Genomic DNA, 69,632 nt, shown 5'->3' with positions numbered 1-69,632 from the left:
AATGAAAAAATAAATTTATTTTTTAAAAAAAGTAGCCACAATACCAAGTGCTGCGAACCGGGACTTACATACATTACTGGTGGGGATGCAAAACGGTGCGGCCACTCTCAAAAATAGTTTGACAGTGTCTTATCAAGTTAAACTTACACTTATCATATAACCCAGCAGTCTCACTCCTGAGTTTTACCCTCGAGAAACAAAGACTTATGTACATGAATATCCATATCAATTTTACTTGCTCTAACCAGAAGCTGAAAGTCCTAAACGTTCTTCTACTGGTGAATGTGTAACCAAACAGTGGTCCAGCCATAGGATGGAACACTACTCAGCAATGAAAAGGAGTGGGCTGATTTTTAAAAAAGATTTCTCCACTGTTCATTTCAGAGGCTGAGTAAGAGCAGATTGGTGGATGGTCAGAAGGAGAGGGAGGAGCAGGCTCCCAGCTGAGTGAGGACCTGTACCTGGGCTTGATTCCAGGACCCTAGGATCACGACCTGAGCAGAAGACAGACATTAACCAACAGAGCCATCCAGGCATCCCAGGAATGGATTATTTATACAAGTGACAACATGGGTGGTTCTCAAGGGTATATGCTGAGTAAAAGAAGCCAATCTAAATGGCCACATACTGTATACACATGACTTTCTTGAAACATCAGAATTACTTTACTGACCAGATTATAGTTGCCAAAGGTTAGGGAGGGGAGTGTTGACTACAAAGGGAGGCACGGGGAGTTTCTTTGAGATGGTGGAATGTTTAAGTGTCCTGACTATGGTGATAATTACATGAATCCATACAATTGACAAAATTTCATAAAGCATTTCAAAAATTGAGTGCATATAAACAGTGGTGAATTCCCCCCACCCAAATAAAGATATGTGGCTAACAGTATCGTGCTACTTCAATGTCCTCATTTTTATAAATGTACCATGATTATGTACTTTTAATACATATAAATCTATAATTATATATCTAATGTAATATATAATTATAATTTTAATATGTTTTATATATAATTATAAAATGCTTTTATTGGGAGCATCTGACTAAAGGCTGAAGTGAAGGATCATTTCACTTATGTTTGTGATTTTTATGTGTCTGAAATGAGTTCAAAATAAAGAACATTTAAGAAAAAAAAGGGAAGAGGGACACCTGGGTGGCTCAGTGGTGGAGCGTCTGCCTTTGGATCTAGTCTTAATTCTGGAGTCCTGGGATCAAGTCCCCATCAGGCTCCCTGCGGGAAGCCTACTTCTCCCTCTGCCTATGTCTCTGCCTCTCGCTATGTGTCTCTCAGTAATAAATAAATAAAATATTTAAAAAACAAAAGTAAAGGGAAGTGTGATTTGAAGTAACCAAGAGCCAATTTCATCCTAAGAGCTTCTCTTTTTAAGTTCCATCTGGGGGGAGTGTTTTAGAATACTCTAAACTATAAACATAACACTAAATAGTGGTGCAATACTTTTAAATACTTTTAAACAAATATTCAGATAGCAGGAGTATGTGCCTGAATCTATTTTACCAGTAGATGTGCAAGCTAAAATGTTGGAGCCGTGGTGGAAAATACATCGGCAGTTCCTCAAAAGTTTAAACATAGATTTGCTGCATGACTCAGCCACTCTGCACATAAGGATGTTCTGAAAAGACTTTAAACAGGCTCCCGAAGAGATATCAGTACACAGATGTTCCTAGCAGCCTGATTTACCACAGCCAAAATGTGGCAACAGCCCAAAAGTCCATGGTGAGTGGACAAACAAAACGTGGTTCTTTTGTACAAGGGAATACTACTAAGCCATAAAAAGGAACAGAGTTCTGACATATACTACACCATGGATGGACCTTGAAAATATCATGCTAAGTGGAAGAAGCCAGACACAAAAGACCACAAAAGACCACACACTGTATGATTCCATGTCTATGAAATGCCAGATGAATAAATCCATAGGCAGAAAACAGACTGGGGGTGGCCTAAAACTGGGGAGAGGTGAGGGAAATGCCTGCTGACAAGAACAGGGCTTCCTTCTGTGGTGGTAAAAAAGTTCTGGAACTAGAGAGAGCTGGTGGCTGCACTAAAATATGAATAAGCTGCATGCCATTGACATGCTTGCCTTTAAATGGTTAATCTTGTGTCATATAAATATCACGTTAATTAAGAAATAATCATCAGTAGGCTATTGAGCCCACAATGGGAGGCCATGGACATGGGCACCATTGGAGCCCATGGTGAGGCAGCTCCAGCAGAGCTCAGGGAATCAACTGTGCACGGGCCCTACAGCGAAGGTCACCTCAATGCAGCCCAGAGCTCCTGACACCCCCAGCCCAGGGATAGAGGGAAAAGCCCAGGGCTAGCTGAGGTCGCCCTCCTCCCCAAAGAGGTAGGCCAACAGGGACAGAGTGTGGGGCAGACAATTAGCAGGTGCCTTAACAAGGCACAAGGGACTAGGTCCAAGGAGTGGGATAGAGGGGTAAATCTGGCTCTGTCAGGTTCTCGAGCTTCTTCCTTCGAGCCCAAAGACTTGCCTCTACATCACATGTGGCCCACAGCACTCTCTCAGCCAAAGCTGGCTCACCTTTGGCCACATATCTCCATGGTGGGTGGTTTTCATAGATGAGTTGGAAGATAGGGAGATAGACAAGGTAAGTAAATAGCAAGCAGGGGGCCCTGGAGTCTCCAGCCAGGTCTGCTCTGTGACCTCAGGGAAGTGATGTTGCCTCTCTGGGCTCGGTTCATCTGTCTGTCTAATGAAAACAAACCAAAACAGGAAGCGTCCTGGGACTGTAAGCCCTGCTCAAAGGTTCCAGCTTCTGGGTCCTCACAACAGAGCTTGAAGAGCTTTGGAACAAGAAAGACTGCAAGGTGTGTAGTTGGTGTTCTTCCCAAGGCTTCCTCATCCTAGAAGTGGAGGTAAAAGGGCCTCTCTGGAGGATTAAGTAAGACAAATACATCAAACTCTTTACCATGGTGTGTAGTGTGCAGGAGGTGTGTAAGAAATGTTAACTATTACCAGCAGGTGATGGGGAGCCAGTGCAGGCTTCTCAGCAAGGGAGAGGCAGGTCATTTCACAGTGGTGGTGGCCATTATGGAGGCTCAACCAGAAGAAGAGGCCTGGCCTCAAAGCACCCAGAGGAGGGGCAGGGATGAAGTGAAGAGGGTGAGATGAGAAGCTGGGGGTGGGGTAGGATACTGGGAGGAGACAAAGAAGAGGAAGTTCAGGTAAAACCATAGGGATGCAGGGCGTAGGAGGAAGCAGAGGAGGCCGCCGACCACATCTCTGGCCCAGGTGCCTGGGGGTCACCAGGGCCAGTGCTCAGCTTGGGCACAGAAGGCAGAAAGATTTGGGGGTAGATGCTGGGCGGGGCTTGACACAGGGTCTCTGGGAGCCAGGGTAAGTTCAGCAAAGCAGGAGCACCAAGAGGTGTGTGTGCAAACTTGGGATGGGACCTCAAGGGACACAGTGACTTTGGCCAGGGAATGAGGTAGAATCCATCATTTACTTATCCACCCATCTGGACTCTCTCTCCTATGAGTTCCTGAGGGTGGTGGGGACGTGTGTGTGTGTGTGCGTGTGTGTGTGTGTGTGTGTGTTATTGCAGGCACTCAAAAGACATAGATCATACTTCAAGCTAGAGTCTGGTTTATATTCATCATCCAGATTAAGAAGTAAAATGTCTGTTTACATCCCCCCTCTGTTCCCATGCTCCCATACTGCCTGTGTCACACCCCTTCCTCCGTCTCCCTCCTTCCTCTAACTCTGAGAGAACAAACATCCTATCACTAGTGTTCACTCCCATACACATTTTTGCACCTTCACTACATGGGACATATCCACGAAGGATCCATAGAATTGTGTGCATGCCTCTAGACTTTACCTGAGCAACATGATTCGATGCACACCCTTCTATGTTTGGTTCTTCTGTTCGTGCTTTTGAAATTCATCCAGGTTGGTGAGAGCCTTTCCACATGTCTTCCATTTCTGTGACTATAAAAATGTTCACTGAGTAAGAGTGTGCCGTTGGATGTATGCACCCCTATTGTGTGGATGAGCACTAATCGTTCCAAACGTCCTTGAACTTATCTCACCACATACCTTCTAGAGAACTCTTCTGTGGTGGATGTGCAGGGTCAGGAGGGGGTTGTGTTTGCTGTCATCTCAGAATTCCCATCCATGTCTTGGGGAATGCCATATTGAAGATGCCCCATAGATGGTCAACAAATCAACAAGCAGTAAAACGTGGCACATTTACTTCCAGGTCAGGGGAGGAGAGAGACAGTGCAGCAGGCAGAGGGACCCAGGGAAGAGGCTCTGCTTCAGGTCCAGAGAACACAGTTCCAGGAGGACGGATTGCAGCAGCCACGGTGTGTTGAGCTTCAGAGATGGAAGGATTTGAGGTGGGTCCCGACATCTAGAATGGCTTTTTAAAGGCAGAGTGCTCAAAGCAGAGGAAACAACAAATGCATGGGTTTAGAGGAAGGGCCAAATCTGGACACATCTGTGTGGCTGGAGGACAGTGCCATAAGTAGAAATTGGGGAGGTCCGCAGGGGATTACCTTGTAAGAGTTGTCTTGTTCCATTATTTTGGTTTAGATTCTGCACATAAGAGATACCATGCAGTATTTGTCTTTTTCTGCCTGGCTCATCTCACTTAGCACAAAGTCCTCTTGGTCCATCCTTGTTGCCACAAATGGCAGGATTTCCTTCTTTCCTGTGGCTGAACAATAATCCAGTCGTGTATATGCTATATTTTCTTGACCCTTCATCCACCTACAGACACTTGGGGTGTTTGTATAACTCATGTACTGTGAATAATGCAGCGATGAACGTGGGATTGCAGATAGCTCCCAGATATTGTTTTCATTTCCTGTTTGGTTTTCAAGAAATCTCCACATTGACTTCCATAGCAGCTGCACCAGCAGTTGGAATTGTACTTTACATATTATGGAGAGGAGGGTGCTATGTGAAGGACAAGATCTAGTTTACCTCTGTAGGAGCTGCTCCTGCCAGCTCAATGAAGATGTTATTTTAGGGGCCCGAAGTGGAAAGTAGAGCCATGTGGATATCTGGGGAAAAGAATGTTCTAAGCAGAGGGAACAGACAGTGCAAAAGTCCTGAGGCAGGAGCCTGCCTGGCTTGTTCAAGAACCATCATGACACCAGAATGAGTGCAATGTAGAGTAGGAGGTGAAATCAGAGATGAGGACAGAAAGATGGAGGGAGGGACAGTTCAAGGTGATGGCCGTTAGGTCACTTGCAGTTTCCAACACTGAGATTTTCTCTTAACCTCAATACTGTTGTTCAAGGTGCTAAAAGTCCTCTCTCACCTTCTCCTGAACAAACTATTTAAGAAAGCAGAGTCCTATCTCTCATAACCCCGTCTGAGATTTTTATATATTCAATACCTCTCCATGTGATAAAGCTTTAGCAATGTTTAATTGTCTTATTTATTTGAAAAGCTTGATTTTATTAATATTTGTCCCGCAGATCTTCACAAGTATACTTTGGTCCACACTTTGGAGTCAATAAATGGATTTATTTTTACTCTTGTCATCAAACAACAAATTCAATTTAATAAAATTTAGTTGTGAACCCCGTATAGTCTCCCAACCCCCACACCTGGGGATCGATACTTATTTTGTTGAATTTCAGAGAGTGTCCTACGTATCTTCATTCCTGTAATATTTCACACTTCTGTCTCAGAGGGGTTTTTTTTCAGTTATTTTCAGGTGTTCAGTCCTTTTTACATATCAAATTATCATCAGCTTTAATAACCCAATCGTTCCTTTCTTATAAAACCAGATAAATGTTGATGACACTGTTAGAATTGCATTTATTTAATTTAAGTAATTAATTTATTTGAGAGAGAGAGCAAGAGCATGAGTTGGGGGGGCAGAGGGACAAGCAGATCCCCTGCTGAGCAGGGCCCCAGGCAAGGCTCAACCCCAGACCCTAAGATCCTGACCCGAACCGAAGTCAGATACAATCAGCTGAGCCACTCAGGTGCCCCTAGAATTGCATTTATTAAAGGCAACTCTTTTTTTTTCTTGAAATATTTTATTTTATTTTATAAACTTATTTTTATTGGTGTTCAATTTGCCAACATATAGAATAACACCCAGTGCTCATCCCATCAAGTGCCTCCCTCAGTGCCCGTCACCCAGTCACCCCCACCCCTGCCACCTCCCCTTCCACCACCCCTAGCTCGTTTCCCAGAGTTAAGAGAGACTCCTATTAGGGCAGCCCTGGTGGCGCAGCGGTTTAGCGCTGCCTGCAGCCTGGGGTGTGATCCTGGAGACCCAGGATCAAGTCCCACATCAGGCTTCCTGCATGGAGCCTGCTTCTCCCTCTGCCTGTCTCTGCCTCTCTCTTCGCTCTCTCTGAAAGAATAAATAAATAAATCTTTAAAAAAAAAAGAGAGAGAGACTCCTATTAAAGGCAACTCTTGAAAACTAAAAGCAAACCAAAAAATACACCTTTATTTACTAAGTGCTGGCTCCTTTCCCACAATTATTACTGAGAAGAATTTACAAGACCCGATACAATTGCCAGGCTATTCCTTGCAGACTGAGGTCCTCAGGTTGTCATTTGTGTCCATATACAATTCCAATTTTGGCTATTTCAATCCCCAGCTCTTCAGGTACATTGCTTTATTCTCTGTGTGTTTATTGGACGCATGGTGCCATATGTAAAGTTTTAAGAGGCATATTTAAAGTGCTCCGTTTTAGTTGTATCTTCTCTGTATCATCCAGAAAAAGCTGAACAAAGAGATTTGAATGATACCAAATTAAAACATTCAGAAAGTTCTGCATATTTTGCCTGAAACTCTGGACTTACATTATATCATTATTATATATATATAATTTCACTTTTTAAAGTAAATTATGAAAAACTCCTGTAGTGAAATTGATCATGGTTGAGGTTTTTCCTAGTTGAGTAATTGTTTACCAAAATTGTTCTCTTTTCAGGAAATGGGTTTTTCCACAAGCAAATCCACGAGTCTGAATGGTGGTGTTGTGCCCATTTTGACAGTATGATTTTTGATGTTTTACCAATTATTTCATATCTGGAAAGTCTCAGTTACATTCAACCATACATCAGAGTATGTTAAAAGGCATATTGCTTTCTAAATGCTTTATGTCTGCTTTACCAACATACTTTGACATAAAAGTTTTTTCTAGTAGCTTTTTATTATTCCAGTGTTTTTTAGTGTGACACTTAATAACGACATTCTTTACATCTTTCATGATTGACTATAACAAATTTTCTTTATTTGAACCCCAAATGAACTAAACACGAGTGCCATTCAGATGAAATCATTAGGTATCAGCATTTCCAACCTCAGTGAATAGCTTGTGAGCAGTACTTGGAAACAGTTATTTCTTTCACCTGTTACTATAAACTACACATATTTTTGTCGTTAAATAATTGTTTGCAAAAAATATAAATGAGTTGTCATATTTTACAGTGAGCCTTACGCAGAAGCAAAACTGTTTCAGGTTGTTTGGACTTCTTCTAGCATCAGATGTTGCAAGGCTACAATTCACTGTGACTAACATTCCTCCTCTGTTCTCCCACAAATTCAGCAGAGTACTGTTCACGATATATATTTTTTAAATGATCTTTAAAATTATTTATTTGGGAGAGAGAGAGAAAGGGAGAAAGAGAGGGAGAGAGAGAGTGGTAGAGAGAAGCAAACTCCCCTTTGGCAGGAAGCCCAAAAGAGGGCTCAATTTCAGGACCCGGGAAAACGATCTGAGCCTAAGGCAGACACTTAACCAACTGAGCCACCCAGGGCCCCCTGCTCATAATATTTAATAGGAACACTAAAAAATCCAAGCTCTGTGCCTTTTCATTCTGGATCCTTTCCTTTAATGTTTTATTGTAAACTTGATTTGATCATTATCCAAACATTGCACACTTATGCAAAAATTATAATGCACAAATGTAAACACTGAAGAAAACCTTAACTATCTAAAACCAGAGCCAACCTCAGCTTTGAGAATACTGACAAACTGGTCCCTCTCCTATAGGGCAGAGTATTTTGTAAGCACAAGACCAAGCTGCTCACAGTGATGGTGGCCAAACTGGCAAAAGTTTTGCAAAAACTTCAGATGTTGCTGGTGTATCAAAGTTCATTCCAAATTTTGACAACAATGAGCTTGAAATACTGAGTTTATTTTATAATTAGTGTTGTCAATTTTACTATTCTTTGGAAGTACTATAAGAGTTCTAGCCTGTGCCCAATACTTCTATATTTTGCAAATGGACAACTATACTGGCACATACTGGCTGCATACTAGCCATGGAGTGGTGATAGCAGGTCATGGTTGCTCTTGACATGCAAGGACAGGCAATATTTTTGAGCGATATTGAGGTTCAGGGAAGCAGAGAAAGGGGGCAGAAGCTGGAGGGCTATTAGGAATAAAGAATGGAAGGATGGCATTCTTCCATTCTCAAGGACGGAAGAAATTCTGGAATCCTTGAGTCTTACCTTGGATCCTCCCCAAAGCAGGTCCTCTCTGAGTTAAGGACTTGAGTACAGATAGTATGTTTAGGAGGTGATCCCAGGAGATCCAATGAGCTTTGGGAAAGAGAGACAGATGGGCAGATTCCCATGTGGGGCAGCTAAGGGATGAATCTCTATGGATCCCCAAGAGAACACACTTCAGAACGGCCTTACTGGGGAGTGATGAAGCCAGGGGAGCCACCTAACAAGAACAGGTCCTCTGCCAGATATAAGTCACTCCTGGGGATGTTAATGCCCACATTTCCACACTACCCCGAGTACAGGCTGCGCTCGCTACTGTACCCAGATGACACCCTGCGGCATAGAGGTGTAGGGATTGAGGGTGAGAAATGGTCTGAGTGTGTGGCAGCTGTCCACCCAGCCTGCAGGTGGGTTGTGGAGAGTGAATGCTGTGTTCACTGACGGAAATATCGCAGCAAACAGGTAGGAGGGTGAGTGGGTGGGGTCCCGTTGCAGGAAAGAGTGGGATGAATTGATGAATGTCTGAACTAACAAGAGAGGATGAAATTCGGGTGCAGTGCAAGGTTTCCAAGGAAACCCTTGGGTTTCCTTTCTGATTGATCCAGGATGGCCATGGAAGGCGCAAATCTCACGTCAGTCACTGAGTTCCTGCTCCTGGGCCTTTCAGAGAACCCCAAGCAACAGCAGCTGCTGTTCATAATCTTCCTGACTATGTACCTGGTCACGGGGCTGGGAAACCTGCTCATCATCCTGGCTATCGCCACTGACCCCCGACTCCACACGCCCATGTACTTCTTCCTGGCTAACTTGGCCTTTGTGGACATTTGCTTCACCTCCACCACCATTCCCAAGATGCTAGCCAACCACATATCAGGACACAAAGGGATCCCTTATGCGGGCTGCCTGACCCAGATGTTCTTCTTCATCTGGTTTGCTGGCATCGATAGCTTCCTGCTGGCTGCCATGGCCTATGACCGCTATGTGGCCATCTGTCACCCTCTGCACTACACCACATCTGTAACGCCACAGCTCTGTGGATTCCTGGTGGCTGCATCCTGGACTGCAGCCTTCGGGAATGCCCTAACCCACACTGTATTACTGACTCGCCTCTCATTCTGCACCCACAACCAGGTTCCCCATTTCTTTTGTGACCTCAGCCCTCTGCTGAAGTTGGCCTGCTCTGACATCTTTCTCAATAATATAATGGTGTACACTGTGGGCGCCCTACCCATCATCACACCCTTTGTGGGCATCTTGGTCTCCTACATACGCATCTTTGCCACGGTGCTAAGGATCCCTTCCACCAGAGGCAAGCAGAAAGCTTTCTCCACCTGTGGCTCTCATCTGTCTGTGGTGTCCCTATTCTACGGGACACTCATTGGGGTTTATTTCAGCCCAATGTCCTCCCACACGGCCCAGAAGGACACAGCCGCTGCGGTGATGTACACCGTGGTCACTCCCATGCTGAACCCCTTCATCTACAGCCTACGCAACAGTGACATGAAGGGGGCTTTGGGGGCCCTCATCAATAGGAACCCAGTTTTTAGTCAGTGACCACAGCACTGGGATGTTTGAGTGCCCTAATCCAGGGCCCGTCTGTATGAAATTTCCCTCCACAGTCCCAATCTTAGATGTTTCCTTCTTATTCACTCCTGTTTATTGCCTCATTCTTCCAACAATTATTCCTTGAACATCTACTACAGTGTAGACACTCTCTAAGGGCTGAGGGTCCAGCAGGGAACAAACAAAATCGCTGACCCCTGTAGCACTCACACTGCAACCTGAAGAACACATCACAATTAAAAGGAAGTGCTCAGCAAACTAGAGAGACCAGGATACAAGCCCCACTTTGGTTAAGATTCAGGCTAATCTGCTATTATAAAAAGATGCAAATGCAGAGGCTCAAAAAGTCATATGATTTTGCAAACTGAACTCATTTGTTTCAACGACATAGTTCCTTCAAAAAACTTAGAGTAGACATCTGGTCTACTTGTCTCTACTTAGTTCATTGCTAGGCAACCTATCCGATGGGGTTTCCTAGCCAGAGTTCTTGTGTTTATTGATTTTGCAATATCTGCTTCCTTGAATTACCTTTTTTTTTGTCACTCAGTTGATGGTCGTCTGAAACAATAGCTTTGGGCAGGAGGTAAGATCCTTATTTATACTGTTTTGAAAGAAAGGAAGCTGTTGGCTCTTCTAATCTTGTTGTTAGACAACCCGTGTTGTTTCTGACTTTGAAATGTGGCCAGTTCTTGTCTATGATCATCTCTTTCTTGTTATTCCTTCCTTCAAGCAGCAAGAAGCAGGCAACTCACACTGATATTCTAGCTTTTTCCAATCAGTCTAGAAACATGGGCTCAGTGAACATATAGGATCTACTTCCCAAGTTATCACCAGTGATGGTATTACCAGATATTCATGGCATACAAGGGTCTCCAGCTCCAGCTTTCCAGAAGATTTTATTTATTTATTCATGAGAGACACAGAGAGAGAGAGACAGAGAGAGAGACAGAGAGAGAGACAGAGAGAGAGAGAAGCAAAGACCCAGGCAGAGAGAGAAGCAGACTCCATGCAGGAAGCCCAATGGGGGACTTGATCCTGGGACTCCAGGACCATGCCCTTGGCCCAAGGCAGGCACCAAACCACTGAGCCATGCAGGGATCCCCTGGGGATGAAATATTTGTATCCTTACCACCAGACCACTCAGCTCATGCAACTAATTTTTCATTCTTGTGATGTCAGCATCTCACTTCAGATACCAGTCTCTGTATTTGTTAGGATGAATAGCGAATGTGCTGTATTAGTTTCCTGGGGATTCTATAAAAACAAAACAAAATAAAAACCCAAAACCAAGGTGTCTTACACAGAAATTTGTTGTCCCACAGTTCCGGAGGAGACCAGAAGTTCAAAATCAAGGTGTTGGTAGGTTGATTCCTTCTGAGGCTATGAGGGAGACTCTCCCTAGCTGGTGGGAATTGGTGCTTTGCTGGCTAGCTTTGGTGTCCCAAGACTTGCACATCATGCTTCATCTCTATGTGGCATCCTCCTTGCATGCATGTCTATCTCCAATTGTCAGCTTTTCATAAAGACACCAGTTCTTTGGGATTAGGAGCCCAACCTAGTGTAGTATGACATCATTTTAATCATCATTTTAATGCAACAATCCTATTTCCAAATAAGCTCAAATTCAGAAATACTGGGGATTAGGACTTAAGATATGAATTTGAGGAGGGAATTAATTCAACCCATAACATTTGCTTAAAAAAAAAGGACTAGAAAGGAATATGGCTTAAGTAAGGTAAAAGTTCATTTTTCTCTTATGTACCAGTTGGTGTTCTAGGTCAGTCGGTGACTCTGCTTTAAATCATTCACAGATGCAAGTTCCCCATGTCATTTCTGGCCCATTTCCCAGAAATCGTTATTACAATATTATTACAAAAAAAAGAATCAGAGAGCACAGGGGAGGCAAGCACTCAATCTCAAAGTGCCAAATACTTCTCACATCCCATGCCAGGCTACACCTAGCTGCAAGAGAGGCCAGGAAGTGTGGTACAGGTTGCCAGGCTGTGATTCTGTTACTACAGAAGAGAGAGAGAGTAGATTTTTGTCCAGATTAGCAGTCCACTTTCCATCCCTCTAGCCATCAATTACATGCATACAGGCTTATCCTCACCCAGAGAATCTACTTACCACCCCACCTTGAAGACAGCCTGAAGTCCCATCTCACTGATGCATTCAACTCAGTCAAAATCTCTGGCTGATACACAGCCTTCTTCACCGCAGTGGAATGTTTCCCAGTGATCCAATAATTTGGAAACTAAAAGTCCATTTATCTGGCCTCCCCTCACCCAATATATAATGTAAGACCCACCTGCTACTCCATTATAATGATCAAGTCTCATGGGGCAGGATTTATTTAAGAATTCCCTGCCTGATGGAGCCTGCTTCTCCCTCTGCCTGTGTCTCTGCCTCTCTCTCTCTCTCTCTCTCTCTCTCTCTGTGACTATCATAAATAAATAAAAATTAAAAAAAAAAAGTACAACAACAACAAAAAAAGGGATCCCTGGGTGGCGCAGCGGTTTGGCGCCTGCCTTTGGCCCAGGGAGCGATCCTGGAGACCCGGGATCGAATCCCACATCGGGCTCCCGGTGCATGGAGCCTGCTTCTCCCTCTGCCTATGTCTCTGCCTCTCTCTCTCTCTCTGTGACTATCATAAATAAATAAAAAATTTTTTTAAAAAGTACAACAAAAAAGAATTCCCTGCCTGTGAACCTGAACATGTTCTTGGGCTAGCTGGGGGGAGTTTCCATTGTCTGTTGCTCACTCTGATCTCTGGGTTTGTCACCTTCTCCATTACCCTCCATGACCACATTTATTTTTTTCAATAATAAATTTATTTTTTATTGGTGTTCAATTTGTCAACATACAGAATAACACCCAGTACTCATCCCGTCAAGTGCCCCCCTCAGTGCCCGTCACCCATTCACCCCCACCCCCCGCCCTCCTCCCCTTCCACCACCCCTAGTTCGTTTCCCAGAGTTAAGAGTCTTTATGTTCTGTCTCCCTTTCTGATATTTCCTACCCATTTCTTCTCCCTTCCCTTCTATTCCCTTTCACTATTATTTATATTCCCCAAATGAATGAGACCATATAATGTTTGTCCTTCTCCGATTGACTCATTTCACTCAGCATAATACCCTCCAGTTCCATCCACGTTGAAGCAAATGGTGGGTTTTTGTAATTTCTAATGGCTGAGTAATATTCCATTGTATACATAAACCACATCTTCTTTATCCATTCATCTTTCGATGGACACCAAGGGTCCTTCCACAGTTTGGCTATTGTGGACATTGCTGCTAGAAACATCGGGGTGCAGGTGTCCCGGCGTTTCATTGCATCTGTATCTTTGGGGTAAATCCTCAACAGTGCAATTGCTGGGTCGTAGGGCAGGTCTATTTTTAACTCTTTGAGGAACCTCCACAGTTTTCCAGGGTGGCTGCACCAGATCACATTCCCACCAACAGTGCAGGAGGGTTCCCTTTTCTCCGCATACTCTCCAACATTTGTGGTTTCCTGCCTTGTTAATTTTCTCCATTCACACTGGTGTGAGGTGGTATCTCATTGTGGTTTTGATTTGTATTTCCCTGATGGCAAGTGATGCAGAGCATTTTCTCATGTGCATGTTGGCCATGTCTATGTCTTCCTCTGTGAGATTTCTGTTCATGTCTTTTGCCCATTTTATGATTGGATTGTTTGTTTCTTTGGTGTTGAGTTTAATAAGTTCTTTATAGATCTTGGATACTAGCCCTTTATCTGATACGTCATTTGCAAATATCTTCTCCCATTCTGTAGGTTGTCTTTTAGTTTTGTTGACTGTATCCTTTGCTATGCAAAAGCTTCTTATCTTGATGAAATCCCAGTAGTTCATTTTTGCTTTTGTTTCTTTTGCCTTCGTGGATGTATCTTGCAAGAAGTTACTGTGGCCGAGTTCAAAAAGGGTGTTGCCTGTGTTCTCCTCTAGGATTTTGATGGAATCTTGTCTCATATTTAGATCTTTCATCCATTTTGAGTTTATCTTTGTGTATGGTGCAAGAGAGTGGTCTAGTTTCATTCTTCTGCATGTGGATGTCCAATTTTCCCAGCACCATTTATTGAAGAGACTGTCTTTCTTCCAGTGGATAGTCTTTCCTCTTTTATCAAATATTAGTTGACCATAAAGTTGAGGGTCCACTTCTGGATTCTCTATTCTGTTCCATTGATCTATGTGTCTGTTTTTGTGCCAGTACCACACTGTCTTGATGACCACAGCTTTGTAGTACAACCTGAAATCTGGCATGGTGATGCCCCCAGCTATGGTTTTCTTTTTTAAAATTCCCCTGGCTATTTGGGGTCTTTTCTGATTCCACACAAACCTTAAAATAATTTGTTCTAACTCTCTGAAGAAAGTCCATGGTATTTTGATAGGGATTGCATTAAATGTGTAAATTGCCCTGGGTAACATTGACATTTTCACAATATATATTCTGCCAATCCATGAGCATGGAATATTTTTCCATCTCTTTGTGTCTTCCTCAATTTCTTTCAGAAGTGTTCTATAGTTTTGAGGGTATAGATCCTTTACCTCTTTGGTTAGGTTTATTCCTAGGTATCTTATGCCATTGGGTGCAATTGTAAATAGGATTGACTCCTTAATTTCTTTCTTCAGTCTCATTGTTAGTGTATAGAAATGCCACTGACTTCTGGGCATTGATTTTGTATCCTGCCACACTGCCAATTTGCTGTATGCGTTCTAGCAATCTTGGGGTGGAGGCTTTTGGGTTTTCTATGTAGAGTATCATGTCATCGGCGAAGAGGGAGAGTTTGACTTCTTTTTTGCCAATTCGATTGCCTTTAATGAATGACCACATTTAAAGTCAACATAGAAGTTGATGCCTTTCTTAGAAACTCTGCAGCCATCATAGATTGATTCTTCTGGTGCAAATTAGAGCAAATTGGTTTGTTTTAAGGCTCAAAAAGGCATAGGCTGGGCTCTTGATTTCCAAGGAATTCTCTAGAACATTTAGGAGGCCAAGTTTGCTTTGAGTTCAGTAACCACACCCAAAGGTCTTTCCTGGACAGAATTTTTGCATTCCTTGATTTACTCAGGTTTGTCTATCATGTTAATGGTTGCTACTTGAGGTCATTTGAAACAAAGGTCTTGAGTGGAATGGTGTGCTGGTCTCAGCTTACTAATAGCGATGCTCTGGCTAGGAATGCCTGAGGCCCTCACCTGGCCTGTGTTATTTGTGGGAGTTCCCACAGACATTTCCCTTCCAGAGTCAATATCGTGGTCGAACCAGCCTTCCTGGTTCTTATTATGGCTGTGGGATGCACCTCAGTAACAAACACCAGGGAACTTTGAAAAAATATTTATTACTGATTTTCCTAGAAGGTACACAGCACATCTGGGGGCCGTGCAGCAAGGTTGTGGGGAGACAGAGCACAAACCTCGGCCTCTGCATTTACTAGGGTCCTTGGATGACGTGTCCAGGGTTTCAAGGGTTCACTCTGTATTGGCTAAGTTAAGCATTAGAGTAAAGGTACCTGACTGACTCAGTCAGTGGAGTATGCAACTTTTGATCTCGGAGTTGTGGGTTTGAGCCCCATACTGGGTACAGAGATTACTAAAAAAATACATTTAAAAACTTAAAAAAAATGTCTTTAAAGTTAAGCATAAGAGCAGGAATTAGGGAGTGGGGAGGGAAAAGTGGGGTCTCTCAAGAGGTTAGTTACCAAGATTATTCAGAGCTTTTTAAAAGACAAACTTCATGGTGAGGGTGTCCTAATTCCTCACCTGGTTGTTCTGCTAGTAGCCGTGTCATACTGATGGCAATACATTTCTTCAGGATGGATGAATTATTTGGCCATGAAAAAAAAGGAAATCCTGCCATTTGCGACAGCATGAATGGCCTGAGGGCATTATGCTAAGTGAAATGAGTCAGGTAAAGAAAAACAAATACTGTTTGATCTCACTTATATGTGGAGTCTAAAACAAAACAAACAAAAAAGAAAAAAATTCCTAGATTCAGAGGACTGATTGATGGTTGCCAGAGGGTGAGGGAGAGTGATAGGGAAAGTGGGTGAAGGATGTCAGAGGTACAAACTTCTAGCTATAATATAGTCATCAAGCAAAGTATCCAGTGTGGTGACTGTAGTTAACTGTATTGTATATCTGAAAGTCTCTAAGAGAATAGGTCTTAAAAATTATCTTCACAAGAAAAAGTAGTATACCTATGTGTGGTGGTAGATATTAACTAGACTTATTGTGGTCCTTCACAATATATACAAATATCGAATCATTATATTATACACCTGAAACTAAAAAACAAACAAACAAGCAAAAAAAAAACAAGCAAGCAAACATAACAATCTGAATTAGGACAAGACTCAGCAAGCTACAGCCTATGGGCCAAGTCTAGCCCATCCCCTGTTTTGTTGGTAAATAAATTTGGATTGAAATACACTTTTTTAAAAAAATGGACATCTTTTGAAATGGATGCCTCAGCACTTAAAGGCTTAAGTCAGCCATTCACCCTGCAGAAGGCAAAGCCCCACATACCACTGTTTCAGAAATCAGGATTCTGGGGCTTCTCCAACCCTTTGAGGACTCTCAGCTATGGACTTTTATGCCTCTGTAGGCTAATGCTCATTCCCCCAAGTCCACATCTTTCTAGTAACACTTTGCAAAAATTGGCAAGGAGCCAAGAACTCACAGTGATTTCTTGTTCCTCCTAATCTCTTCATCTAGAGATGCAAACTTCATAACCATTTGACTGATCTTTCAAATTCTCAACAATTATAGTTTCACCTTGCCTTTGACCTAAAGAGGATACCCAGCTTTCTAGCCTGAAACCCTGTGTCCTCACAACTCAGCCATTAAGATAATGTCATCAACTGCTATAGCAGCACCTCACTTTTAAAACAAATTAGTACCTCAAGTTTACATTAGGATGAGGCCAAAGAAGTTATCTGAGGGTTTTTTTTTAAATAAAAACAATCCTACAGCATTTATTGTCATCTGGTAATAACAATAAGGGTAACAACATGAACAAAGGCCTTAGAACTATACTCCTAACAAAGGACACCTAAAAAAAACCAAACTATTGTCTCTTCAACAATTTCTCACTTCGTTGGTCATTTTTTTTTTAAGTAGTATTTATTTTAAGTCATCTCTACACCCAACGTGGGGCTTGCACACATGATCCCAACATCAAGAGTCGCATGCTCTGCTCACTGAGCCAGCCAGGTACCCCTGATCATTTCATTTGGAGCCGAATAATATCATCTCCTTTTAGCATGATCCAAATCAGTTGTTCTCTTGACTCTTTTTTTTAAAGATTTTATTTATTTATTTATTTATTTATTTATTTATTTATTTATTTATTTATGCTAGACACACACAGAGAGAGGCAGAGACATAGCCAGAGGGAGAAGCAGGCTCCACGCAGGGACCCTGATGTGGCACTCAATTCCGGGACTCCAGGATCACGACCTGAGCTGAAGGCAGATGCTTAACCCCTGAGCCGCCCAGGTGTCCCTTGATTTTGTTTTAGAATGAATCTCTTTGAATCATCTACTACAAGTTCCCTATACTCATCAAAACCAATCATGTAGCCCTCTGTCCACACATTCACTTGCTTATAAAGCCACTCCTGAATCCGAAATCTCTTTCACAAGTATCTGAAAATGATGCGTTGTACTGTCACCTTCTGCGTTTTAGCCTTCATCATAGTATGCCTGGTGGAAGCTCACAGGGACCACACTAATCCTCTTGAGACTTTTTAAAATGATAGACTTACAGAAAAAAAAAAAAATCAAGTACATAGTAGTACCTTTGGTACACAGATATGGCCTTAGCAGACTGGAGATGGCTCCTTCCCTATATTCCTTCAACCCACCCATAGTTCACCTGTCACATGGTTCCCATTACATGCCTACGATTTCCAACAGAGTGTTCACCACCTTGGGGCAGACCAGGAGCTCTAGGGCATCAATGCCTAGAGGGTAAACATCAGCCAGTGATGGTCAACAGTTGGTAGGCAACTCCCCCTTGTTTCCTGATCTTCAGTTAGGTGACTCTAAACTGTCTGTGGAGTAAAGGTGAGAAGTTGCTCAGAAGATCCCAAGAGGAACCAATGCCCAGTTGCTCATAGAAGTGGCTTACTCGTGAATGAACCTCCTCTCCCTGTCTCCTTTCTCCATTCTCTCAACAGGCTTCTAGGATCATCTCCCACAAGTCCTTGTTTTGGGGTCTACTTTTTGGGAAACCCAAAATAAGACATGCAGATAAAGGCAGAGGTGTTGTAGGAGTGACTGAAGCTTGTAAACCCTGAGATAGTGCATCTAAAACACTCAGTGCCTGGTACATAGTAGGTTTTCAACAAATGTTATTGTTATTTTTGTTACTTTTTAAAATTATAGAAAAATACATGAAACAGGAAATTTACCATCTTCATCATTTTTAAGTGTACAGTTCAGTAGCACTGAGCACATTCACATGGTTGTGCAACCATCACCACCATCCATCCCCAGAACTCTTCTCGTCTTGCAAAACTGGAATTCTGTTCCCATTAAACACTGACTTCTCATTCCCTCCCCCAGCCCCTGGCGCCCACCATCCTCTTCCTGTCTCTATGAATCTGACTCTTCTAGGGACCTCCTATAAGTGGGGTCAAACCGCATTTATGCTTTTGTGACTGGCTTCTTTCACCCTGCATGACGTTTTCAAGGTTCATGCATGCTGTAGCCTGTGAATTTCCTTCCTTTTGAAGACTGAATAATCCATTGTATAGATGTGCCACGTTTGTTTATCCATTCATCTGTCAATGGACACGCGGGTTGCTTCCAGCTGTTGGCTTTGGTGAATGATGCTGCTGTGAACATGGGTTCACACTGCTGTTGTCACTTTTTTTTTTTAAGATTGTATTTATTTGAGAGAAAGAGAACGAACAGTGAGGAGGGGCGGAGGGAAGGAGAGAGAGAGAGAGAGAGAGAGAAGAAGAAGACTCCCCACTGAGCAGGGAGCCTGACCCAGGGTTTGATCCCAGGACCCTGGGATCATGACCTGAGCCGAAGGCAGCTGCTCAACCACTGAGCCACCCAGGCGACCCCTATGGTTACTTTTTATCATCCATTCATTCAAGGTCCCAGGAATTTTGATATGCCAATGTTCAAACTGAGGGTATTTCAGGAATCATTTCCATATAATGTGGGAGTATAGAGGGATTCCTCAAAAAAAAAAGAAAAAAAGAAAAAAAAAACAGACTTCCTAAGTCAAAGAAGGCAGCTTTGCTGGATGCTCAAGATGTTGGTCCTTCCTAGAAGGAGTGGTCCTCAACAAGGAGGACAATTTAGACTGCCCCCTCTCTCCCAGGGGACATTTGGCAATGTATGGGAACATTTTTGGTTTGTCATGACTGGGGGTGGGGTGCTAATGGCATCTAATGGGTGGAGACCAGGGATGCTGCTCCACATCCACTGCACAGAACAGCCTTGAACTATGGAGAATGATCTGGACCCAAATGTCAATAGTGCCAAGATTGAGAACTAAGCCTTAAAAAGATGGCATGCTTTAATTCTTCATTGCCCCATTCTACACTAGCTCAGAAAGGCAGCAGCAGAGATGAGACCTCAACATGCTATTCCAGGATCTCATGGGAGACACCTTGGTGACAGGTGACATCAGAGAAAGCAAATAGGTATCAAGAACTATGAAGGGTCTGGGATTTCACCTTACTTGCAAGTTGGCAATTTAACCGGCCACCGATATGGATGCCTGCAGAAGACACAAGTCTCCAGGGTCAGAGACAGAAGACTTTATTACTTGTGGTGCAGGCAGCATGAACTTCCTATTTGTCCTGGTTCCTCCTAAGTCCCACAGAGACCACGTGGGTGAACCCAGATAGCCACTGGATGCAAATTGTGTTTTACTACAGCTGAGGAACTCCAAGCTGACAAATCCCAGTCCTTTCCAGTAGATTACAGACAAACCTGCCCCACGTATATCTCAGAGGGAGGCATTATCTTTTTTATATGGACAGTAAACAAACCTGCCCTCTGCTCTGCAGTAAGAAATTCTCTGTCTTCTGTGGCTGTTTGCTATACAAACATCCTTGAAAAGATAGCCAGAAAAAAATGTTGCCCACACCACTGCTTGTGAGCTATATAGAAATGCCAAAGCCTCAGAGAGTTGTTTCTCAATAGCAGTAGCAGTGACACCCAATGGGTGGTGACCATTGTCTGTAAGGGTAACTGGGGCTGGAAGCTGGGGTCAGCAGCAGTCCTGGTCTTTACCCATTAGATGTCTGGGAGCACAGAAGGCTGCCCAGGGTACAGTGTAGTGGTTCAGTGAATAGACTCTAGAGCCAGACAGTCTGGCTTCAAATCCTGGTTCTGTTACTTTTTAGCTGTGTGGCCTTGAACAAGGACTTGACCTTTCTGTGCTCCAGTTTCTCCTGCTATATAATGGTAATAGCTCTTATAAGGTTATGTGAAAATTAATATGTGAGCTTACATATGCAAGGCACTTAGAAGAGTGTGAGCAGATTGAGAGCCACGTCGGTGTTAACTATAATTATTATTAATTATCATGACAATGCCACAGAGCTTGTGGTCATGCCTGTTTTTTGGCATTTGTGGGCAAGCTCTGTAACCCACACAGTTCCCTTGGAGTCTGTCTCAGAGATTTCTGGGAGGACACAGGGACCTTTGCTCCCTCCTCCCCACACTGACTTAATAAACAGGGCAGTAGGGCTGGAGTGGTGGTGGTTTCAGGTCCCAGGGAATCAGTCAGACTTCAGTTCGAATCTTGGCTTTACCATGTGCTTTCTGTGTGACTGGTGAGCAGCGTCCCTGTGGAGGGGACTCCAGGTTCTTACTACACAAGGGTCTGGATAAAGGGTCAATGAATCTCCCCTCACACAAATACCACACACACACACTGCATGTGACCCACCCGGTATAGACTCTGGGTCATCTTTGCCAGTGCCATTTTGATTATCATTGTTGTCATATTATTATCCAATGAGAAAGACTCCAGAGGGTATAAGATGAGACCTTTGCTCTTTTCCACCAATACTAAGTTCATCCTGGCCCTCTCGGTCTTTCTGCATGCCTCAAACTCCAGGAGACACATCAGGGCCCCCCCATACTCTCCTCTGCCATCTGATGTTTGAGCGCTCATTTCCCACCTACCACACTCTTCCCACCTGTCTCTCCAGTCAAGGCATACTCCCCTCCTGTCAGACCTTCTCACCTGTGGTCTTTATGTATGCAACACCTGTTTCTACCACCCCACCTCTCCATCCTCCTTCAGACCTTACTTCAATTGCCACCTCCCCAGGGAAGGCTTTCCTTACTTCCATCCAAGACCAGTCAGGTCCCCCATGCTGCACACACCATTAACATTTTATCAGACATGCTCAGTGCCTACCTAGGCACCCTGGGCTCCCACTGTCCCCGCTGGCATGGAAGGCCTCCTTCCTGCACCTGCATGGGAGTGGGGGAGGGGGAAGGTGCCCCATGCAAGGGCACCCACCTCCACACATTAGCTACTTTCAACCAAGGAGGTTGGGGATTGGTGGATAAATACCCATTTTTCACCCCCACCCCCACGACCCCCACCACTATTGCCCACCCCCATCAACCCCTAGGACTCTGAGGAGTGTTCTGTGCTGCACTGCCAGAGGTCTCCTGGGGGACTGCACCCTATTGTCCAGAGAAGTAACCGGCTTCAGTAGGGCAGCCTTTACTGGCCTCCTTCCCTTCTCTGTCTCACTTTCCCACCCTCTACCCATGTTTCCTTGGGTTGCCTCCAAAATAAATTGTTTGCCCTCGAATTCTTGCCTCAGCATCTCCTTCTGGGGGAGTCCAACCTAAGGCAGCAGTTTGCCCTATTATAATGAATTCCATATCTATTTGTAGTTGTTGGTCATCTCTCCCCCTGGATTGAGTCCGGTCCACTGCCATGTCTTCAAAGCCCATATAGTGTCTGGCACATAGTAAATGCTCAATAAATGATCCCAAGTTTCACTGCTGTGAGGTAGCCAGGATGGCAGCTGGTCACTCGACGCTCACCAGCATCCACAAAACCCATTGTTGGGGGCGGGGGCAGGAGTTGACTCCTTCTGAGCTGTAAAGGCCCCACATGCCCCACAGCCTGGACAGCTGGGCCAGCCCCCCAGGAACCCTGGATGACCCTTTCCAGCCCTGGTCATCACTCCTCGGGTGTCCCTGGAGCAGACACGCAGAGAGGGCACAAGTCCCAAGGCTGCAGGGCAGCCTAGTTGGGCTCTAACACCATTCCCGGACTCTTTCTCCCCTACCCAGTATCAGATTCCCCCTCGGGGAGCTCCCTGAGCAAAAGGACATTCCAGTGACGAGGGTCTACCCTACAAGGCCACCGAGCTAGCCAGCAGCTCCTGAGGGAGGGATCCCTTTCCTGAGCCAGTAGTGTCAGGCCTGGAATTAGCTACACCACCTGTGGTAAGGCTGGTCTCGGGGACTCCCAGGAGGCAGTGGTGGGGTAGGGGGTGGGGTGAGGGGTGGGGTGGAGGGAGGAGGGAGATGACCTCTGATAACTTGGTCTGAGACAGTCAGAGGATAGGAGAAGGGCACAGAAAGACATGGGGGCAGGGCATCTTAGGATCTCCCTCCAACTCTGTCTAGAGGCATCTGGGTCCGGTTCCAGCTCGGCCATTCACAAGATGGGTGACCCTGGGTGGGCGACTCTGGGTCTCAGGCTTCCTCCTCTGTAAATGGGAATAAATACAGTCTTCTACCTCCCAGGGTTCAGAGGCCTGAAGTGAGTTGCTTTGAGTGGAGTACTCAGCATGGCACGTCATTATCTATCCCAAGTCTTTCAATCATCACTGACATTCTCCAAGACGCAATTATGATGGTCTGTTTGTATCATAAGAGGAAACCAGGTCTGTGCAGCCAGGACGTTGGGAGGGGTGGGGTATGGGAGAGAGATGGAGACAGAGTTGGGGAGGGATCTGGGCTGAGTCCTCTTGATTCCTGAACATGGGGAGAAGCCAATGTCCTTGGAGTATGAGAAAGGTTCCAGAATGTTCAGTTTGCTACTGTTTGGGCCCCAATGCTGGTGGGGGAGGGACAGGACTTCTCAATGTGACAAAAAAAGGAAGCTGGCTTAAGATGGGCAGAGAGAAGCAGGGACTGTATATCTGGGCCTGACACCCGTGCTCCCCAGCGATGCTGGCCACTGCCCAGTCCTTCCTTATCCCACTCCTTCTGTGGTCTTGGGCAGGAAACACAGAAGCCTCAGTCCTATGTCATCCCACATGGAAGCTTTGATGGTGGGTTGCATAGGGGTCCAGGGCTCTGTCTAGGTGTCCAGGAGGGCTTTCTGGAGGAGGAGCCATCTGATCTGGACTTTAAAGGATGAATAGAGGGGCACCTGGGTGGCTCAGCCAGTTAAGCGTCTGCCTCCAGCTCAAGTCATGATCTCAGGGTCCTGGGGTCAAGCCCCACATTGGGCTCCTTGCTCAGGCGGAGAGCCTGCTTCTCCCTCTCCCCTCCACCCCCACCCCGCTCTGCTTGTTCACTCTGTCTCATGCTCTTTCTCCCAAATAAATAAAATCTTTAGGAAAAAAAAATAAAGGATGAATAGAATTTCCTAGTGGAGAAGTATGGGGTACGGGCAGTGGTATGTGAATGCATAGGGGTAACGGTTCACTTTAATTAACAAGAGTTCTCTGATCTCCTAGAGGACACCCACAGACAAGGCTGAGGCACAGGCCCGCCCCAAAGCAGCTCACAGTCCAGAACTGACAACAGAACAACGTACTGTGCACACACAGGCAACAGAACAACAGTAGGAGGTGCCACATTCTGAAACGTGAAAGGCTCTCAGTGTTCATCGCATGAAAAAAGGAGTGAATACACCTTTCTGAAGGCAGATTGTTGGAGGACAGAGGAAAAGCGCAACGAGGTGCGGGAGGGTACTCCTACCTACAAAGGCCTGGAGGTGGGGAAACCACAACCCCGCCTGGGAAGCAGTACTGGGGAGAGAGCAGTGGGTAGGAGTCTGGGTGACAAGATGAGCTAAGGCCACCTCCTGTTCCAGTGGTGCTGGGGAGCCACAGACGGACACTGAGCGGGGAAGCGAGGGTGGTGCCATCTAAGGAGGGCATCAGGGCCTGGTCTGGGCTGGCCTTGGCCTCTAAGAATTTCCAAGGCATGATGCAGGTCAATCTCACGCTGGTGATGCTGGCCCACAGGGGCAGGGTTGATGACAGAGAGACAGACACAGGAGAAGACAGAAGGACAAGGGAAGAATCTGAAGGGATAGAGAGACAAAGACAAAGAGATACAGAGAGAATCCGAGAGAACAAGACCACGAGAGATGGGGAGACAGGGAAATGAACAAACACGGGGTGGAGAGACACAGAGACAGAGAGAGACATAGAGATGCTCATTGGAAAGGAGACCAGGGGAGAAGATGATGAGTCAGAGACTTGCCAGATAGAAGGGGATAACCCAGGGAGCCCCCAGAGCAGTGGGAGATGGGATGGAGTTCTGACTCCCAACACCTGGAGGCAGGACCAGAGCAGAGAAGGGGGACAGGCGCCTCCCCACCCTACCTCGCCCCTACCCTGCACCCACATGCAAGCCCTCTTCTGTGCTCCCCAGCACAGGTGGGCAAATTGAGGCCGGCCGATAGGTTGCCAGGGTCCTCCTGAGCCAGCGCTGTGCCCGCACGCCCACAAGGGACCTGTGTCACCAGGTTAAAAATGGAAACGGGTCGGGCTTTTTCTTTTCTTTTTTTTTTCCTTTGAGAAAATCCTAGGCCCAAATAAGGCGAGGGCTGTGGGGCGGCGGGTGAGCTGGCCAAGTCCTCCTGAGCAAGCGAGTGGCGGCTGGCCCGGCGGCCTGGGCTTGGGCCTCCTCCAGGACTCGCCCGGCAGCGGGGCGGTGCGCCCGGGAGCCTATAAGGGCCTCACCCCCGCCCGGCTGCTCACTCGCCCCGGCCCACAGCGCAGCCCCCTCCGCAGAGTCCTCTGTGCCCGCGCCCCACCGCCCAGCCATGGAGGCCATCAAGAAGAAGATGCAGATGCTGAAGCTGGACAAGGAGAATGCCATCGACCGGGCCGAGCAGGCGGAGTCGGATAAGAAAGCTGCGGAGGAAAAGTGCAAGCAGGTGAGGTGCCATCTGCTGGGCCGGGTCTGGCTACCCAGTGCCCTCTCTGGGCTGCTCCTGGTCCCGGAGGCCAGGCTCTGGGACCCCAAGTGGGAATCTCAGAATCCTTAGTGCCTGGAGTCACGGCAGGGACAGGGGGTGATGCTCTGGCCAAGAGTGAGGGGACCATTGTCTTCCCAGGGTCCCTGAACTGGGAGAGAGAGGTGACGATACCCTAGCAGGGCCGGGGCAAGCAAAGTGAGAGTGAATGCACACACGGGCAAGGGAGGGGGTATTTGTGCATGCTGGAGGAGTATGCAAGCTGGAGTGCGCATGTAGGTGTGTTGGGATAAGAGTGTGAGTGTGTGGGGTTGTGTGTACTAGAAGGGGTGGTTGATTGATGTCATGTGTGAGAGTGTATTTGTGCGTTTGGGCACTTCCGTGTGTGCACAGGTGGGGTGTGCACAAGTGGGGTGTGAGTGTGTGTGTTTTGGCTGGAGAGAGTGTGGAGGAGTAAATGCATCTGTGACAATCAGTACGTGCAGACAGAGGCATGAGCGTGTGGTTGTCGGAAGGTGGGTATGAGAAGAGTTTGGATGTGTTCGTGAGTCTGTGAGGGCGTTGGTGGTGGTATTGCCATGGGTGTGTGTGTGCGCCAAAGTTGACACAGCGGGCAGAGGCTGGCTGTGTGTGTGCCTGTGCCAAAGTTGACATGACGGTAATGGAATGTGTGTGTATCAGGGAGTATGTGTGTGTCGAGGTGACTGTATTTGTATTGGCATGTGTGTGCTTGTTGGGGTGATTGCTGTCAGAGTGTGTGTGTGTGCGCGCGTGCATGGGCATGTGTAGTGGTGAAGAGGGCAGTGGGGAGCTATGTGTGAGTGTGCGTCACCTTGTCCCCATGTCAGGACAGTCCCAGGTGTGACTGTGTAGGAAGGGCGGCCGAGTGTGGGTGTGTGGTGGGGCCAGCTATGTCTAGCTGCTGGGGCAACTGAGAGAGAATCTGGGGCCTGGGATGGTTGGAGATTTAGGGGTGAACCTGAGGATCTCGATGCATCTCTGTGCATCTCAGGTGCCCGGGCAGCTAGACGGGAAAGGTGAGGGTGCCAGTGGCAGGCGGAGGCCGTGGACCTAGAGCTCTGGAGACGAGCTTTCCAGAAGACTCTGGCCATAGGGTACACCAGGGAGCCAATGCAGTGAGTGGACAGAGGCCTGGGCTGGGCAGTCCCAAGGCCACGGCCTGGAGCAGAGCAGATGTCAGCTGTCGGGGGCTGGGTGGTGGATCAGCCAGTAAGAGGAGACAGGGAGTGCTGCTCTCTCCGCAGCACCCTGCCCCCCACAGGGCTCATCCACTCCCCCACCATCAACGACCCAGCCCTCAGGAGCATCAAGGTCTCAGATAAGTCCCAGGAGCCACCCAGGACAGTGACACTATGTGCCTAGCCCTGCCTAGTCCAGACGCCAGGCCAGCTTGGCAGGTAAAAAGGGCAGGCTCTGAGCTCAGCCTGGCTCTGTTCAACTAGGTCACTGGGCACCGTGGAGCAAAAGGCCTTCGCTGGTCTGTGCCTCAGTGGCCCCACATTTGAGACAGGAAAGTGACAATGGTGCTTCCCTTACGGCCACGGAAGGATTAGAGGTGACTGCAGGTGGAGCACTTGTCCTGGTGCCTGGCACAGAGTAAGCACTCAATAAATGCAGGATTATTTCCTGCCCTGCCCTACTTCCCCTTTGGGCCTCCCCCATCCCCCAGTGATCCCGGGCTTCCCTAAGAGCCTGTGACACATTCACAAAGGCCAGCCCCACCCCAGCACTCCCTGCTATACTCCCTTCCTCCCTCCTGGTTCCCCTCCCTGACAGACACCCTTCTCCCACCAGTCCTGAGCTGCTTGCTTCCATCCGTCATTTAGCCCTTGCCATGAGAGAGAGGTTTAGCTAGGGGTTCAGAGAAAGGCAAGTTTCTGGCTCTAATGTTCACTAAGGTGTGAGTGACTGATACAGCATAATCTCCCAAGGCAGACACAAATTCAAAATTGAAGGCTTCTCAATGCCTCCAGCCAGCTGCACGGCCAAAAGGCAGGGACAGGTTCTGTGGCCTCCAGCCGGATTTTCATTCTGTTCTTGTTTTTCCACAAAGCCACCCACTGGGGTGGACTTGTGGTCGCATCCAGGCTGGGTCTTCTAACTTTGACTCAGGACACATTGCTACCCCTCTCTGAACCTTCAGTGTTCTTATCTGTGAAATGGGGGCACAGGCTACTTTCTGATGGCCAGGCATGGAACCCAAGATTCCAGAAGCCCAAAGCAGAGGCCATATTCCTAAGGGGCCTGATGGCCTGTCCTGCCTGGGAACAGAGGCAGGAGGCAATGACGGACTTGATTTACCTAGAGTGCCTTATACTTCAGGGGGGCAGGGTGTGGGTCCTGGGGTCAGCCTGCCCCTTGAGGACCCTGCAGCAAAATCTCCATTCTAGGTCCTGTTTGTCCAGTGTGGGAACAGGACCAGGAGGCCCAGCCCTCCCCGTTTCCTGCTCGCTCCCCTCCCAGGGCAGTGACATCCGCCACAACTGGCCTTTGACCCCACATCCTGCCTCAGCCCTGTCCTAGGGCTCCATTTACAAGGACTAAGGTGTGAATTCTGTGACCTTCTTAACCATTTTACCGGCAGGGAAACTGAGGCCCACAGAAGGAAGTGACTTGTCGGAGACCTTCCAGAGCCAGGGCAAGGCTACCCTCCCCGCAAGGTGCCATACACCAGCACACGCTTCATGCTTAGAAATCGGACGAGGGAAAGGAACCTGATTTGTCAGTCTTACTGATTTTTTTCTACCTGGCTCCAACCACTGAAGGGTTTGGGGTGTGTCATTGATTCATCCTGCAAACTTCCTCTGGACTGCCTTGGTGAGCACTCGGCCCAGCCCCCACGCTGAGTGATGCTGGGGCTCGGCTCAGGGGCTCAGCGTGACCTGAGCTCTGCCCAACTCTGGAGGGGCCCAAGCTGGGAGAGATGGAGCCAAATATGGAGGGACGCCCCTTGCCTCAGCAGTCAGGGCTGGACCAGAGGGCAGGACAGGGACTGGGATGGTCCAAGGGGGTGGTGAGGCTCTGCCCAGGGCGGCAGGGCAGGCCTCCCAGGGGAGGAGACATTGGCGCTGGGAGTGGAAGAGGGTGTGCTGGGCAGTAGGCATGCATCACCTAGAAGTCAAGTGAACCAGCTTTGGAATCAGTCTGCCAAGAGTTCAAGTCCCCTATCTGTATGGCCCAGGGCAAGTCCCTTCCTCATGCTAGGACTCAGTTTACCCTTCTGTGACATGCAGCTTCAGTGAGACAGTACATGTAGTGGGCCTGGTACTTTCTAAACACTTCATAGCCCCCTACCCACTTTATCGCGGTCCCCACTCCTTGTTATCCAAACCCGGCTCGAAAATGTCATGAAAAACCCAACCATCTTTCCACCTGGATGAGCCCAAAGCTGCAGAACTTGCTCTCACTCTGTCACATTAAGAGAGTGCTATGCTGGGCACATAGCTGGCACCTAGTAAATGTTGCACCCCACAGATCCTTCCAGGAGGAAGTCAGGTGAATGCTGGGTCATGCTGGCTCATTTTCTCAGTCAAGCCAGAAGTTTTACAGGAGTGCTAAGCTCTCAGAGACTACCATGTCAAGGCTTCCATTTTGCAGATGAGAAGACTGAGGCCAGAAAAGGGGACAGAGGTCATACAGCTGGGATTTGGAGCCAGGCTTCTGGGCTTATTGCCTGAAGGTCAAGATCAGGCCCTGTGGAGACTGACATAGGCCTAAGTTGCTGTCACCCTCCTCTTCTGAGCCTCCACTCCCCATTTCCTAACTCAGCAGTAGGACATTTGGTGGCCTTGAAGATGGGACAGGGGCCTTTTGAGAATTTGCATGGGGGCACCTGCGTGGCACAGTTGGTTACGCGTCTGACTCTTGGTTTTGGCTCAGGTTGTGTTCTCAGAGTTGTGAGATCAAGCTCATTGGGCTATACTCTCAGCATGGAATCTGCTTGAGATTCTCTCTCCTTCTCCTTTTACCCCTCTCACTTGTGCTCTCTCTCTCTCTCTAAAATAAATCTAAAAGAGAGAGAGAGAGAGAGGGAATTTGCATGGGCACACACACATAAAGCATCTGGCACATTTCACATATCATCTCAGGGGTGAATGTGTAACCCAGATCAGATTCAGAGCTTGACCTAGAAGCCAAATCAGCTTTTATAACATACTTTCTTCGGGAAGTTAGAGAAAAGAAGTCAGAAAGAGATGCAGGGAATCAGGCCTGGCATAAGGGCCTGTCCAGAAGTGGGTTCAAATTCTGTGCTGTGTGACCTAGAGAGTCACTCCACCTCTCTGGGCTTCTTGCTGGGAAGAGGAAGCTGACGATGAAGCAGGGCCCAGAGACGGCTGTTGGCCCACCCTGGGAGCATGGACTGGACGAGGGGGTCAAACATAAGTCAGATCAAATTATGAGCTGGACTGACCACCATGGACCAGAGTTAGGGAGGGAGGTGCAGCCTAGAGGTGACAGAGAAGGCTTCTGGAGCAGACTCGTGACTGGTGTGGTGGAGGGTGATGGAGATGGAGGGTCTGTGGTTTATATCCCATAGACGTGAACTTTTCAAACTGGGGTGCCAAGAAAGGGACAAGGCTCCCAGGATAAACAAAGAACCAAAAATTTGAGGAATGTGGGGGACATTTGCATTAAATGAACACAAGCCAGATGTGCAATAATTTTAAAGATTTAACCTTAGCCTTGGAAGAAAGTGGTCTTTGAGGAGCACCCCTCTTCTAGCCAAGCCCCCAAGTACAGGAGTGGGGCGGGCCTGAGTCCTTCAATCTTTCAGAGTATTTCGGTTTTTTTCTTGAGAGACAGAGAGAGAGAGGGAGAGAAAGCACCGGGTGGGGGTGAAGGCAAGGGGCAGAGGTACAGGGAGAGGGAGAATCTTAAGCAGGCTCCACGCCCAGTGCCAACTGGACTAGCGGCTCCATCTCACCTCCCCGAGTTCACAATCCTGAGAGCATGACCTGAGCCAAAATCAAGAACCCGAGGCTTAACTTACTGAGCCCTCCAGGGGTCCCAACCCTTCAGGGTATTTTGTGAGAAAGTCTGAGAATTCCTCTCCTGGACAACGGGGAGCCATGGCAGTTGTAGGCAGGGGGAAGGCAAACATACAATTAGAAATTTCCTCTGGCTGCCAATGTAGGAGGCCGAACTAGAGGGGGGCAGGCTGGGGTTCGGAGGATGGTCTAGGCCCAGAGTAGGAGACTCCTACTGCTGCCTACCTCAGGGCCACCAGCAGTCGGCATCCCTGAAACTGGGATGTAAAATCGGATGTGTGTTTCTGGGAAGTGTGTTTCCGGTACTCATTTCGCAAAATCTGTAAGCGACTCTGAAAGAGTATCCAGGACTCCCGAAAAGATAAGCGCAGCTGGTCCCAAGAGATGGGGAGGAGGTGAAAACCATACTAACAGGTAGCACTGGAGTGGGGCACTGTATCCCTATCCCCGTTTTGCAGCTGAGGCAACTGAGGCCCAGACTGAGGGCCCTGGTGACTGAGGGAGACGGCCCTGCGCCTCGGGCGCGTGGCCCCAGGCTGACACGTCCCCCCGTCTGTCCCCAGGTGGAAGAGGAGCTGACGCACCTCCAGAAGAAGCTGAAGGGGACGGAGGATGAGCTGGACAAATACTCCGAGAACCTGAAGGACGCCCAGGAGAAGCTGGAGCTGACGGAGAAGAAAGCCTCCGACGTACGTGCGCAGTGGTGGGGGCACCGGCGGCTGGGCCAGGCGGGAGCCCCGGGCCCGGGCCGGGCCGGGCAGGCGGGCGGGCAGCGCCGGAGGAAGAGGAGGAGGAGGAGGAGGAGGAGAAGGCGGTGCCTCCCGGCGCTTTCTCCAAATAAGTCCCGAAAAGGGGCACTTTCCAGCAGCTGTGGCCAGCGGTGCCGACGTCAGGCCCTCCCCCAGCGGTGCTGACGTCGGCGGCCGGGCCGGGTGACCTCATCGCCCCGACGGCGGCCGGGCCGGGGGCGGGGAGAGGCGGGGGCGGCCCCCGCGCAGGCAAAGGCTCGGGGGCCGGGGCGCGGCTGGTGCAGCTTTCGCCGGAGCCGAGCCGAGCCGAGCCGAGCGCCCGCCGCTGCCCGCCGCCCGCTGCGTGCGCCTCCGCGCCTCCGCGCCTCCGCGCCATGGCCGGCCTCAACTCCCTGGAGGCGGTGAAACGCAAGATCCAGGCCCTGCAGCAGCAGGCGGACGAGGCGGAGGACCGCGCGCAGGGCCTGCAGCGGGAGCTGGACGGCGAGCGCGAGCGGCGCGAGAAAGTGAGAGCCCGCGCCCGGGCGCCCCCGGCACCCCCCGCGCCCCCGGCACCCCCCGCGCCCCCGGCACCCCCGGCACCCCCGGCGCCCCCGGCCCAGCGCGCGCTTCCCCCCTTCTCCCTGCGCCGCTCGCTTCCCGCGCTCCCCGCCTGCGCTCGGCGGCCACTACCCGGTGCCCCCCCCCCATCAGCCCTCTGGCCTGGCAGCTCCCGGATCCCCGACCTGCACCCCCTTCCCCGGGCCGGCCGCTGAGACCCCCCTTCCTCCGCAGTCATCCTCCTCCCCGAGCCTGGGACGGGGGAGGGGGCGCCGCATCCGGATCGGGCGTGGCCGGCCGAGCGGGTAATGGGGGGATGGGGCCGAGGAGGACGCAGGATCCCGGAGTGGGGAGGGGGGTGGGGGCGCCGCGCTGCCGTGCGACTCCGGGCTGGCGCCGGGGTCCTGGGCGGGGGGTGGAGGCGGCCGGCGGCTGGACCTTGGAGCGGGAAGTGAGAGTGGAAACATTGAGCTTCCATTGTCTGGGCTGGACGAGCCGGCTCGGACTGGGGTGGGGGTGGGGGGCGTCGCACTTTCTCCCCCTTACGCGGCTTCCCGGCTCCAGCTGAACTTTCCCAGCTGTTCCCGGGGCGCGGCGGCGACGTGTCTGCTCCCGGCGGGGGGCGGAAGTGCAGCCCGGAGCCGCCGGCCTTTCCCTCCCCGCCTGGTCCCGGCAGCCGAGCGACCGGCCGCGGGACCCCGCCTTTCTCCAGAAGATCTTAGGGATGTTAGCTCGGGGGCCCTCGACCCAAGACGGTTTGGTGTGCCCCAGATCCTCGCTGTGGGGCCTGAGACAGATAATGGGGCTGTAGGAGGAGGGCTCTCTCCGCCCTCCCTCCTGCCTCCGACTGCCCCTCGGGGCTGGACCGATGGTGGCAACTCCCGGGGCTGGGGAGACGTCGGGATTCTAACGCCATCCATCTCCTACCACTTGTCCTTAACCCCTGGGAGCGTGCCTCCCCATCCGTAAAGCAGCGGTGACCCTAATGCTGGCCCCCTAGGATGGTTGGGAGGGTCCGGGAAGAACGGCACATAGTAGGTGTTCAGTTCCTGGGCAGGGCAGTCTTTCCAGCCCTCCCTGTCACCTCAGAAGAGCTCAGTCTAACGGGTGTGATGGGTACAAATCAGGCTGGCTGGTAGCATTGCAGAGGGGGTTCGTTGTGCGAGCAGGACGGGGAAGCAATCACCCGGCGGGGCAGGCTTCAAAATGGAAGTTGAGCATTTATGATTATAGCATAAGAGTTTGCTGGGAAAAAGAGACCTAGGTGTGCAAGAAAGTTGGGGGAGAGGGTGGAAGCCCAGGGCCCCCGAAAGCTGGAGTTTCAAGGCTCAAGGGTGCGGACCCCAGAAGTGGAAAAGGTGCCCCGGGTATTGACAAGTCTGGAGGAGAGCCCCACACCGCCTGAGTGTTGGCCTGAGTGGAAGCCTTTCGTCCTGTCAGGGTAGCTCTGGCGTGAGGAGGCCTCAGAAACCTGGTGCAAACCTCAAACAGTAGCTGCTTTGGCCTCTTTCACACAAGTAACCAGCAGAACCCTCCCTCTGATCTCATCCCAAGTCATCTCGCTGGAGGACAATTACTCCTGCTTAAAAATGGCCCTCAGCCTCGAGCCAAGATTGAGGAGTAGGACCGTCCAGTTGGGAGGAAAGATGTTTTTGGAAAGTTGTGGATTTCTTCAAAAGTTTGCTTTTCAAAGCATGCTCCTCTTGATCAGGACGGGGAAGTCTGAAGAAAGTTCTTGGGCAAAGGAACTGAGCCCAGAGGGGAGGGCAAAAAATAAAAGGTTTCTCAGTCTCTTGTGGAGAAAGCCAAGAGCCGGCGTGTGGCAGACTTCTGGGTCTGCCTCCCAACAGCTGGTTTCGTTTAGATTTTTGTGTGATTAACCGACATCTTCCTGTTCCCTTGCCACATGTATCTAGCAAGCCTCTTTTACCTTATAAGGGAAATCCTTTGTAGAGTGTAGAAGCTTTGATTGCAGGAAGGGGTGGAGCCCAAAATGACTAGCAGTGACTAGCAGTTTTTCAAAAATACATATATATGTCTGCATGTATATAGTTGTGTGGATCAGCATTCTTTGAATCCCGGACAGTTGAAAATGTGCCAAATGCATGATTTTCAGGATTCAGAGCTCCCCACATCAGGAAAGTCTCACTTTAATTTTTAAGAGACAACTCATGAATAGAGCACATTTGTATGATTTTAAAAATCAATACTTTGCTAATGCGGATGGTGTTTCTTTGGGGGGGAGGGGTTGATGAACATGTTCTGGAATTAGGTTGTGGTGTTGGTTTTTGGAGTACTAACAACTATTGAGGGAAAAAAGATTAATACCCGCCCCCATTGCTGAAGGAATTAAGATTCATGTTATTAAAAAGAATAAAAGGCACCCACTCCTTGGAAGAAGTGGGTGAATTTCTTAAAATAGTTCATTGGTGGTTTTAATGTATTCTCCAAATTGGTGTTTCATAGGAAGTTGCAATCAGAAACACCTGTGGGAGTATGCCCTCCATCTGCTGCTAAGAATCTGGAGCTGAGGAAAATTTCCTGAATCTCTGCGTTTTTCAGCATCTCTGGCCTCATTCTTTCACTTTTTTTTTTTTTTTTTTTTGGCTTATAAATTCAGGGGGTTAGGGGAGGGAGCAGTTTCCTACTAATTTTTATGGCCTTCCCCACTTCAGAGATTGCCTTGATATGAAGCAGCCAGTGTAGCTTCCCACATTTCCTCTTGGTTGAGTCAAATTTCACCAACTCTTCAATATTTCTTGCTGCGGGTGGCTGCCCTCGAAGCCCCCACGGGACTCCGCAGGGTATAAACAGGTTCAGCCAGGGAAGAGCCGTGGGCTGGGGTTCCTGAGGCCGTTTCTCACCAGTTCTGACTGCACGTAGTTGAACCTCTCACTTTCCCCGTTGTAAGACACTGGAGGATTAAATGAGGTGAAATCATAGGACTTCCCACACACCAGGTGCGATGCCACACCCTCAGTGACAGGTATTTGTGGTGTTGGGACGGGGGAGGCTCAGAGCAGTGAAGCAACCTGCCCAATGCCACATGGCTACAAATTGGCCAAACAAGGGATTCTGACCCAGGGCTCTTTGAGTCTGGAGTTCCTATTTTTATGTATGCTGCCATATTACCTTCCTCGTAGGTGAAAATACCTTGAAAAGCCGGTATCGCTGTTCCGACATCCCTTCTGTGCCTGTAACCGAGTTCTCTTTCCTTACTTAGATTTTTTTGTCCCTTTATCTCTGGGCCAGACCTAGTTCAGGGTGGTGTTCTGATGGTGTCACCCACCTCTCCCATGTTGCATGGCCAATGTTGAACTGAGGCTTCCATGCTCTTGCATGCCTCTTACCATGGAGGTGACAGGGAGCGGAGGAGCTCCTTATATGACAGGGTGAGCCAGGGCACTGGTGGCCTTAGTCTCTGGGAATCCCAGAGAGGCCAGCCAGCGCTGTCTTCTCACAGCATGGGGTACACTTGTCACTCTTCTGCGTTGACTTGACTGCCTGTCCTATACTGAGATACACATCTTTGTCCTTGAGTGGTGGATGTTCCCGGATGTTTTCGGGGGAGATCATAATGGAAAATTCACATTCTCCAGAGGAGAGTGTGAATTCCTTACTGCCTGCATTCCCGGGTGGGCTTTGGGGGTAGGGGGGAGCCTGTCAACCAAGGGAAGAGTGCCATGTGAGCTGGGGACTCCCTGCTGCCAGGCTGGCCTTTTCCTTCTTAACCCGGCTGCACCTCTGACCTCCCCAGGCCGAAGGGGATGTAGCAGCTCTCAATCGACGCATCCAGCTGGTGGAGGAGGAGCTGGACAGGGCTCAGGAACGACTGGCCACAGCCCTGCAGAAGCTGGAAGAGGCAGAAAAGGCTGCGGATGAGAGCGAGAGGTAAGGACGCTTTAGACCTGGCGGCATCAGTGTTTGCTTCTCAGAAGTGGGGATTGTGCTGTGTGGCTCACCACCTAGAGCCGGGGTGCAACTGAAGGAGACAACATGGACGTGCTCATGTGCACACACATAGGAAGGCACGACAGTGCCTTGTGGGCTGCCATGCTATGTAGAAGTGTTTGTCATTGGGGTGATTATGAAGAAAACTCAAAACCGGCATTTAAAAATGGGTAGATGTAAGCCTACAAGTATGACTGTCACTGGCCACCAGTTTGCAGAGGGCTATTTCGTGTGTTTTCTGAGAGCCAGTGCTTCTCACTGGTGTTCTCAGGATACCAAGTTCCCCGGGGAATGGGAGAGGGGGAAGGGAGGTGAAAACTTGAAATGGGCCATATGGATGGATGGATTGTTAACACCCTCCCATCAGGCAGGCTTTAGATTGCTGGGCAGTGACAACTGTGTGTCAAGGACACATGCAAACCAGCACCATTAACGTACTTGGAACTGACAGTGTCCCTCACCTCTGTGGCATGCCCTCTGCATTTGGGCCTCCAAAAGGTTACTCCGTCCTCCAGAGCAGGATAATTCTGCGTTCCTTGGTGCAGGCTCTGGAGGACTGAGGGCAGATTGTGTAATTCACAGAAGCAGCCGTCTCTGTGTGGTGGTAAATGGGTTCCTTGTGTGGTGATGGTGTGGGCTGGGCCACTGGTCATTGTGTATCTACCACACGATCACACCAGGATTCTCATTTACCCATCCACTGTGGGTTCCTGGTATAAACCCCTCCAAAGGATTAATTTTTGATTATGCTGTTGTAACCATAAACTGGAGACTCAGAACCAACTGGGGAGTCTTGGAGATTGACTTTGCCAGTTGCCCATGTAGGAAATTTCTTCCCCAGGCAGTGGAGTGGCCTGTGTCAGGGGAGGGCATACACCCCAGTGGAGACTCTGCTTCAGCCACCAAAAAGTATGAAGGATCTGGTCACACAGGTTGCTCATAGCTGTGCCTGGGGCCTGGGTTAGCTGTTGCCCATGTTCATAGGCAGACCAGGCTGGCCAGGTGTCTCACTTCCAGGACCTCACCAAACCCAGAGAGCCTGGGAGGGCCCCTCACTTATCTGTTTCCTATCACCAGAGACCTTTGGTGACACCCTTGTTAGGAGGCTGCTGGTTATGGTAGAAAGAATTCTATACTTGGGAACCAGAGGATTGAGATTCAGGTCTTTTCCACTGCTGCTTACTTCATATTGGGCAAGTCACTTTGATCTCTCCAGTGCTGCAAAGGTTTCCCAAGCTTGCTCGGATGCTGAGGTTAAGGCTTAGCACAGATGTGAAGACGTCTTGACAGTGAGTTAGGAACACTAGTGACAGCCCAAATGGAAGTCTTTATTGAACAGCAAGACCTGTATGGTCCTCCGCTCAGGGCAGGCGTGACACACGTCAGTACATTATCCTGGGTTGGCCTCTTTGGAGGTATCTGATCTTAAGTAGTACACTCCAAGCAGTGCAGGCCAGTGAGCTCAGTTCATAGTCACCAAGCTGTGCAGTACATTCCCAGCCGTCCCAGGACCACTGTCCTTTCCAGACTGGATGTATCCACTTCAGTTCAGGTCCTTCTCACCCTTCCCTTTGTGGGCATCTGCCTCTGACCTGGTCTTCCCACTGTACTCCCTTCATCTTTCTGGTTTCCATTCATTGTTTTTGAAACCATCCTCTGCTTCCCTGTATTCTCTTCTGGAAAGGCTTCCATGACACATAACACACCTCTGCCCCCCGTGCGGTGGAACTCATCATTCCCACAGCAAGGCTGTCCCAGACCTCATCACATTGTGGTAACTGTTGGCACATAAGTGCCTCTTGTTACTAGTCAGTGAGAGGCTGTATAGGATGGGAGTATGGACCCTGGAGCCAGATCACTGGAGTTGGAATCCCAGCTCTGCCACTTACTAGCTACACAACCTTGAGCAACTTACTTGGCCTATGCCTCAGTTTCTTCCTTCGTAAAGTGGGGATGGTGTCCCTCATAAGGCATTCATGAAGTTGAGGGCAAAGGGGAAGTGAATGAGAACCGCTTTTCAATGTACTCTTTAGAGCATGGTTCTTGGTAGATAGATGTCAGAGGGGTATTTGGATGAGCAGATGTATGCAGCTGTATGATGAGCGGTAACCTGTGAAGGTAATGACAAGCTTGCTCCTTGCAGAGGAATGAAGGTGATAGAAAACCGGGCCATGAAAGATGAGGAGAAGATGGAGATTCAGGAGATGCAGCTCAAAGAGGCCAAGCACATCGCTGAGGAGGCCGACCGCAAGTATGAGGAGGTGAGTGGGGCTGGCAGATGGCAGCAGCAGGAAGTGGGGAGGAAATGGATCTGCGATAGGGAGAGCCCTGGGGCCGCCAAAGGAAGCTTTTGGTTAGTTCAGCTGTCCTTCTGTGTCCACATCTGTTCTTCCAGAGATAGCCACTTGGCTAGGAAACTATCTTCCACAATGCCAGAAAGGCCTGGGGAATTGTGTGACACTTGTCTTCCTTATTAGGGAAACCAATTGATCAGATCACTTTTTGTTTCGCTACCGGGTGTTTTAGTACGGTTTGGCTCAAATTGGGAATCCGAGATCTTCAGACCACGAAAGCTCAGTTGCTTTCCTGCCGGCCTCGGTAGTCGGCTTCCCCGACGTCTGCCTCACTTCTGGGGCCCACATCTTCGCAGATGATCTGGATGAAGCCTTGCTGTCTATGAGGGCGGTGGCAGGGGGCATCCTAGTGGACATGGATGTTGGGGGTCTCAGTTGATCCTTTCTGTCTGCAGGTGGCTCGTAAATTGGTCATCCTGGAAGGCGAGCTGGAGAGGGCGGAGGAGCGTGCCGAGGTGTCTGAACTGTGAGTGGTAGAGCGGGACAGAGAGGGACCCAGCTGGGCTCCTAGGGCACAGTGGGAGGGAGTTTGTCAGGTAGGAAATTGACTGACTCGGTAAGGCCTCTGCTCACATGGATGGGCAGCTGGGAGTCATAGCTCGGCCCCTCCTCCGGGCCTCCCTGGCTAACAGAGAGTGTCTTTTTGTTCTTGCTGCCCTGGAAAGTGCTGCCTATGTGTTGACTCTTCCCACAAAGGTATTGGGAAATAGAAGTGAGCAAGGCAGTAGCAGAGAAACCTGGAAGTCCCATTTTCCCAGAAAGGATAGCTCAGGAGGCTGTGCCTTCTTAAGAGAACACTTACCTATGGAAGGCTGATTTGTCAGCGTTTCACTGCCTTGTTCTTGATGTCATTGTTTGCCTGTGACACATTCCTGGGGTTGGGGGGTGTGGAGGTGAGAAGCTGACCACAGGTCCTGCAAGCTCTGAACAAACAAAAAGCCTCTCCCCTTGGCTTTCTGTGAGGAGTTCAGCCCAGTGGAGCATCCTGCAGTGCTGAGAGAGAGGATCTAGTTTCGCAAATCCATTCAGAGCTTGCCTCCTGGAGTGTTGGGTGCAAACTGATTGCTGTATCTCAGCCTCCTGCACTCCATTTCATTCTTACACCTTCCGGAGTTAGCCTCATCAATCATAGATTTCACAAGTCCCTGTTGCCTCACCCTTGGCGAGAGCCCAGGAGTGCTTTACAAACCTTCCAAATATTCCTCGGCCTGCTGCGCCTTTGCCAGGCATGATAGGGTTTTGATAAGTGCACAGCACTATAGCTCTGAAAAAAGCCATTAACATTTTTCCCCCGCATTCCTTCTGGGGGCCCTAGGCAGCGTGGATTCCTCTTTTTGAAAGCTTTCAGGGGAATTGCCTTGCTAGGGAGGATGGGACATAAAACTTCTTTGTCTTTGCACAGTAAATGTGGTGACCTAGAAGAAGAACTCAAGAATGTCACTAACAATCTGAAGTCACTCGAGGCTGCATCTGAAAAGGTTGGTGGTTGGCTTGGCATTGGTGATTCATTGGACTTTTTTCTTCTCCCATGATGCTTGGGAGTATGCCAGGGTATCAGGGGTCTAACCTGTATTTCCTAACAGTAACTTTGGTGCCCAGAAACAAGGTTTTTCCCCCATAGAAAGAACTGTCCGGTGGTTAGATTTCCTTCAGTAGGGTCTTTGCACCATCTTTTATCTCCACCTTCTGTGAGGTGGAGATGGACTATGGGATTCGTACCTGGTCAGGCTCCTTTTAGGGAGATCTGAGCAAGATTGTATACAGAGCTTCACTCTCATGAATCCCTTGGATCCTCAGAAATAACACTCTAAAAGATTGAGCAGCAGATATGAGAGGTGGAATTGGGCTCTTTAGGTTGAAATCGTACCCAAAGCAGTCATTACAGGATAGAACCATACGAGGAACACTGTACGTACTCCTCCATGGCCTGCCCTATGAATTCGCTGTCCTCACTTCCTCAGTCTCCTGCCCTCCTACTGCCCTCCAGTTGCACTGAACCTCTAGGTTAGGGGTTTCTCGGCTGTATAGCCCCACATACTTCTTTTCCTATCATGATGGTTGATCACATTTGTCATAATTAATTACATGCCTTCTTTGCTAGGTTGTAAGTCTTAGGGACAGGGACTATGTCTGTCTTGTTTTAGAGTTGTGTCATTAGTATTAACAGGGATACCAGGAGAGTTGATGAGCAGTTGTAGCTCATGTGTGCATGCTAAATGCTGTCCTGGGCCATGGGGGGGTAGATGTTACAGTAGTAATATAGCTTCTACTCTTCAAGGCCTCAGACTGTAGTTGAGTAGACTCTGACCCCAGTAATAAAGGGACTTTAACAAAGGGACCTTGGGAAGTTGGGGAATGTGTCATGAGGAGGTGACATTTAAAAGGGCTATAAAGCATGATGAAGGCCAGGAGCTCAAATTCCAGAGTCAGGTTCCAGTCGTGGTATGGTCACCTCATAGCCATGTGACCCTAAACAAACTACTTAACCTCTCTGTGACTCTTTACTCATCTGTAAAATGGGATCGAGTATATCTAACAACATAGTGAGCAGCTATAAAGATTAGCTGATACTACATCCGAATTGAACCTTGTAAGACAAGAATAATTTCTGACAGGTAGTCACAGGGAAAGGAACATCCTATGCTTGGGGGTTTGGGGGGCCCAAGGCTGGGAGCCTGGAGAGTGCACAGAACGTGTTTGGGAAAGCTGGTGGGGAGTGGGGTTGGAAACATCAATTAGGCCAGCTGTGGAGGGCTCTCTGTGGCTTGTATTTCCATTCAGCCATCTGCTCCAACTTCATCACAATGTCAACTCAAGTTATCCAGCCCAGGCCTTCAGCTCAGTCCCATCCCAGAGGGCTCCTCGACAAATTCTCTTGAGTTTTGTTGTTTTTTTCTCTTGAGTTTTGTACACATTTTTTTTCTACCTGAAAAGATGCTGCGTCCACTTTGCTTCTTGGGCATGTCCATAGTGCTTCAAGTACATGCTTTTCTCCAAGGAATGGAGAACCTATATTCTTCTATGCTTTTTTTTTTTTTTTGGTACTTTTTTTTTTCTTTTAAAGTACTGTTTTGGTTTCTCACACAGTATTCTGAAAAGGAGGATAAATATGAAGAAGAAATCAAACTTTTGTCCGACAAACTGAAAGAGGTGAGCATGATCATACTCAGCTAGTTCAAGTTCGTCTCGCGGCTAGTCCTGAAGCAATCATAGTGACTCCTTTCCTTCCTTCTAGGCTGAGACCCGTGCTGAATTCGCAGAGAGAACGGTTGCAAAACTGGAAAAGACAATTGATGACCTGGAAGGTATGAAGCTACTACCTAATTATGTTTGTTCTGCCTCCCACTTCGTGACAGTCTGCTGATAGGTGGGAGGGGTTGAGCTGGGCTTTGTTCATCCTGGGAAAGTGAAGTGCGGAGTGACAGCACATTCTGGAAATCTGGAGCACTGGAACAGGACAGCGCAAGTTAAATTCAGACCTGGGTTTCCATTTTTCAATGAGTAAAAAAATCTCTTTGCTTAATTGGTGCCACATGTGAATACAGAGACCCAAATATGGCTGATTTTGTTTTAAAAGTCTTCAGAATTTCCTTCAATTTGCTCATTCCTGAAAGACGCCTTGCATTTTTTAAATGCCTTTCATTTTTACAGAAGCTCTCTCCCAGAGAGCTCAGAGCTTATCACAATATGAGAAAATGGAAATACAGAGAATGTAGACTGAAAAAAAAGACTCCAGTCTGCAAGTCTGGTGCCCACATATCCCAGAATCTCTTGAAGAGTTCCAACTAAAAAAAAAGAGAGAGACAGAGAGAGAGAATTCTGTCCTGTGTTTTTCATAAAATAACTGGGAAATTCTAGCATCTTGGGATTCAGACAGAACATCCTAAAACTATCTGTCCCCCCCAGAAAGGGTGCCAAACTTCTTCCTCAGACCACGTGTCCCAGTGTTTGGTTTGGGAGGTGAGGCTTCCGTATAAGTGAAAATACCCCCCAAAGTATAACCTTTGGTCTGGCTGATGTCACTGAAAGTCCGAAATAACCTGGGGTGTAGAAGCTGTGTCCATTTTGAGCCCCATTCTGTTAAAGGCTCATTATGGCTAATCCCCCAGAGCCTCAAATCACTTAGAAACCACTCCATTGATCTTTGGCTGCTTCATTTGTTTTACATAGGACGAAACTTTCTTCTAGTTCATGCTTTGTTTTCTCACTTTTTTTTTCCTTCCTCTCATTGTTCATCTATGGCACTCCATTCCGACCCTCGCGTTCTGTTCCCTGTACCTCTTCTTCCGAACTCTCTCCCTGGGGACCTCCACCCTCTAGACGAGCTATACGCTCAGAAGCTCAAGTACAAAGCTATCAGCGAGGAACTGGACCATGCTCTCAACGACATGACCTCTCTCTAAGAGGGAGCTGGGGTGCCACCCTCTGTCCTAGCAATACCGAAGTTGGCCTTCTCACTGTGATGCCTACGCTTCCCGTGGGCTTCTAGAAGCCTGTTTCCTGCCTCCTGGTTTGGTCTTTCAAGCTTTCCTCTGCTGTGTCTGTGACTGTGTGACTGAAATAAAGACAGGCGTTCCTCATGCCCAGGCCCTCATTTTCATTTTCTTCACTTGCCGCTTTTGAACCGTAGCTGTGAGGCCCTTGACGATGGCTACAACAGAAAGTGGGTGGTTCAAATGAAGAGCTCATTTCAAAAGGAAAATGGTGCCCACATGATTCTTTTCTGCCTGTATGGAAACAAGAGCCAATTTGGCATGAGCTCTCAAATATGCACTAGCTAACTATATCTGCATGCCAATAGCAGTTTTTCCTTAAATAGAAATTGTTTTTGAATGGAGACTCATCCAGCCTCTTAAGCAGCTGGGTAGAGTCAGCAGAACTCGCAAAAACTGGCAGGCTTGCATCTAAAAAGAAGCTACTCTTGAATGGGGTTTGACCTACGGATTCATAAAGCGGCAACGGCATTCTGGTCTCCTTATTTCTTCCTTTTCGCATTTGTTTTCTCTGTGTTTTGAGAGTGGTGTCCAGGTTTCCCTGTGTCCTCACTGTGCATGGAACATCTACCCAGCCCTCTGTCCTGCCAGGAAGTTCACCAGTGAGCCTCACCTCTGTCCCTTGCCCTTAGAAAACAACTACAAAAAAAAAAAAAAAAAATAGAAAACAGCTACACAAGGAATGAAAGTGTATCCCATTAGCAGGGAAAGGGGGTGGAAGCTGCTGGAAAGCCAGACAGAAAGCGATGATTCATTCCCAAGTTCCAAAGTTGCCTGAGATGCTAACATCTATCTTCTCATCCTTAATTTAACTCGAAGCAGGAACCTTGGTTTGGTTTGGTGAGAACTCATAAAGTTAGCCTATGGGCATGAAGAGACCATGCATATAGTAACCGAAAGCTCATAGATTTTTCCACAAAAATCCAAATTTTAAATATTTTATCCACTTCTCTGCACCCCATCCACACCACCATAAATTATCTCAGAAACCCTGCCATCTTGATGTCCCAGCTTGTCTTCTAGACTCCCCCCTTGAACCTGGGAGTAGAATGAACATCTCCAATTAGATCATCAGTTTTTTTTGGTCACTATAGCTTATCCCTCATCCTAGAATTTCTTATCCAGGTGGGAACCTCTGTCCCAATTCTTCATAATCATCCCTCCAAAATCCATCTCCCCTTAAACTGTATAGCCTTTCACCCCCAGCCGCTCCCTGGTTTCCTGTTATCCACCCTGAGCTTTTCCATAAGCCATTCCCCTCACACACTGACATACTTACGCTCGTGGAAAGGTTAGACTATGTAGGGGTGGGTGTTGTTTGTTCACTCTGTATATTTGTTCCTGGGATTTTTCCAAATGTATGTAGCCTCCACCCTCTGAAATAACTGCAGCCCTGCTTATCCAGTCATTCTGCTTAACTAAGTGCCTAAGTGGAACTTCATTTACAGGGATTTGGGCTGTGGAGATCAGCCACTACCCGTTGACAGTCTACGAGCCTGTCACACTTCTCAAGGGCAATTGATACTTTAAGAGAAAGTCATTTTTATCTCACACCTAATACAGAGTGGCTGCCAGGGAATCCCAAGTGGCAAGGTGAAGGGAGGTCAGGATTTGTAGTGGAGAGACCTGGGTTTGAATCTCAGCCCTGCCATTTGAGGGTCTTCAACAAGCTGCTTAGCTTTTCTGAAAAAGTGGTAGCTCAGTTACTGAGGGTTAGGTGAGATTGTGGAGAAACTGGCTCACACGGAGTGGGCACTGTCCATCCATGTTAGTCAGGCCCACGGCACTCGCTGTATGTTTCTCTGACAGAATTCGCCCCAATCATAGCAACGTGATGTTTTTAACTGCATCAGATGAAAGGTTCAGCAGTTCTAGTTGAAAGACTGCCATCGTTGCAGTCATTTTCTTTTTCCTTTCTGAAAATTTCCAAGCTGATCCTATCACGGTTGAGGCATTTTACTTTCCTCCAGTATTTTAATGATTCTTGGCCTAGTCTGTTATCAGCCATCACTCATTGCAAACCAGTTCTGTCATGATCACTGTCATGCATAGCTCTACAGGGCACCTTACTTTTTCAGTGTTTAAAAATTTGTCAGCTCAGTCACGTAGTAACTCACCTATGGTCTTAGATTTTGAGGCATGCTGCATTTATCTAGGGTTTGACTATATATATTGCTATGGACACAGATAAGAGTAACACAGTTTTGCCTAGAATTTAAATGGCCGCTCCCAAAACCTCCAAAGGAAAATCAGGTTCAGGATTATAATTTCCTACCAAAGGCTAACTAACTGGCACTAGGGGGGGAAATGTAGTTTCCCATATCTAGGACTAAAGTCTTATGTTTGTGTAACCCTTCTTCAGTTCTGAAGTGCTCATTGTTTTTCCTTATGCTAATCCCCATGCCCTGTATTGCTATTGTTATCCTTGACAGATGGGGAAACTGAGACTTAGCAAGGTTAAATGGCGCATTCCAGTAGCACAGCTGGAGTTTAAGTGCAGGTGTTCTAACTCTAGATTGCCAGATTTAACAAATGGAAACATAGGACACCCAGTTAAATTTGAATTTCAGATAGGCAATGAATAGTTTTTTAGCATAAGTATATTTCACGCAACATTTGGGATATACTGGTACTAACAAATTATTTGTTTACTTGAAATTCAAATTTAATTGAAGACTGTGTATTTTATCTTACAACTCTGACTCCCATATTTTTGAAGCTTGATCTCTATTATCCCATGGTATACTACTGTAAGTACAATGTAAAGTACTTTCTCTGCTCTGACTTTGACTTTGACAGTTTGTGGAGTTTAGAAACTTTTTTTCCCTTAACAAAGATGCTTATTAATTTATTTTCCCCCCACTCTTAATCTTTACCAGAAAAACTTGCCCAGGCCAAGGAAGAGAATGTGGGCTTACATCAGACACTGGATCAGACACTAAACGAACTTAACTGTATATAACCAAAACAGAAGAGTCTTGTTCCAACAGAAACTCCAGAGCTCCGTGTCTTCCTCTTCTCTTGTAAGAAGTTTCTTTTGCTATTGAATCTTCGCTTTGCTGGAAATGTCAAGCAAATTACGAATACATGACCAAATATTTTGTATCAGAGAAGCTTTGAGCACCAGTTAAATCAAATTCCTTCCTTTTTTTCAAACGGCACCAGCTTTTTCAGCTCTATTTTTATCCTTAAGTTGCATTTATTCATAAGGTAGGCAGGGTATTTCATATTGAGCATACTCTCTTAAGACTGAGGGCATTTGGTTCCTGGGAGAATAGACAACCCTACACTTTCAAAAACAACTCCAGTATCTAGTCAAGGGTCAATTTAAAAGGCCAAGGAATATATAATCTTCTGGGCCACTGTGTCACACGACAGGTATCCAGGGACCATCACATTAAAATATGGGTAGGGATTTCCCGGGGGGGGGGGGGGTGAGAAGCCAGGGGGAGGGGGCTGGCTTTGTGGGAATTCATAAACCATAGAAAGATTAACCTAATCATCTTGGCTCTTTCCCACACTCCACCATGCAGAACAAACATTCTCTGAGCAGTCAGCATGAGAATACTTAGGGAAATAATCATAATAATTACCCAAATATTTTCTGGATAGATCCTTGATGTTACGCTCTTCTACATGTTCCTCTCATTCTAAAGTTGGTCTCTGAGGAGCAGATAGCTTATTCCAATAATGACCCATGCTTGTCTGCTCTGATCTGAGACCGTCTATTCAGCAGGAATAAGTGTGGGTAGAAGTCAGTCTTATTTCGAGAAGTCCTATCAGGAAGACCACTAGCCATCAATAACTGAGTAGTTGTTAACAAATATTGGGCAGAAGGGGGCCTTTCTGACAGCAAAGTAGAGATAAAGTAATTGGCCTAGTTTCATCTCCTTTAAACTTCAGGAATGGCAAACTGAAGATTTAGTTATGTAGGACTTTAATTCCTTCTTCAGGACCAAGTTAATAAAAGACCAAGAAGAAACTCCTGATTAAACTGGATATGGAGTATTTTGTAAGCAGGGCTGCACATTTTGGCTTTGTTGTAATTTCTGCTTTCTTGATTAACATCTCAGAGCTGAAACATTCCACATTCCCCAGCAGTGTGGGGGCCAACTCAAGTTTACAATGCTGACAAAATTACCCTGCTTCTAGCTTATCCAAATCCTCTGCCCCTCACTCCTATTTATTAAGCATCACACTACCCAAAGGTACACTAGCAAATTGTGCAATTGAATAAAACCCACTTTTCATTTAGATTCTTGCAACTGTATCATATGTAATAGTATCACTTTTTCTACATTTTGGTCAAATAAATTTTTACATAAACTATAATTTGTGTGAACTTTAGAATGTGTTTGGGGGGGGATGCGGAAGGTACTCTGGTCCAATGAGTGTTAATGGGATGGGAGGGAAAGATAACTGTGCCAAGATTATTAACAAACATTCCTTGCTTTATACAATGACTTCATATGGGGATTATGATCTCTACATTCAGGAGAGCACTTTGCCTCAGTAATTCAAAAGCCCCTATCCTTTGTTAGACCCAGTCATGCCTGAGCCAGGCTGTGAAGAATAACTAGGATTTTACTAGGATGAGACAGGAGCAGGGAAAATGGTCCCTGTTGAGTCAGGAAAGCACAAGGCCTGCCTGCATATATAAAGGAAAGAAGTAGGTAAGCTGGGTCCATACTGAAGAAAGCCTGAACTTAAAACTTTGGTCAGGAGGAGAGCTGTTAAAGACTAATCAACAAAGAAACACATTAGGAAAATTCACTTAGTCTATTTTCAAGGAGGACAAGAGTGGGAGCAGACCAGTGGGCAGTAAGGCCAGTTAGGGAGATGTCTCCATTAACCCCAGATGGTGCTTGCCGTGGAATGAAAAGGAAGAAGTGATCTGGAGGAAGTAATCTTAAGACAGCTGACCAGCTGGCAGGTGACCTGAAAAAGAAAAGTGTCAAAAGATGACTGCAGTTTCACTACCTGAATTGTTCTGCTATCTGCTTCAAGATCTGATCTTGGGGAAGTGGGGTAGGGAATCAAAAAGAGAAATGAAAGCCTTTAAAAAACTAATGTGGTATGCAAACCATTTTTTTTTTTTGCCACCAAGTACAATTAAAAACATCTCCTTGATGTTGAGTATTAACATTTAGCTGCTGCTGTGAGCTTATTTTTTTTAATATTTTATTTATTTATTCATGAGAGACCTGAGAGAGAGAGAGAGAGAGGCAGAGACACAGGCAGAGGGAGAGCCCAATGCAGGACTCGATCCTGGGACTCCGGGATCACACCCTGAGCCAAAGGCAGCAGCTCAACCACTGAGCCACCCAGGCGTCCCTGTGACCTTGTTTAGATGGTAGATGCGGAGAATGTCAATGACTAAAGTATAATTGCCTTCTCTAAGGGCCCTACCATTACTAGACAGAAGTTCCTTCTCCCCCCCTCTTGCCCATCGCCTTGGGCTGCAACCTAATCTCAGGATACTACTGTTCCAGTCAATCAGGTGCCTCGCTACATAAAGAAGTGTTCTGGGTTTGTTAAACCCATCTCGGATCTCCCGGAGTTCCAGATCCCGTGAAGTGTATTGTGGAACGCAGGGAGAGCTTAGGAGCAGAGTGTGAAGACCTGATCCTGACAGACCCTGAGTGGGGGGCACTGACAGGTGCCTTAGGAGGAGCACACTGCGGAGTGAAATCTGGATCAGAAAACAGAATCATCAGGGAGGCGGGTGGAGAGAGGAGCAAGGTTCAACAACTACTTAGAACCAAGATGGGAGACGATGAAAGAGCAGGGTCAAGGATGACTTCGGCTTCACTCATAAGGCAATTCGGGCCAGGCCCGTTGGAGTAGAAGTTGCCATGTTCAGTTGCCAGACAGGTCGAAGTCCCTGGGCCAAATCCAAGAAAGCGGCTGGGGGATGGCTGGGGGATGGATTTCCTCAAAGAATCACCTGTACGGAGAGTGAACGAGCTGCCCCAGGGTGCCAGCAGACCTGGGACCACCGGCAACGCCTAAAGCACACGTGGGGACCCCGGGGACTGCGACACAATCCGAGGAGCAGCACCCAGAGGGGGCCAGGCGTGGGCGACGGGAGACACCCGCAAGGAGGGTGGGCGGCGGCTCCGCTGGAAGCTCCCCCCTCGGCCCCCCCTCCCGCCGCCGCGCCCGGATCCAGATCCGAGTGTAGATGCCCGCACCCCCCGACGGCGCGGCCCATCTCCGACCCGCAGGTCATCTCGGGCTTCCCAAGCCTGCGCGTCTGAGCTCGGGCCCGGTTCCCCACTCAATCACTGAAGCTCGGTTTTCTAACCCATCAACGGGCGGGAAGCCCAGTACCAAGCCGGCGGGTCGGAGTGGGGCCACCTGGTGTTGTTTTCCCAGTGCGGACCACTCGGGCAGGCCAACACCAAGCTCGGAGCGACGTCCCAGCATCCTCACGGGGCTGCATCCGCGGCGGGGCGGCCGGCGCTCGGGCTCTGCGCAGGCTCCGGTTAGGTCCGAGGGCCTCGCGGCTCGGGCGGCGGAGGCCCGGCAGCGCCAAGCGGTCCCCTGGCCAGCGCCGAGGCCCCGGAGGACGTCTCGCGGGGACCTCGCTTCGACCCCGGCTCTGCCTTCCCCTTCGCGCGCCGGGGCCCGACGCCGCAGCCGCCGCACAACGCGGCCACCCGCGCGGCCCCTTCCCGCGTTCTTCCCAGCGCCTACTGAGGCTGCGCAGGCGTGAGGGCGGGAGAGCCAGGGCCCGCCGCGCGCGCGCCCTCTGCTGGCGCCTAACGATCCCCCCGGCCCCGTACGCACGTCCCAAGCCCCGCCCCCGAGCTGCGGGCGCGCGGAGCCGTTGGCGACGTGCCCCGCCCTCCCCTCCCGCCGGGGGGCGGGGCCGCCCCGGAGCCGGGAGAGGTGGGGGGGGGGGGAGAGGGAAAGAAGGCGGGGACCCGGGAGGCCACGCCCCCCGCCGGGCTGCATTTGAAGCCCCCGACTCTTCAGGGCTGGCCAATTGGAGCCCGCCCTGTCCCGAGCGCCGACCAATGAGCGGCGCGCTCGGGCCGCTTCCGGCACCGCGCCTCGCTCGCCCCTTCCCCAGCTCTCCCCGCGACGGGCGGGGCGCGGGAGCGGGCGGCGGCCGCGGTGACGCGCGGCGGGCTGGGAGCCAATAGGGGGCGGGCTCGGCGCTGATGGACGGGGCCCGCGGCCAGTGGCGAGGCGCTGGCCGCACTTCCCGTCGGGGAGAGAGTGTAATATGGCGAAGACCTACGATTACCTGTTCAAGCTGCTGCTGATCGGGGACTCGGGGGTGGGGAAGACCTGTGTCCTGTTCCGCTTCTCCGAGGACGCCTTCAACTCAACTTTCATCTCCACCATAGGTAGCGGGGCCGGGGAGCGGCGGAGGACGCCGGAGGCCCGGGCCGGGCGCGCCCCTGAAGGGCTGGGGTTGAGGGAGCGGCTGGGCCGGACGGATCCAGGGATCTGAGAGGGTCGAGGGGGCCGGAGGGGCGGAGAGCAGCCGCCTCCGCCGCCTTCCGGGGGTTACCGGGCAGCGGGGGGAGGCGGCGAACCAAGTGCCCATTTTGCAGATGGGGGGACTGAGGCCCCAACCCTCAGGCTGCTTGTCAGGAAGTATGTGTCTCGGGCTGGGGTCCCGGCGCCGGTCGTCTCGTTCTGTTCACACGGCAGCCTTCGAAGCTGTTCCTTTGGGGTCCCCGCCTTACAGAAGCGAAACAGGCTTGGGGAGTAGGCCATCGGAAGAGGCCTGTGACATCTGAACCTTATTAAGCATTTACTGTGTGCTAGCCGCTTTATGGGCATTATCACACTTTCCAGTCCTCTGTGTTAGGTGCTCTAAATGAGCCCGTCTCACATGAGGAATTTGAGGCTCAGGGAAACGGGGGACTCCCCCAAGGTCACGTCTGCAGGTGGCAGAGGTGGAATTTGAATCCATGTGGGTCTAACACGAAAGCTCAAGGCAGGATCCTGCCGGAGGGATGTGAGCGCTGGCCCCCAGGGCAAACACTGCTGGTCCATCTGAGAACCAGAACTCTCAACCAACTCTCTCCTGCTCTTTCCTCTGGAATGTTCAGGGGGTAAGCCCGGCTCCCTGGCCCTGTTTCCCCTATGGGTGAATTTCTCCTAGAAGGAATGGTGAGAAGGAGTCTGGAGCCTTTCTCCGCCCAAACTTCCATCACTTGAGGGTGTCAAGGGTGAGTGACCACTGCCTGCCCTAGGACCTGTCACCCCCAAGGAGATGCCAGATAAAAACTTGAGTGACAAACCAAAATCAGCCGCTGCCACAGACAGCCCTGACTTCCCTATCTGGAGGCCCAGAACACCAGTTGTCACTTTGCAGAACAGCCTTTCCCACAGGGCCAGCCCACATTGTGGTTGAACAGAATTGGCTCGTTGCTTCTCAGTTCTGATATCCACAAAAGTGGAGCTGACTTCTCCCGACGCCACAAAAACAGCCATTGCCCATGTGAAAACATTTGACCTGGAAGTAACGCCGATCAAATCGCGTGGCCTGTGAGCTCCACAGCCTTGCTGCAGAGTGGTCACCAAGCTCAGGAGTTGATTCTGAATGGGGAAAACCTGGGCACCAGGCTTTGCTTTACCCCCGTGTAACTTGAATCCAATCACCTTATCTCTCTGAACCCCGTGATGAGCTGCTCATTCCATCCTTGCCCTCCTCCAGGAGCTGCACGTTACAGTTATGTTCCTGATGCAGAGTGGAGAGAATCGCACTGGAAATCGTCATGCCTGCTTGCCAGCTGTTGTTTGCCCTTGAACCAGCACTTAGCCTCTCTGAGTCCTATTCCTTCAGTTTAGGAGTAATGCTTTCTGCCTTGGCCAATGCCCTGGATGGTTGAGGATCAGAACTATATAGTGAATAAGAGGTGGTCATCATGGCCAGAGGCTGTCTGGAGGAAGCAGAATGTCTCCTGCAGTGACACCATCCCCTCCCTAGACACAGATGCTTCTGATTCCTCCCCTTCCACCACCCCAAGGTCAAACTTTGGGACAACCCTTGCATCCCATCCCCACCGGTCAGGAAGAGATGTTAACTCCTGGCAGGCTGTGGCTCGTCCTCAACCCAGACCTCAGTTTCCCAGCCTCAGGAACTTGCTGTTCAGTACAGGCACTAGTGAGATCAATTCAGAGATTGGGCTTTTTTGTTCGGTTTCTAATTCTCAACCAGAAAGCCCAGTCTAGCACTTTAGGGCTCTGAGAAGACTGGCCTCCACTTCCAGACAAAGATATGACTTGGGCCAGGTCACCTGGGGACACAGGTCGCACTTGAGCCCGGAATCCCTCCCTCCTCCCACCTTGGCATTCTCATTACATTTATAGTTTTCCTGCAGGTCTCTGTCTTCTAAGAAAATTTAATTCATCCTGGCCTTGAAGTAATGGCCTCATAATTCTTAGCCTTGTAAAGTTTACACTTCCTAATTATATTTGGTGTGTTCATGAAATGCAGGAAGAGATGAGGACAGAGTGATGCTGTGGAACCTTGCCAGTAGAACGGTGCTTCTTGATTTTATATGGCCCTGTGCATCTGTGACAGGAGGTGGGGAGTGTTTTAGGAAGGAATAGCACTGGGCCCCTGAGTCCTGAGACACAAACTGACTGGATAAAGGTGATTCTCTGTTGGTGCTGAGTGTACCTCTGGGCTTGCTTTATAGATCAGGGATTAAGTGGCTGTTCGTTTCCTGCCCACGTTTCGTTTTGCCAAAGCCTATTCTCCTAAGCTCCATCAATCATTTGTGGTGTAAACTTGGCCCCGTGGCTCCTGGAATTGCTTCTTCACAGCCTGGCTCAGCTTCCAACGTCTCCTCAGGGTCCCATTCACTCATTCCTTCAGGGAGACAGATGGCACAGCGTCAAAGTGCTTCGTAAACCACGCAGCACCATGTAGACCCCGTTCCTCTTAGTTCTGTTGTCCTGCCATCTTTCCCCAATGCCTGCTGGCTGCCAGCAGGGCTGCACATCTGAATGACTGCATGCCAGCCGGTCTGCATCTGCATAACTTGGATGAATCAGGGAAACAAATGTAACAAGGCCTGTAGTCAAGGTGTGTGTGCAAGGACTGGGTGATCAGCTTCTAGCAAATATGTTGTTGGCCTCTGCCATGCTAAGTTATTGGAGACACAGCCATGAGTTAGACATCTGAGTCCCTGCCCTCGTGGAGCTTATGTTCCAGTGGACACATTTCAAGTGCAGGCTGATATTCCCTGTGGTCGCCTGGACAGTCCCTGCGGTGGGACAGGGATGGAATTAGCATCCCCATCATCAGTTCTGAGGGATCAAGCCAGGCTTCAGCCTCAAGGCTTCACAGGCAGAGATTTGGGCTATTTGCCCTCCATACAGGCCATTCAGATGGGCAAGTTTTATTCCCAGATCCATGGAACAAATAAACAAATGTACACTGTCAGGGATAAGCCCATGAAGAAGAAAAAAAGCGAGAGGAGAGAGTAAATATGGTCAGGAAGGCTCCCTGGAGGAGGTGAAGGAAACAACATCCCAAGAATGGGAAGACCAAGCATGAGATCCCTGAGGCCAGGTTGTGCTTGGGATTTTGGGAAAAGTCACATAAGCCCTGAGTGCGGAGAGGTGGCAGGACCTTAGAGCACACACACAACTGTTCTCATTTTATTTTGGGGCCAGTGGGCTGGTAGGAAGCCAGTGGAAGTTTTGTTTTGTTTTGTTTATTTGTTTAGCAGTATTGAGAGACAGTTTGTGAACCATGCAGTTCACCCATTTAAAGCATACAAGTCAGTGGCTTTTGATATATTCACATGTTTGAATAACATCATCACAGGCAATTCTGGAACGTTTTCATTACAACAAAAAGGAACCCCAAGCCCCTTAGTCAACCCCCTGAATCTTCAGTCCCCCTGCAACCCCTGGCGACGGATAATCTCCTTGCTGTTTGGATTTGCCTGTTCTGGAGAATTCATAAGAATGAAGTCATACACTATGTGACCTTTCATATGGCTTCTCTCACTCAGCGTGATGTTCTCAAGGTTCGTCAATGTGGCAGTGTGTGTCAGGGCTTCTTTCTTGGTCATGGCTGACTAGTAGTGTGGATGGACCACATTTGGGTCATCCATCCATCCGTTGGCAGACACACTGGAAGATTTGGAACAGAGGTTGGCTTTGTGACAGGGTTGAATGTGGTTTGGAAAGCTGGGGAGGGGATTGAGAGGATGGAAGCCTGGAGAGCAATTGAAGAAGACCAGGTCACCCTGGGCATGGGGAAAGGGGACTTGGGGAAGCAGAGTCAGGAAAGCTTGGAAGGTGATTTTTCAGGAAGTCTTAAAGGAGAGAGTTTGTCAGGCTGACAGGTGGATGGGGTGGGGACCACCCACAGAGAAGGACCAACGCGTAGGAAAGCCAGAGGCTGAGGGGGCGACATTGTGGGGTGTCCTGGGGGCTCCATGCCCTGTGTGCCTGCAGGGCCTGGTGCTGGGTGCCGGAAAGTGTGGGGTTCTGGCTTGCAAAGCGTTCTGTGGAGGCCTACTCCTGAGAGGTGGCTGGGTGGAGAGAGGGGCTAGAACAAGGCTTTGGCACCTGACCTACCCGGGTTTGCCTGCTAGCTGTGCCACCTGTGGCTTCACTCTGGACAGCTCTGTCTGCCCTCTGAACCTCAGCTTCCCCTGCCGCAAGAGGGAAAAGCTCTCCAGGTGCCTCCAGATTTGTTGTGGGAGATTCGGAGAGCCCACATGCCTGGTGCCAGGCCAGGTGCCCCATAAGCCGTGGATGCTATTACCTGTACATGCTGGCAGTGCCCTCCTCAGATGCAGCGTGGGAAACAGGCTGACAGTGATGTGTCTTTTTTTTTTTTTCCTTTTTTTTCTTCCAGGAATTGACTTTAAAATTAGGACCATAGAGCTCGATGGCAAGAGAATTAAGCTACAGATATGGTAAGAGTCATTGCCACCATCACCCCCTTAACCCGTGAGTGCTTTGAACCAGCAGCTCTGGTGCCTCTTCCCCTTCTCTGTGACCATGGCCTCTTATCTCTTGGTGCCCAGCTGTACACGTCAGGCTTTCTTCAGAAACCCCAGAACATGTGTCCTGCTGGTTACTGAGGCCTGGAGTCTGCATCAGCACCTTCTGGGGACAGAGCCACTGGTCCTGGTTAGCTCAACATGCTGATGTGGGCACAGCTGGATCTAGTCTTCCGGGAGGCCTGCTTCCCTTGAACTTGCAGCACTCCCTCTGCCCAGGCAGTGGTGAAGGCTGTGGAACAGTAAGATTCCCCAGCCCAGCGTTTCCTCTTGAGCCTATCAGCCCGCTAAAGAAGGCCAGATGTCGCTTCCTCTTTTCTGTCCTGGGGAAGCCCAGGCCTTACTTCTCTAACAGAGCTGAAACCCCAGAACCAAAAATAAACCACGGCCAGGCCCACTGGTAAGACCCATTTCTAATCTGCTTACCTGGAGCTGACTTCTTGTGACACATAAAATTAGAGGCATTGTAAGTCCCTGTCACTGAGGCTGACCATGGTTGATAGCCCACGGTGCCAGGGAAGCTGAGCTGAGCTGGTCAGATGGAGGGGTGTCCCACCCTGTAGCCACATCACTTACAGGGAAGTATGTGCCCTGAGCAAAGTTAAAGAGAAGTCCTATTTGAGAGGGTGGTGTAGTCTCCCAGTCTGAGCAAGCACCTATTGGCGGGGGGGCGGGGGGGAGGCGGTGAGACGGGCCACAGAGCCACCTTCCCTGCAGCCTGTCTCCCTCACTGCAGCCTCAGAGAGTGCAAGCATCACCCTGCTTGCTGAGTGCACCTCCTTGGCTTTCATGGTGTTCACCTCTGAGTCAAAATCTGAATGAGGCCTAAAGGCTTGTCAGTTAAGTTGTAAGCCCTAGAAGTACCTCTGCCTGCAACACGTGGCTCCCAGCAGCCTCGGGTGCCTGAAGTCCAAAGTGACACTAGCAGCAGCCAGAAGTTTCACTTTCTTCTCCTCCTCCCTTCCTTCTTGTGCTCTCAGCAATCTTGATGGGGTTAGTGACTTTCATAAAGCTTTTCTAGACTAGAGCCATGGTTGAGAATAAAATGGCTATTCATAACCACTAATGTCACCTGCTGTTGGCATCAGAAAGTCAGCAGAGCCCCAAGGGAGGCACTTCTGTGCAGTCCAGACATGCAGTCCTTCCCAGGGCAGGATGGGGGTGCAGGGTCGTGAAAGGAACCCTGGGTCCAGAGACAAAAGCTTTGGGTCTTTACCTGGCTCTGCCACCAATCAGTAAAGTCCCCTTTACCCCAAACACTGACTACCCTCCTTGCCAGATGCTGGGATGGGCATGGTGTGTCTTACCAAGGTATCACCTCGGCACCGATGAGGGACTTTCTCCCTGGCCTCAACCCCAACAACAAGTGCAAAAGTACTTCCGGGGCCCTTGTGAGATTGCCCAGCTCAGCCCTTCAGCCGTGTAACCAGCCCTTCCTATACCCATGTGGCCCTGGATTTTCAGATATCTGACCTTGGATCTTTGGTGACCTAGAAACTCTAGGGAGAATCCCCAGGAAACAGAGGAATCATGGGGGGACATGACTTTATGCCCAATAGGACAGATCCTTAGCACTTCCAAGTCACAGTTTGTTTCTCTGTAAGAACAGAGAATGAGGCTGCTGCCCCACAGCAGGACAGTGAATCTCACAGGAGATGACCTGTGAGACCTGTGAGAAAGCGGGGTGTCCATCCTGGGTAAATGCCCATTGTTCCCACTGTGATGGTGATTCCTATTTGCTGTTACTAGTATCCCTTCCTCTCCTTTAGGGACACAGCTGGTCAAGAACGGTTTCGGACGATCACAACAGCCTATTACAGGGGCGCAATGGTATGGATTGGTTTTTGTTTCTTTTTCCTTTTTTTTTTTTAAGTCAAAATGAACATCACTGTCTCAGATACCAAAGCCTGGATACCAAAGCTTCTAGGGAGCCCATGCTCAGGCTTCCTAGCGGTCCTTGGTCCCAGGTTAGTTTCAGGAAAAGACTGTGTGCCCTGCCCCCACCCCTGCATACATCCCCTTCTGCAGGGTTTAAGGAAACCTAATTCTTTGGAAATGAGGGAAGACCCAGGAAGCCGGTTCTTCCAGGTGAGGTCAGTGAAATTGGAGATGGCATGCCCCAACACTTAGGAGCGTTCACGTGGCCCACGTAGTCTCTATGGAATTTGCTACTGAAAACTTGAAGATCATCCAGGAGCTCACTTGATCTGGGCTATTGGCCGTTAACATTTGTCACCTGGGTCAGAGGCAGGGTGACATGATAGGAAGACTTGTTCCTCACCCCTCAAGTACTTTTACCGAGCACCTTCTCTAGGCCAGGCCTGAGCTACATGTAGAGGAGGACCTGAGGTAGGCCGAGTTCCTGCCCTCAAGGGCTTCGAGCAGGTCATGCACATGTGTATGCATGTGTATGATGTGTACAGAACTGAGCACTCGGGCCAGAGAGTGAGGGAGGCCAACCCCTACGACCAGGCTCAGTGCCCTGGTTTACCCTCTGAGCTCTACTTCCTCACTTGGAAAGTAGAACACAGAACAGGACTATGTTCTGGGCAGCTGTGAGGATGGATGGGCAGCTCCCATTGTACACTGCCCTTCCCAGCGTATACCCCATCCTGTAACTACCTAGATGGCCTAGTTCCCCCACTAGCCCATAAACTCTGTGAGGGCAGGGCCATGGGTTGGTCACGGCCTCATGCCTTGTGCCTGGGACCATGCTGGGTGTGTGGTGGGTATTCAGGAAATACTGGTGGACAGCAGAAATGAATGGAGGCATTAAGTATTTAGTGTATCCTACACAGCTTCTGAAATATAATAGAAACTCAGTCACATGGGTTGCAACCTTAGCCCTCCTCATTAAAATTTATTTACCAATTTTCTTCTCACCTTGCTGTGCTTTGGTGGGGCAGGGGCCTTGGGGATCTGGGGTCCTAGGGGAGATTCTTCTTTGTGGCCTCAGGTGGGCCGCATCCCTGTCTGGCCTGAAATAGCCACCTATTGCTCCATTCACTGAGCCCCTTCCTGGGCCAGCTGCTGGGGCCCAGGTCTTGGCCATTAATCCCTGAGCATAGGTGCTACGGTTATCCCCATTTTATAGATGGGGAACCTGAGGCTCAGCTCAGTTCCGTGCCCTGCTTAAATTCACGCAGAGGGTAGAAGGCTGGGCCACTACTGATTGGCTGCCTCCATTGCCCACATCCTCAGCCAGCCCCTGGTGACCCTGGGCTGAGCCATCTGTATGGCCCTGTCCAGCCGTAGGAGTTTGTGGCTTACAGTCCTAGATCTCTGCTAACCCATATATAACCCAGCAACCACATGTGGCTCTTTGAATTTAAATTGATTAAAAGAGAAGTCCAACTCCTCAGGAGCACTAGTTGCATTTTAGCTACCCTAGAGCCACGTGTGGCCAGTGGTAACCTCACAGAACAGCTCAGAGAACAGTGCCACCCTGGAAGCCATTGTTCTTTCCCTGCACAGTACTAGACTCTTGGGTCCCAAACTTGGGCAACATTTGATGTTTGTTGTCCCATCGTGAGTTTACAACCCAATGAGGGTGCTGTGTGCAATGCAGTCTGGGAGAATGGTCCATTGAGGCTCCAAGGAGAGTTTCCAGGAGGACCTAGAATAGGGTGATCCTGTGTTTTCTAGATACTTCTCTTTCCTGGTAGAGCTTTACCTACTGCCTATACCCTTTGGTTGGTGAATATCTGGGACCTTGGAATCTTGGGCATGGGGTATCAACTTGCTGGTGGTAGCCAGAGTCCTGGGCCACCAGAGGGCCAGTCCCTGGGTAAATGAATGGAAAGGCCTCAGGACCCTGTGGCATTTCTTGCCCCTCATGGCCAGAGGGCAGCTACTGGGCAGAGGCCTCCATGATGCTTGATTAATGGCATGCCAGGGTCTCCTACTCAAGCTGGCCTTGGCTAGGGGATGGTAGACAGTGTGGCTGCTGAAAGCTCCTTTGAGTTATCCTGCAAGTGGCCTCTCTTCAGTCCCCCCAAGAGAGCCCTGGGAAAGGGCCCTCAGATAGCATTTTGATGGGTCCTGGCTATGGCCGTGGTTGTGGCAAGCTATGAGGCTGCCATGTGTCTCCTCAGGTTCCTGGCTGAGATGCGGGATCTGGTGGTTCTCTTGCCCTGTCTTTGAGGTTTTGTCACACATCCTCCTCATGATCATCACGCACCCTGCTCTCCTGGCACCCACAGCCTGTGTTCTTACTCTGCAGACTCAGGCAGCCTCAGACACATCTTAGCCAGCACCAGAGGTCATGGGTGCATGGCTGGGCCCTTGGAGGGGGTGGCATGAGGGAATGCAGTAAACCAGGCTAGGGCAGGATAGCTGGGGCCATGGGCCTCAAAGGTGGCCCTCAGCATTGCTTGGTCCTGATGAGGACCCAGGGAGGTTCCTAACTGAAGCTGGTGTGATCAGCTTCTTCAGAGTTAGTCTTGTCCGGGCTTCAATCTTAAAGGCCACTTCTGTGTGCCTCAGCTTCCCTTGTATCGAACAGGATGTTGGCCCTTCTTGATGGTGGTAAGATCATGGGCCCAGGTGGAAGTGGGTTCATTCTGCCGCTCTTTCTCGAGACCCCTGGACTATCTCCTGGGTGTTCATGCATTAGCTGTGGAACCTCAGGGACCTCAGTGCTGCCCAGCCCCATGCTCCAAGCTGGCCCCCACTTAGATGGAGTCACTAGAATGCACAAGGGTGTCAAGATCAGGCCATCAAGGTTTCAGCCCCCATTTGTGCCCTTGGCTCTCCCGTGGGACAAGTGGGCCTAGCCATCCCTCCACTTCAGGGTCTCCATCTGCAGAGTGGGGACCTTGGCACCCATCTGACCAGCACCTGTGTAGCTTCAGTGAGACCCTACTGCAGTACCTGGCCCATAGTAGGTGCCAGATGAGAGGTCATGCTGGAGTGCCCAGACAAAACTCTGGCATGGCGGGGTGAGGGAGGGTGTGGAGGAGGCTGAGCACAGTAGAGGGTGGGTGTAAGGGGGATCCCAGTGGGTGCTGGGGCAATGGAACACAGCATGCAGGGCAGGGAGCTGTGGGACATGACGCTAGGAGGTCGGCAGGGCCTTGAGGGCTGCCAGGGCATGGGCCAGTCTTATCCTGCTGGCACTGAGGAGCCTATAGGGCTCATCTGTAAGCATGAATATGGTGGGATCTGGTCTGTAAGGTGAAGGACCTTAGTGGCTAAGTAGGCAGGACTAGAGCCTGGGGAGGAGCTGGTGCTGCAGTCCAGCAGAAGGAAGGGCCCCAGGGGTGAAGTGGAGGGAGGTAGTGGGGGTGGTGTTCTGTTGGTGCTGGTCCCGGCCATCCCACCTTGCTGGGGGCCTCCCCCTCAGCTCACAGCTCATCCGGCGTGCATGTCTCTCTCCCTTAGGGCATCATGCTGGTCTATGACATCACCAACGAGAAATCCTTTGACAATATCCGGAACTGGATTCGGAACATTGAGGAGGTAAGGCCTGCTGCTCCTCACATGCCTAGGAGCTTCATACATGCCGTCTCCTCAGTCCCCACCCCAGAGCTGCCTAGTTCACAGACGAGATCACTAAGGCACAGAGACCACTAGAAGTCACTTGCCAAGAGCCCCGTAGCTAAGAACATAACCAGAATGGAGACTGGAACCCAGGCGGCTGACCCTGGAGTCCATACAAGGGCCTGGCCTTATAGGGTGGCCCTGAGAGCCCATTTCCCCAGCAGGCTATTGGGTTTGGGCAGTGTCTCAGGAAAGAAGGGATATCTGAGCTCTTGATTGCCATCAGCATTTGGTGCTTTCTAGAAAAGGAAGGTTCTAGAATAGGCATGACCCTTGCATTTGGTGGATATTGTGAGATGGCATTTCAGATTGTACTGAGTTTCAACAGAGCAGGGCATGAGCTGGTTTGAGCTAACCATGTTTGGGCAGCAGCTCTACAGCTACACCTGGCTGGGAAAGAAGACCTGGAACCAAGAAGGGAAAAGAAGGCAGCTATCCCTACCTTCCCATCCCACAACCAGTGCCCTTGCCCTTCAGCTTTGCATAGAGCTTGCTGTCACCTGCAAAGCCTTCTTGGACAATGGCACTTGAGGCTCTTGATGACTCATTAGGTGGGGCTTCAGGTCTGAGATGCAGCCAGAGGACTTCACCCATCCATAAAGCCGTGGCCAAAGGTCATATCACTGCTGGCATCTGTGAGCAGTGGCATCAGGCCTCCTCCTGACACCCCTGTATTTGCTGGTTAAGAGGCTGGGCCCTGGCTGAGGACAAGGACCGCTCATGTTGGATCTTTGTGGAAGAAGGGGGTCTTGCAGATAACAGGAAGTTAGGCTGGGAGCAGTACAGGGTGTTTCACTAAGACCAGATCTAAGCTACACAAGGAAGCTCTCACACTCTGGTCCTTCAGGAAGCACAGGCCCCTCCTCTGGAGAAAGGGTTGGAGGAGGAGCCCTGTTCAGGCCCCGGGGGCAGTGGTGGGAGTGCCAAGGGATAAGGAAGCACCCAGGACTGGCTGCAGTAGGGGGGTGGGGGTGGGGGCACCCCAGACAGGCATGGCCCACTTCCAGAGCCCAAACAGAGCGAGCTGGGGGGTGGGGGGGCAGAGGGTCCTCCGGCAGAAGAGCCACAAAGGGAGGGAGGTGAACAGGGCTAAATAGCCCAGCCCTGCTTGCCTCCCATAGGCTAGTCCCTGCCAGGAGTCCAGGGATGACCTTGGAGCCTGGGTGACACAGCCCATAGAGAAGCTGTCATCAGCAGCCAGAAGGCATGTGGTTGCTCAGGGTATTAGAACCTAGACCCTGCTCTTGTGTTAGCTGTGTGATGTGGGACAGGCCACTCAGCCCCTCTGAGCCTCAGCTTGTCACCTGTACAAGGGTATGCTTGCGGTCTTCGCCCACCATGCTGATTTCGGAACAAACTGCGTGTTGGCCTGTAGTCCCTCACCTCCCGTCCCCTCTCCCTGTCAGCATGCTTCTGCAGATGTCGAAAAGATGATACTCGGAAACAAGTGTGATGTGAACGACAAAAGACAAGTTTCCAAGGAACGGGGAGAAAAGGTGAGTGTGGCAACTGGTTTGGACCTGGTGCCGCATGGCAAAGGGACCTTGGGATTTTAGGGTTCTCTGCATGGAGGGTTCCCGATTGCTGCTGGTGAAGTGGGCTTTGGGGGAGACCCCTTCACAGTCTTTATGAGCATACAGTGACCCGCCATCCTGGCTTGTACAAGACTTCAGGGGTCTGAGACTCAGGACTTTGCCAAGCAAACCAGGACACATTGGTTGCACCATTCTGGTGCTTTCCTTGGGAAGGGAGAGTGGAAAGCACTCACCCAGCTGGGCTTCAGTCTAAAGACTGCAAGCACAGGGGCTTCTAGGGTGTCCTTCTGCTCCTGTATGGTGTCTGGTGGGAATGTGTTGAGACCACTGGGAGCAGATGACACAGCCGTGGTTTGAGCCAGGCCCCCCCATCCTCCTGCCAGGGACATCCACCACCTGCTCTCCACTGGGGACTTCTGGGAGCAGCCCAGGAGGTCAGATCCACAGCCTGAGGCACCCCCCCACACTTCATTTCTACCCACTCAGGGTGGTTTGTTGGGCTTGGGGGTGAGTGCCTGGTGGCCGGTGTGCATGTGTGTGTCTCCCTTCCTCACAGCTGGCCCTGGACTATGGAATCAAGTTCATGGAGACCAGTGCGAAGGCCAACATCAATGTGGAGAACGTGAGTCCTGGGCCTGCAGCACAGACCCTCTGGGCTGAGGGACAGGCTGTACCCCCTGGGGAGGGTCTGCCTCAGGCTCTGGGCTGCCTTATCAGCCAGCTGGCTGGGAGACACTTTCTGGGCAGTGCCACATGCCAGACCCCCCAGGGGAATCACTCGCTGCCATGTTGTGACATCAGCAGGTGCAGACCCTGGCTGGCCACCTAGGGTATTAGTATTAGCTCAGTGGCTTTTGGGCAATGCTGGGGAGCAGGCACAGTTTCGTAGGTAGAGAAACTGAGGCTCAGATAGGCCCAGCTGACTGGTGCCCAGGTCTGGCTCTAAGTTTGTTCTCTTGGACACACCACCCTCACAGACAGGCCCCAGGCGCTTGCCTAGATGGAGTCAGGAACCCTGGCTGAGCCTTGGCCCAGGCCACTCTCTTCGCCATGGCGATGCCAGCCTTGCAGTTAACCTGCAAGCCTCCATCCCACTGCCCCAGTAATCTTTCTAAAATGGATCTTCCATGTTGCTCCCAAGCTCAACCCAATACGCCTGGCAGAGAAGGTCCTTCCTTACCAGCCCCAGCCAGTGTGTGCCACCCACAGCTTGCTTGGGCCTTGCCCACCGCTCTCCATCCCAGGCTGCCTGTGCAGCACCTTCCTTGTACCCCCTTTACCCTTGGGAGCCAGCCCAGGTGGGCCCTCCCCAGGAAAGTGTCTCCTGCCTCCTAGACCCATATGCCCCCCTGCTTTGGGCTTCCCTAGCACCCCCAAGTCACCCGCCACAGCAGAACTTTCCACATCACGTGGCCCCAAGAGGGGCCTGGGCGAGCCTTCGTCAAGCATGAGGAGATAACTTTTCACCTGGTACCGCCCCTTCTAGGCCTCCCTGCCAACAGGGGCCCCAAATGAAGCTTGTTTGACTAAGAACGGCTTGTCTTTGTTTCTGCTCCGTTCCTGACCATCAGAAGCAGGGGCTGAAGTGGACAGAGCCCGGGAGTCTGGGATGGGGAGCTAGGTCCTCCTACTGGATCCTTCCAGCTCTGACAGTTAGACACTGACTGCCTTCAGACAAGTCACCGACTTCTTTGAACCAAAGTTTCCTCTCTGTTCAGTTAAGGACGGAGTCCCCACATCCCAGGTCATTGGTTCAGGGGAGGTGGCTATCCAGGTTGGCAGGAGTACCCCAGTAGTGGCAGGAGATGGGGCTGGACAGGTGACACCCACACCCAGGGAGCTACCCTAACTCTGGCCACCCTTACCCCCAACCCCACCATGTCTCCTACACAGGGGCAGCCCGGAACTAACAAGCCCCTATCTGCTCCCTGCTCCAGGGGCACTAATGACATAATGACATGCTTGTTCCACAGGCATTTTTCACTCTCGCCAGAGACATCAAAGCAAAGATGGACAAAAAATTGGTGAGTGTATGTCCTCTTTGAATCCTTGCATGGATCCCTGATGGAGCCAGCTGTACTTGGCCTCAGCTCTGTGATGCATCCCCAGGCAGATCCTACTCATCTGGGCCCAGCCAGACCCAGTGGGGCATCTCTGGGAAAGGGGCAAGGGTTTTAGCAGGAGACGTTTGGGCATCCACAGCCAGGTGCACTGGTCTGCTCCATCCTTCCTCCATGGCTCGGAGCTGCCCTATGCCAGGTGCTGTCTGCTTAGCCGGTGGGCTAGCAGGGAACACACGGCCCTTTCTGTCTCATCCGGGAGACAGCATGCGTGAGGAGAGAACGCCCTCTCAAGGCTAGTCCAGAGCCTCAGTCCACCCGGTGACAGCTCTGTGACCTTCAGTGGGTCCCCAGGCCTTGGGGCGTCTGAGGGGTCCTGCCTGGATTCCTCTCTATCCAACCTTTTATTTTCTGGCTTTTTTGTTTCACGGTCCCAGGCACTGGGCATTTCTAGTGGCACCTCTGGTCATGTCTACACACTTGGCTATATACCTTGGGCATGTTTAGCACCTGAACACTGCCGTGAGTCTTGACCCAGAGCCTCCAATCCAGTGGCCACTCTTTCCCAGCCCTTTCCCTCCCCTTGTCGTCTGATACAGTGTAAAGCCATCTATTTGTTGCTCAGGTTACGTCTGGTCATACAGGAGTGTCAGTATAACACAAAACGCCACTCAAATAGTTCACCTCCGATTTAATACATGCCTTCATCATTCTGAGGTGCTGCAAATGGAGTCATAAGGGATATAACCGATTTCGTAGCAGCCTTTTAACCAAAACAGGGAGCAGCCCACGTAAACACACTGACCAGAAACAGCATGTCGTTTTTCTATCATTTCTTTTCTCGTCAGTATGACAGTAAAATTGTGATTCTGGATGGTCCTTCTGACACTTGCCCACTGACAGTTATGTGAAGCAGTCATGATGACACCCTGCTTTCCTCAGCCTGTGCTTTTGGCATCAGCCTGTAGATTGCCTCCAGAAGCACTGTATCCTCCATAGCAGAGCCTGAAGCCCTAAGGTGCAGCCACAGTCCTTGCGAGTCCTCTTTGTCTGAACTGAATCGCACAATACTGACAGTTAAATTCCTACTCATTTCCTGGCACCTTTGTTTATATTCATGCACCATACCACTTCATCTCGGTCTTGTCTTCTTAATTGAAATATAATTGGCATGTAACATTATGCATGTTCGAGGTGTACAGTATGTTGTTTTTAATACGTTTATATTTTGAAATCTGATTACTACAGTAGCGTTAGCTAACACCTTTATTACCTCCCTTAGCTATCATTCCTTCTTTGTGTTGAGAACAATTAAGATTGTGTCTCTTAGCAACTTTGTCGGCTGTAATCACTATGCTGTGCATCATATCTCCAGAACCTACTCATCTACTAGTTGCAAGTTCCTGTCTCTTACATCGCTGATGCGGCTGGCTCTGCCCACCCCTGCCTTCTCTCTTGAGAGTGTCCTAGAAATCCAGGCTCTGCCAATGTCCACCCTACTCCCAGATCCCTGGCGTTCTCCCGCTCTCCTCCACCCAGCCCTGCTCACTGCCTAGGTCACCCTCCCCACCTTGCACCCTGCTGCTTCCCTGTCGTCTGCTCCAGCCACACCGGCCTTGAACCGCAACCCCCATGTTCCTTTGGACTTTCCCCTCCACCTGACGTGCTCCCCTCCTGCATTAGTGTCCTGGGGTTGCCACCACAGATTCCCCCAATGGTCTTAACAGCTTGAACAGCACACACATATAAAAGTTCTGGAAGTCACAAGTCTGAAACGGGTCTCACCAGACCAAGATCACAGTATCAGCAGAGGTGCCCACATCTCTGGGGGCCCTAGGGGAGAACCTGCTTCCTTGCCTTGTCCAGCTTCTAGAGGCTGCCACCTGCCTCACCTTATGAGCCCTTCCTCCATCCTCCGAGCCAGCCACCCAGCATCTCTCCAACCCTGCTTCCTTCTTCCTGCTCTTTCTTGACCACAGCTGGAAAAGTTGCTCTGCTGTTTTAAGGAATTACATGGTTAGATTGGGCTCACCTGGATGATCCAGGTCAGTCTCCCCATCTCAACTCAATCACATGTGCAAAGCCCCTCCTGCCACATCAGATTTCCATCCACACAGGTTCCAGGGACTAGGGCATAAACATCCTGGGGGGCAGTTATTCTTCTGACCACAACCCCTGGCCTTTCCGTGGCCTCACTTCAGCAAAAACACTTCTCACCCTTTGCCTATTTTGTCTCTCATTACTTGCTGCTATGGGGAATCACTGCTTATTTGTTTACCCGTGCGATCTATCTGCCCCATACGGTGTGAGCTCCCAAAGGCAGGATCTTTTGTGCACCACCACATGCCCAGTGCCCACAAAAGTACCCAGCACAGCATAAGCATTTGATGGTTACTTAAATAAATTCAGGTTTTACCTAAGAGCAGAAGGATGAGTAGGAATTAGTCAAAGAAAAGGGGACCAGATTGTGCAACCAGGGTGAAATGGGAGAAAATAGAATCAGAGTTCCCAATGTAGGCAGGGGCTAGATCACAGGGAGAGGCTTCAAATGCTAGGAGACAGATTTAGGGCATTCCCCTGAAAATGGGGGAGTATGGGTGGGTTTCATTATGGAGTGAGTGGATAAAATTAGAGTTTAGGGCTCACATCACCAGCTGTGGGGCAGAAGATGGACAAGGCAGGAGGCAGTAAGCTAGAGCCTTGGTACAGGGACGTGAAGACCAGCCACGTGTGGGTGGCATTGTGACCTTGAACGCAATCCTAGGGAACAGTCTTTCTGCTGCCCCTGGGCTGCCTCACTGGGAGGGGCTCAGCACAGATGGGTAGATGAATGGAGAAAAGGAATTAGGGAGAGGAGGTTGAGATGGGTGGGATGAGCAAATGATGGGAAAGATGTTGAAGGGATGAATAGGGGGTTATGGGCAGGCAAGTATGGGATGGTTGAAAAGGGGAGGCAGGTAGCAGATGTGTGGGTTTGTGAAAAGTGGGTCATCAGTTGGAAGGGACAATTGGCTGGTTGGCTGGTTGGAAGGTCACAGAGGTTTGACAGATGGGGGAGAATGGATAGGTAAATAGACTGGCAGATGGATGGTTGGTTGGTTCATTGGTTGGGTTGACTGATTGGTTAAGAGACATTGTGCTGATGCTCAGCCATGACCTCAGAAAATCTTTTGCCATTTCAGGAAGGCAACAGTCCCCAAGGGAGCAACCAGGGAGTCAAAATCACACCAGACCAGCAGAAGAGGAGCAGCTTTTTCCGATGTGTTCTTCTGTGAGGAACACTGCCTTACTCTGAGCCTCGCTCAGCTGAGCTGACTGTGCCTGTCCTGAGTGAGCCCTCCTCACTCAGCCGGGGCCCTCCCCCTCCAATACTCCCTGCCGTGCCAGCCACTGGGCCCATGGCCACCAGACACAATTAAGAAATCGTTTATTTTAGTAACTGTCTGATCTTTTTCAACTTTGGAGATGGAGTAAGTTAAGAATTTGGTATCTTTCCCACGATGTCTGCTGAACGGGCCCTCTCGTCGTGTCACCAGAGAGAAAGATGGAGGTGAGGCATGGCTATCAGCATCAGCCACCATGGCAGGCCTCCATCTCCAGGCCTTTAATCCTCATCACCCTGCAACACAACGGAAGCCCTGCCGAAAAGCCCGTCCACATCCCCACCACAGAAGCCAGGCCCCCAGAGGCCAGCGAGGGTGCCAGGAGTGCCAGGCTCTACACTCTGAGTGAGGCGATGCACGCCGGGCCCACGAAGCGTCCACCTAGTACATCTGACGCCCACTTTCTCCTCTTCTGTCAGTTTTGGACAAGTGACAAAAACCGCTCTTCCGCCCCGCGCCCCCCCCCCCCCCCTCAACTGTCAAACCAAACCAAAGGGAAGCACAAATTACGGAAATCCTGAGGAAAGAAGCACCTTCCTTTTCACAGCCAGGTGCTGGTCTGTAGTCCAGCGAGGCCTCGGGCGTGGTCAGTGGGCCTCATGGTAGTCCCCGCCTGAGCACCGAGGGGATGCCACATGTGCCACAGGTGACCCCAAACATGCCACCACGCATGGTCCGCCTGTGCTTAGGGCACCTGCCTCTTGGCCCTTGAGCAGCCCCCCTCCACCCCCCACCGCTCCTCTTCCCTCCCGCTGTCTCCAAATCGGACATCCTTTCTAGCTGAGATTTTTATTTTTTCAGATCTGTAGTGTCATGAAGTGATTCCGTCTCTGATTTCCAGCGGTAGACCCAGGTGATTGGGAACTCACGCACACCTCCAGCTGGACAGGCTGGAGGCGTGGGGCAGCGCCTGGCACAGGCTGGGGCACAGGGGCACCAGACTGACCACAGAGCAGTCTGAGTTGGTTTCTAACTGCCATCGCCCGGTTCTGTTGTGACAGCTCTGCCCTCCTGTAGAGACTGTACAACTGGGACCAGGTAACCAGGTTAGAGGGGGGTCACCTGGGAGCCTTTCTTTCTCTTTTCCTACCGGCCCCTCGTACCCCGCCCAAAGCTACTGTCAGTCCAAGCCATTGGCGTTGTAGTTTTTTCTTTTGTCAATTAAAACCAACATACCAGCAATAGTCTGCTCTCCCCTGAAATCTCTTAACATGCTCTGTTTACATCGATAAATGCACTTAAGGAAAACAAATTAAAGCTCATTTTAAAGTTAACAGATTTTTTTTTATATAGCGTATTTCTTGGTTTTAATTTCACCTGTAAAATTAGAGATTGGACTAGGTTAAAGTTAATGGGATACATGGATATGGCTGGGTATTGGATTGAGGGTCCTCAGGAGGCCTGTAATTTAACACAGGCCCGGCTGGTGGGGCCTCCAGACCCAGTACCTTTTGCATGCTTGGCTCTTGTCTGCACCTGAGGTGTGCCAGGTTCATTGCTACCCCAGATCTAGAGAGGATCAAAGCAGAGGTGGTCGGTTACTCCAAACTCTGAGATGATACTGTGACTTAGAAGAAGAAGCTTCCCGACCCCCAGCTCCACCCCGACTTTGCAGGAAAACAGAGAGGTGTCCGCACCTACAGTACCACCTGGGACGCCACGTTCCCTGTTGAACCTTCCTGGTCAACATTAGACCCCATCTCTTCCACATGGTTCTCTCATCTGGATCCCTGCGGCACCCATGTTTGCCAAGTCAAGTGCTGGGTTCCGAACCCCTATCTGAGCCCCAGCACAGCTTTGGGCTGAGCCTCATTAGATCCCCTCATCTGTAAAGCAGGCATGAGCCAGTGAGATGGCGCATCTCAGGCTGGGATTGATGTCTACTAAGCCCTCAGAGATGAGCTGCCACCAACATCACAGTTGTCATCGTTATTATTAGCATCGCTATTTGTCTTGTGCCCCAAGAGAAAAACTCACTTCTCTTCACATCTTATCTCTTAACAGGGCACAAGTCACATACATAGCTCACAGCTCTGAGCTGGAAGTATCTGCACCATGCTGTCCCAACTTTGCACCCATGGCCCCCAACCAGGTCAGGCTGGGGTGCTTGAACTCAGCCTCCGAGAGTCGCTAGGACTTCGCTGTGGTGGCAGGGAAGTGGCTCCTCGGCTGTTGTCCCCCTGTAGGGAGGGAGAGGTGACACCTCGACTTTTTTTTGTAACCTCTCTATTGAGATGTAATTCACACGCCAAACAATCCAGCCACCAAAGTGCAATGAAGCGATCCTTGGTATATTCACAGAGTTGTGTGGCTGTCCCCACAGTCTGTTTTGAACATTTTCATCACCCCATCCCCATGAGAAGTCACTCCCCATCCCACCTGCCCTGCCCAGCCCCTGGCAACCATTAGTCTTTCTGTTTCTGGATTGGCCTGTTCTGCACATTTCATGTAAATGAAATCATACACTGTGGTTTTCCTTTTGTTATCTGGCCTCTTTGGCTCAGTGTGGTTTTCTAGATCCATCGTGTTGTAGCACATGTGAGGGCTGCATTCTTTTTTATGGCTGAATAATATTCCATCGTATGGACAGACTTTATAAAATCTGTTCATCCACTGGTGGACATTGGGTTATTTCCACCCTTTGGACGTGTTGGCAGGCTATTCCTCAGGGGTGCCAGGTTTATTCCTACCCCAAGCCTTTACCTTGCTGTTCTCTCTTGTGAAAGCCTTTGCTGCGTGCAAACTTGATGGGTAACCAAGGGCATGGGGCTGTGGGCTCCAGCAGGGCAGGGATAGTGCCTGT

At 49.7% G+C, this 69,632-nt stretch overlaps 3 protein-coding genes and 1 long non-coding RNA gene across 7 annotated transcripts; 3 read left to right on the top strand and 1 right to left on the bottom strand.

The window, feature by feature from the left end:
* The first annotated feature begins 9,086 nt into the window (after positions 1-9,086).
* Positions 9,087-10,034, top strand: LOC144289301 (olfactory receptor 1f45-like). The gene has a single exon (XM_077857463.1). The coding sequence runs from the start codon at positions 9,087-9,089 to the stop codon at positions 10,032-10,034; it is 948 nt and encodes a 315-aa protein (XP_077713589.1).
* A 14,960-nt stretch (positions 10,035-24,994) lies between these two features.
* On the top strand, positions 24,995-46,646 carry TPM4 (tropomyosin 4). Of its 4 annotated transcripts, none has more exons than XM_077859565.1 (9): positions 24,995-25,179; positions 30,791-30,916; positions 35,274-35,407; positions 37,611-37,728; positions 38,217-38,287; positions 39,224-39,299; positions 40,909-40,971; positions 41,057-41,126; positions 42,142-42,403. In XM_077859565.1, the coding sequence occupies exons 1-9, from the start codon at positions 25,066-25,068 to the stop codon at positions 42,222-42,224; spliced, it is 855 nt and encodes a 284-aa protein (XP_077715691.1). In that variant the 5' UTR covers positions 24,995-25,065; the 3' UTR covers positions 42,225-42,403. The 4 variants fall into 4 exon arrangements, with proteins under 4 accessions (XP_077715691.1, XP_077715690.1, XP_077715693.1 ...); XM_077859564.1 differs by lacking the exon at positions 42,142-42,403 and adding an exon at positions 45,194-46,646 and having other exon boundaries at positions 25,000-25,179; XM_077859567.1 differs by lacking the exons at positions 24,995-25,179; positions 30,791-30,916 and adding an exon at positions 31,255-31,482.
* Positions 46,647-47,074: 428 nt separating this feature from the next.
* On the bottom strand, positions 47,075-48,950 carry LOC144290386 (uncharacterized). Its single transcript, XR_013358076.1, has 3 exons — positions 48,648-48,950; positions 48,070-48,261; positions 47,075-47,252 (listed from the first exon to the last, which is right to left on the bottom strand). It is a non-coding gene; the product is annotated as an uncharacterized LOC144290386 (long non-coding RNA).
* Positions 48,951-49,501: 551 nt separating this feature from the next.
* RAB8A (RAB8A, member RAS oncogene family) lies at positions 49,502-68,103 on the top strand. Its single transcript, XM_077859563.1, has 8 exons — positions 49,502-49,672; positions 54,163-54,223; positions 56,080-56,140; positions 59,693-59,770; positions 61,258-61,347; positions 61,943-62,008; positions 63,360-63,410; positions 66,629-68,103. Exons 1-8 carry the CDS (start codon positions 49,549-49,551, stop codon positions 66,719-66,721), a joined length of 624 nt encoding a protein of 207 aa, XP_077715689.1. The 5' UTR covers positions 49,502-49,548; the 3' UTR covers positions 66,722-68,103.
* Positions 68,104-69,632: the final 1,529 nt, after the last annotated feature.

Source organism: Canis aureus, chromosome 19, assembly GCF_053574225.1.
Source record: "Canis aureus isolate CA01 chromosome 19, VMU_Caureus_v.1.0, whole genome shotgun sequence".
NCBI lineage: Eukaryota > Metazoa > Chordata > Mammalia > Carnivora > Canidae > Canis > Canis aureus.
The sequence above is the reverse complement of the archived record's forward strand: the minus strand, read 5'-3'. Positions and strand labels throughout refer to the sequence as shown.

Bases quoted from the DNA above. Each gene is read 5' to 3' on its own strand.
- LOC144289301 (XM_077857463.1), top strand. From the start codon at position 9,087: ATGGCCATGGAAGGCGCAAATCTCACGTCAGTCACTGAGTTCCTGCTC.
- TPM4 (XM_077859564.1), top strand. From the start codon at position 25,066: ATGGAGGCCATCAAGAAGAAGATGCAGATGCTGAAGCTGGACAAGGAG. The intron at 25,180-30,790 runs GTGAGGTGCCAT...GTCTGTCCCCAG, and splicing joins CGGAGGAAAAGTGCAAGCAG to GTGGAAGAGGAGCTGACGCA. The intron at 30,917-35,273 runs GTACGTGCGCAG...TGACCTCCCCAG, and splicing joins CGGAGAAGAAAGCCTCCGAC to GCCGAAGGGGATGTAGCAGC.
- RAB8A (XM_077859563.1), top strand. From the start codon at position 49,549: ATGGCGAAGACCTACGATTACCTGTTCAAGCTGCTGCTGATCGGGGAC. The intron at 49,673-54,162 runs GTAGCGGGGCCG...TTTTTCTTCCAG, and splicing joins AACTTTCATCTCCACCATAG to GAATTGACTTTAAAATTAGG. The intron at 56,141-59,692 runs GTATGGATTGGT...TCTCTCCCTTAG, and splicing joins CCTATTACAGGGGCGCAATG to GGCATCATGCTGGTCTATGA.